At 42.3% G+C, this 72,089-nt stretch overlaps 1 protein-coding gene across 1 annotated transcript; it reads left to right on the top strand.

Moving 5' to 3' along the window:
* Positions 1 to 23,344: 23,344 nt before the first annotated feature.
* OPRK1 (opioid receptor kappa 1) lies at positions 23,345 to 70,914 on the top strand. The gene is made up of 3 exons (XM_029592697.1): positions 23,345 to 23,650; positions 43,475 to 43,827; positions 69,564 to 70,914. Exons 1-3 carry the CDS (start codon positions 23,376 to 23,378, stop codon positions 70,085 to 70,087), a joined length of 1,152 nt encoding a protein of 383 aa, XP_029448557.1. The 5' UTR covers positions 23,345 to 23,375; the 3' UTR covers positions 70,088 to 70,914.
* The last annotated feature ends 1,175 nt before the right edge of the window (positions 70,915 to 72,089 follow it).

The raw sequence follows: 72,089 nt of genomic DNA, 5'->3' as shown, positions 1-72,089 counted from the left end.
TTTGCACTTTTCCTCATGCTTTGATATTTTCATGCCATTCTTTCACTTGCTTCCTCTATCATTGCCTTGGAGGATTTTCTGCCTCTTTTGATGCTTTGTTTTTCTTTCATGGTGCCTTCAACTATTCATGCCACACTTGTTGCCACTTTGCCCCTCATACAGCCTTAAAGGGTTCATTCTACTATTGTTGGTGCCCTCTTTTGAAGCTTTGGAGTGTTCTTCCCATGTTTTTTTTGCTTTGTTGGTTATACTGGGATGCTTTCTCCCCATAATGAAAATGTGAAAAGGACTCTAGTATATATATCTCTCTCTTATCCCTCATAAGAATTTCCTTATTTCTTTCTTTCTTTCTTCAATTATTTTGAAGGACCCCTAAATAATGTAGACTAGATCAAGTATTATGTGATATTCTTTTGTATATTTTGGAATGTTATACTTCCTGTGACATTCTTATTAACTTTATTTATGCAAATGAAAAAATGTGAAATAAAAAACAAAAAATACAGGTTTCTCTTTCCTATCTGCCTGTTTTATGGTTCTTCTTTTTCTTCTACCTCTCTACAATCCCAGCCTGGTTCTCCCATCCTGTTTGTTTATTGATTAAACTGGGATAGTTTGACCACAAATGCCTTCAGTCAGAGGGAAGAAATACAGGCAAAACAGAAAATATGCATAGTGGAAACCATTTCTATTTTCTGAATGTGACAAATGTTTCAGAAACAAGTGAGAACTAAAGTAACACCTACAAATCAACAAAGTGAAGAGACTGTGTTCAGCTATAAACTATGGTAAAAATCTTTTTTAATAAAACAAACCTCACAACTTACCAGGAAATCCATATAGATGAGAGTCAATTTACATGTTCTCATTGTGAATAAAGTTTCATTTAGAAACAAATAATTCACAAGAAATCCATAATTCCACCAGTAGTAAGTTCAAGCTCAAGTATACCCAGACTCTACAGCTTGAGGTGTTTTTGCAACTATGGGGTGGGGGGGCTTTGCAGCTGTCATGATTCAATGGTGTGTTGATGCCACTTTTTATGTTGCTTTTTTATTTTATCAGTTTTGCTGTATGGTTTCTTTGTTTTTCTGTTTTTCTGTTCCTTGTGGATCCTTGATTACTTTTCCCTTACCTTTTTTTTGTTTGTTTTGTTTTGTTGACAGTTGTTTGTGTGTGCCCCTGTCCCTTTTGACATAGTCCATGTGATGAAACACGGTCCGTGTCGGGGGACCAAAACCTTCTCTCAATCACTTATCAATAAAAGGTGGAAAACGCTTAAAGAAAAGCACTTATCAAGAAAGGTGGAAAACACTTAATTTAAAGTCCTTCCTTGCTTTTATTTTTTCAATTAATCCAATGTAAGGATCAGTGAACTTTCTAGTGCTATATCATCCATAATTGTGCCTTTATTCATGACCTTTTAACCTCTCATTCTCTTCATCTCCTTGCCTTAACAGAGACCTGGTTTTCCCCTGAGGACACTGCCTCAGTTGCTGCTCTCTTTCCTGGAGGTTATCTTTTCTCCCATACACTTCACCCAGTAGGCCATGGTGATGGTGTTGGACTGTTGCTCTCCCCCTCCTGTAGATTTCAACTTTTTCCCACCTCAATCCCACTGTTTTTCTTCCTTTAAAGCCCATTCCATCCACGTATTCAGTCTACTACCTCTCCTAGTAGCTGTCATCTATCGACCCCCTAATAAATCTTCTTCTTCCTTTCTCACTGACTTTGATTCCTGGCTTTCCTTCTTCATTGTCCCATCTTCCTCTTCCCTTATCCTTGGTGACTTTAACCTTCATGTTGATGACACCTCTAACTCTTATGCCTCAAAATTCCTTTCTTTAATGTCTTTAGTTGATCTCAGACTCTGTTTTACCACCTCTACTCACCAGTATGGCCACTGCTTTGTCCTAGTCTTTTCTTCCAACTGTAGTCTCTCAGACTTCTCCACCACAGTTCTTCCAATCTCAGACCATCACCTGATAATTTTCACATTAAACATCCTCCCCCCCAGATTTGTCTAGTCACCACTTACACATTTATGTATCTCCAAGCCGTTGACCCTTGTATCTTTTCCACTGCCATTTCATCTCTCATTTACTCCACAACTTTGTCTGAATCTGTTGATGAAAAAGTTTCTTCTGACAACAAAATACTTTCGTCAGCTTTAGACACTCTTGCCCCTCCTCTTACCCATACAGTAAGGTGCACTAAACCCCAGCCTTGGCTCACCCATAGAATTTACTACTACATTCTTGCACCCACTCTGCAGATCAACTCTGGCTAAAATCCCATGCCCATGCAAACTTCTTCCACTTTAAATTCATGCTTACTGCTTTCTAATATGCTATTGCTCTTGCCAAACAAGACTACTATGTCCATCTGACAAAATCTCTTACATCCAACCTTTGCCATCTCTTTGCCACATTCAATTACCTCTTCAAACTTTCCTCAGCTCCCTCCTCCCCTTCACTCTCTGCCCAGACTGTTGCTGACTATTTTCATGACAAGATTCACAAAATTAGTCTTGAGTTCTCAACTATGTTACCTTTACCTGCCTCTTCCCCATTTCTTTCCTCTACCCTACTCCACTCTCTCTTCTTTTCCTGAAGTCACAGTGGAAGAAGCTGCTCATCTTCTCTTTTCTTCCAAAGTCACTACTTTTCCCCCTGACCCTGTCCACACCCAATTCATCAGCTCCATCTCTTCTGTAGTCATCCCTCATATCTGTCACATCCTCAATCTATCATTCCTCACTGCTACTGTTCCTGCTGCCTTTAAATGTGCTGTAATTATACCACTCCTTAAAAAAACCCTGACTGGTTTCTACCAGTCCTGCCAAATATCATCCTATTTCCTTTCTCCCTTTTCCCTCCAAACTACTTGAACATGCTGTTCATCACCACTGTCTTGATTTGCTTACATCTCAAGCCATTCTTGATCTACTCCAGTCTGGTTTTTGCCCTCTACATTCAACTGAAGCAGCTCTTGCCAAAGTTTCCATTGACCTGGCTATGGCTAAAACCAAAGTTCTTTACTCTGACCTTATCCTCCTTGACATGTCTGCTGCTTTTGACTACTCCTTGATATTCTGTCCTCGCATGGATTTCTGGACTCTGTCCTGTTTAGGTTCTCTTCTTACCTCTCTCATCATACTTTTAACATTTCCTCTGGTGGTTCTTCCTCTATTGCCATTCCACTATCAACTGATGTGCCTCAGGGTTCTGACCTGGTCCCTCTTCTCTTCTCACTGTATACTAATTAGAGATGTGAATCGGAACCGGAATTGGTTCGGATTCCGGTTCCGATTCACATGTGGGTTTTTTCAATCGGGCCCGATCGGGCCCCAGCCGATAAACAAAAAACCCACCCCAACCCTTTAAAAGTAACCCCTTAGCTTCGCCACCCTCCCGACCCTCCAAAAAACTTTTTACAGGTACCTGGTGGTCCAGTGGGGGTCCTGGGAGCGATCTCCAGTGATCTCCCGCTCCGGGCCATCCTCCCGCTCCCGGGCTGTTGGCTGCCACTAATCAAAATGGCGCCGATGGCCCTTTGCCCTTACCATGTGACAGGGTATCTGTGCCATTGGCCAGATCCTGTCACATGGTAGGAGCACTGGATGGCTGGCGCCATCTTGTGCTCCTACCATGTGACAGGGGCTGACCAATGGCACCAGTAGCCCCTGTGACATAGCAAGGGCAAAGGCTATCGACGCAAGTTTGAATACTGGCAGCCGACGGTCCGAGTGGAGGAGGTCGCTCCCGGACCTCCGCTGGACTTTTGGCAAGTCTTGTGGGGGTCAGGAGGGTCCCCCAAGACTTGCCAAAAGCCCTGGTGGTCCAGCGGGGGTCCGGGAGCGATCTCCTGCACTCGGGCCGTCAGCTGCCAGTAATCAAAATGGCGCCGATAGCATTTGCCCTGACTATGTCACAGGGGCTACTGGTGCCATTGGTCAGCCCCTGTCACATGGTAGGAGCACAAGATGGCACCGGCCATCCAGTGCTCCTACCATGAGACAGGATCTGGCCAATGGCATGGATACCCTGTCACATTGTAAGGGCAAAGGGCCATCGGCGCCATTTTGATTAGTGGCAGCCGACGGCCCGGGAGTGGGAGGACGGCCCGGAGCAGGAGATCGTGGGAGATCGCTCCCGGGACCCCCACTGGACCACCAGGTACCTGTAAAAAGTTTTTGGGGTGGTCGGGAGGGTGGGGGAAGCTAAGGGGTTACTTTTAAAGGGTCGGGGTGGGTTTAGGGGTTATTTTTGTTTGCCGTTTTTCCAGCCCTCCCCCAAAACGATAAGGGAACCCCCACGATCAATATCGTCGGGTTTTCCTATCGTTTTGGGGGAGCCCCCGATTTCTGATGATTTTGAAAATATCGACGATATTTTCAATCGTCCAAAGCCCGATTCACATCCCTAATACTAATTCTCTTGATTTCCTCTCATGGCTTTCAATATCATTTTTATGCTGATGACTCCCAGATCTACCTTTCTACACTAGAAATTTCACCAAAAATTCAGTCCCAATTTTCAGCTTGCTTGTCTGACATTGCTGCCTGGATGTGATGCTGCTATCTTAAACTCAACAAGGCCAAGACAGATCTCCATAGCTTACCCTCAAGTCCCACTTCCCATCTTCTTCCTTTCTCTGTTTCTGTGGATACCACAGCCATCAGCCTGGTCCCACCATACCTAACCTTAGAGTCCTCTTTGACTCCTTTCTCTCATTCTCTATGCATATCCAAAACTCTGCTAAAATGTGCCATTTCTTTCTTTATAACATTGCCAAAATCTGTCCTTTCCGAACACACACTACCAGAACCCTTCTCCACTCTCTCATCTCTTCCCGCTTTGGCTATTGCAACCTGGTCTTTACAGGTCTCCTGCCAAGCCATCAATCTTCACTGCAATCTGTCATAAATTCAGCTGCACAACTTATCTTTCACCAAAGTCACTACACACTCACATTACCCTTCTTCTGAATTCCCTGAATTAGCTACCTATCCACTCCCTCATAGAATTGAAGCTCCTCTTTCTTATCTATACATGCCTTCACTCTGCAGCACCTCACTATCTCTCCTCTCTTATCTCTCTCTACACACCTCCTCTTGCATTCTACTCATCAGATAAGTCACTCCTATCTGTGTCCTTCTCCTCTACCACAAATTACTGACTCCGTGCTTTCCACCTGGCTGTGCCATGTGCTTGGAATACTTTTCCTGAACTGGTGCATCATGTTCCCTCTCTTGCCATGTTTAAATCCCATGTAAAGACCTACCTTTTTTAAACCACTTTTAAATCATATTCCTGATTGTCTGCTTTTAGTCTTGTTAACTAACTTTCTTTTCTTTTTAACCATTGTTTTGCTTTATGAAATACCCCAAGTCTTTTGCCCTGTATGATTGTCTTAGTGGATTGTAAGCTCTATAGAGCAGGAACTGTCTTTTTGTATTTTTGTCAGTGCTGCGTATGTCGTGTAGTGCTATAGAAATGTTAAGTAGTAGTAATAGTAGTAGTAGAACTCAAGATTGAACATGAAGAAACTTAGGAATGCTGACAACATGTACTGCAATGCAGGAGACTTGGTGCTGAGTCATCGGTATACCATCCACAGAACCATTATATAGTAATTATTGAAGGATTTTCCCTCTACAGGCCCTTTAAAGGAGTGAGTTGTGCCTGCATGCCTATGAGGAAGCTATGATCGGGCAGCATATAAATATAAACAAAAGCAAACAGGATCACAGTAAATATTGCATAAATTAGTAAAGGTAAATAGTAATGCAGTAATAAAGCTATGCATAAAAAATGTGTACAAGGATACTTCCCTCACAGTCCCCCTGTTGTGAGTCAATATATCTGGGAAAATTGGGAGACACACAGACTTGGAGACCACCATGAAATGGCCAAGGCACTCTTTTTCTGATGATCTGTTAGTTGCAGTTCACTTATACTCTCATTTCCTAATTTCTGGTTCTAATCCAGGTTTTGTTAGTCAACTTGTTCTATTTTGAATTCACAATCTCAGCAAATTTATGCCTTAAACTGTAGTTTTGCTTTGAGACATCCTGTTACTGCATGACTCCAAGATAGTTTAGAAACTGGCCTTATCAGGCAGTCAGCAGATGTTTTCTGTTCCTATTTCATCTTATCACTACTAAGCAGACTAATAAAGAGTAATCTACATTTTCATGTCTTAATTATTCTTATGCCCAAGTTTTTATACAATATATTGATCCACATTTATTACTGGTGATTAGCTTTGTTCCACTATTATTCACACCTGTGCATCACAAAGTTCTTTGCTTCCACTTTAACAAACTTCCTGCTGGTTCCCACATGTCCCACGCTGCCATGGCAGCAGTCAGTATTGGTGGTGGATGGGCCGTGAAGATTTGTCATCAGGGCTGGGTTGGCATGATCACTGTAGCCTTGAGGTTAAGTACAGTGGCTCATGGAGATGACCCTGAGCCATGTATATTAACACTCCCCTTCAATCCTTTTGCCTTCTAGACTCCAAATGAGTTCATTTTCTCCTCTCTCTCCAAGTCATTGATCATGTTATAACCCTCTAGGCCAACCCACCTGCAGGAATCTAGGGGTGCAATCCAGGATAGGCTTAGTTTGGAGTGAACTTGGGGACTAAGGCAGACTGGAGCAGGCAGCAACATCACAGGGCTTATGAGCACATATCAACTCATGTTCACTCCAATGCAGGCCTGCTTACCCTGCAGCTTCCTCTGGAAGTCAGTGTAGTTGAGGGAGCCAACCCAGAGAGCAAGTTTAGATCTGTGGGATCAGGGGAGAGAAGGAAATGATGGTGATGACTAGAACACTGATATTTTGCAAACCCAGCCATTGGGGGTAAGGAGGGGGAGACAATGCTATGGAGGTAGGGATCAGAAGTGGTTGAGGGAAAGAAGTCCTGCTCACTCTAGTTCCCTCTTCCTCTGACCAGCCATGTTGTTACCATCATACATTCCTGCACTAATCCCCCCCAGAAGTTTATGTTTTAGGTGGCTATCCCTCTCCCCCCTTCCCCCCCTCCCCCCCCCCAGTTATGGCTATGCCTCTTATAAAGCATACAAGGTGCTTTATAAGAATAGAAAACAATTGGAAAGATAGACAAGTGCAAATTTTGTAGCACTGCAGAGCTAGAGTGAGTTTCCAATCTCATGGCTGGTTATGTCAAAAGGCACATAGAGAACGGAAATGCAAAATAAAGTAGCATAACTTATCTATTGGAAATAGTGTAAACACTATAAGGACCATTTATCTGGATAACTCACATTGGACTGCCCCCCCCCCCCCCCAGACTCTCCCCCACCTGCAGTGCCGATGTGCTACACCACCTCCCCATCCTTCCTGACCGTATCCATTTCTACCCCCAAAAATCTTAAAATCCCCTGCAAGGGGATAGTTCTGTCAGGGACAGCACTGGAAGCATAAGTATACACTTGTAGCCAGATAACTTTTGATGAACATATTCAGTGAGACTTTTATCCTGCTGAATATCCGGGACAAGTAAGCTGGCTAACTTTAGCTGGGCAATTTGTTCGATTTTACTGAAGATTACCCCCTCCTTAACATCATTGTATCAGAGCATTACTGGGATCACAACCCTTCCAGAAATGCAGACTGAAGACATTGTGCTTACATTATTTTTCTTGCATATTTTACGCATAATGCAGCTGAAATGTTCAAGCCCAAAGTTGTTAACCAAGAAATTACTTTTGATTCAGCTATATGCATTGCCCTTAGTCCTTTCTGAAATGTGCACACTGGACATCTGTTTATTATATAGTCAGTGGTTAAATTTGTATGAGCATAGTCACAAGCAGAGCTGTCATTAAGCTTCCATGTGTGAAGAATGCAGCCCATCCTGGCCTGGATTGTGCAAATATGGTTGAGTCTCCACTACTGCTTTTCTTGGAAGGTCAAAACCTGGAACTTCCTTTGCTAAAGCATTAAATAACTTTCTCAACAAATGTTTACTGATTGATTTCTGCCTTCACTGGTCCCATTTGGTAAAGCCAGTAGCAATTAGGGATTTGCTTTAATCTAAAATGAGACAATATCAGCAGCATTATCATTATCATTTCATGTCTTTTTTTTAAAACAAAATAATAGAAAAATTCCTCAAAATATTGTGTTTTATTTTCTATCATTTTTAATGCATACTATTTCTCAATACTGTGCTCTATCCAGAAATAGTGTACACAATTTGCAATATAATGCACTAGGCAAATATCACACACAATTTCTGAATAAAGCATACTATTTCTGATTAGTGTGCACTTCTATAATGAGAAGCAGTTCTATAATCAGGCAAAGTGAGGTGGCCATTTCAGGTGGCAGAATTTTGAGGCAGGTGGCAGAATTTTGAGTCTGCTTCAATGCGTCACCTTACCAGAATGGCACACATTTGAAAACAGAGGTGTGGCATGAACATCCCATGTCACTGAGGTGTGCAAGTTCACCATTTTGCTCCACTTCATGCTGTACCGCTTCTCTGAGTATGCAGCACTGAAGCGAAGATGTGACTGGTCCCCTTGCATTGCTGGTTCGCCCTCCTCAAATTGGGCTGGTGCCTGGCCATTTACTCCCTATGTTGTGCTTGTGCACTGCTGCTAGCTGCTTGAGTGCCTTTCCCCATGGGATGTAAATATAAAAAAAAATTGGCTGATTAAGACTACCGCTGCATTATTTAAAAAAAAGTTAGTGGGTGGTGCGACATAGCATTTCATATTGTCAGCTGATTGAGCTGTAGTTCCTTAATTGAATTTCCCTCAGTTGTTCAGTGCACGGCTCAGTGGGACCCTGCCTTCAGGAAGAGGAAGAGCAGAGGGAGGGAGTTGGGGCCATGGCCATACAACCGGACGCGAGAGCTGAGGCAGCAGCAGAACAGCAGACCGGAGAAAGTACACAGGGACCAGAGGCTGGGGCAGGGCCAGGCGGTGCCCAGATTGGAGTGGAGCAGGAGACCTAGTATAAGATGTCTGTAACAGCATTGGGGTGATGAGTTAGTAATAAACTCCCACTGGAGCCTGAGAGCCTCTGAATTTGGACAAAAGGCACTCCGCTCCTCCCCGCTCCTGGAGAGAAGAGAGAGGACACTGATCTTGGGGAAGGGGGAGATTGGAGTGGCGTGACAATAATTAGTGGACAGAGATTGGTATGGGGGCAGCAGATGACATAGTGACCACAGAAAAATTGCAACTGGTCAGGGGGAGAAGGTGACAGTGACTGGTGAGAGTGTGAGAGAGACTGATCTGAGGAAGAGGGCTGAGTGCAAGAGAGACTGATCTGGGGGAGAGGGGTGACAGTGATTAGTGAGAATGCAAGAAAGGCTGATCTGTGGAAGAGGGATTACAGTGACTTGTGAGGGTGTGAGAGAGACTAATCGGGGTAGAAGGAGTGACAGTGACTATTGAGAGAGATTGATCTGGAGGGAGGGGTGACAGTGACTGGTGAGAATGTGTGAGAGAGAGAAACTGGTTTAGAGGAGGGATAACAGTGACGGGTGAGTGAGCAGTGTTGGTCTTTGGGTGGGACAAGCTGGACAGTCGCCCTGGGCACCACCAGCATAATCTATACTGCTGAAACTCGAAAAGAGGCTCTGTAGGGCCGCAGCAGACCCCATCCCAACTTGGCCCAAATATATAAGGAAGTCCTGAGAGAGAGAGAGTGTGTGTATGTGTGTGTGTGTGTGTATAAGAATGAACATGTGTAAGTGGTGTGTGTGTGAGAGCCTGTGTCACACATGCACACATATGAGTATATCACACACCTGAGTATGTGTGTGATGGAGTGAGACACAGCCTGTGTATGTGAGAGAGAGGGAATGTGAGTGAGTATGAGTGTGTGTGTATGACAAAGTATGTATGAGAGATTCAACATGTGTAAGTGTGTCTGAGAGAGGATAACATTTGTGTGTCTCCCTGCCCCTCCACCAATCCACAACAATCTCAGAGTGACTGTAAATTATTTATCAAACCAAATATAGAGACAGGAACCAATATGAACTCATAACCCTATCCAAAAAATAGTCCCTATATCATGCATTATGCCTTAAATAGGAAGAAAGGACCTCAGTGCAAATTTTCAAACTCACATGGGGATTTCACCCTAAGGAGTCCTGCAATTTTCAATGATAGGTCCAGAAAACCTCCTTCCTCCCTGTATTTAAACTTTTTATTTACTTTTTATTTTTAATAATTCTCCTCAGTTTTAATTTTAACCTTTTCATTAAAATGAACCACTGCATATCTAGTCCATGTCCATTCTCAATCATGAATAAAGCCATTTATAGTTGAGATTACAGCCACATTTTTTACAAAACTTATCTTTGTTGTGTTGCTTATTTCTTCTTAGCTGAGATTCATTGAGATCTGGCTGAGGTACCACTCAATCACTTATCCAATGAATAACTGCATCGATTCAACACACCGACAGTGACAGTGTTTCGCTATAATAGCTGCTTCAGGGCTTTTTTTTTTATCACACCCCAGTCTGTATACCGCCAGTTATTCATTGGATAAGTGATTGAGCGGCACAACAGCCAGATCTCAATGAATCTCAGCTAAGAAGAAATAAGCGACACAGCAAAGAAAGATAATGTTTTGTAAAAAATGCGAGTGTAATCTCGACTCTAAGTGACTTTATTCATGATTGAGAATGGACATGGGTTAGATATGCAGTGGCAAATTTTAATGAAAAGATTAAAATTAAAAGTGAGGAGAATTATTGAAAAGTAAATACAAAGTTTAAATACAGGGAGGAAGGAGGTTTTCTGGACCTGTGACTGAAAATTGCAGGACTTTTTAGGGTGAAATCTCCATGTGAGTTTGAAAATCTGCACTGAGGTCCTTGCCTCCTATATTTGGCATAGCTCATGATATAGGGACTATTTTTTGGATAGGGTTGTGACTAGAAATAAAAACATCCCAGGTGTGGTGAAATTTATTTAATCCTTATTAGTTTTAATTATTGGCTGGTGTTTGTTTCTGCTGTTTTGAAATATTTTATTGGTGTTTTGGGAAATTTATAAAATGTTTAAATTAGGTTGGATATTCTATTCATCAGATGACTTGAAATATTTATTCTTTTTATTATTTATTTATTTATTTATTTATTTATTTATTTATTTGTTTATTTAACAGTTTTATATACCGATCTTCATAGTAAATAACCATATCGGATCGGTTTACAATTAACAAGAATAAAAAACTGGGGTAACTATTCAAGTAAACGAAAGATAAACAGTAAGTAGGAATGAGTCAAAGTTACAATCAACAGGGAAGAGAACTTGGAGGCTTGCAACAAGCTGGAAAGAAGATAAGGCAGGAAATAAATATGAAGTGATGCCATAGGGCGTACGGGTTAAAGCTTAATGGTGCTTTAACCTGGGAGAGTTATTAGCATGGTTTTACTATTATGAGTCATTATTTATATTTCTTGATTATACTGTTTGATGTTTTTATGTAGAATATGATCTTGCATTGCATTCAGTGTCTGACTTGTTGAGATTTCCAGTTCAGTCTGTCGGCAAATTTTTATTTATGCTTTATGATCTCTTTATACTGTATTTGTTTTCATACCTGTGGGAATATTTTGTGTAATGTGTGAGGTGCTAAACATCTGAATAAGATCTTGTATCCATTTTCTAAATTTGTTGACATAGTGCTGTCAAACAATTTAAAAAATAGTTTTTCCCTGAGGCTAGAACTGGCCAGGGTTTTATTGCATACAGGGTCATTAGGCATTTTTCTTGAAATGTCTTATAATTAAGTTGTCTGATACAGTTAATGTCAGGCCAAGATAAGCATAGTCTATGGCAGAGATTCTCAACCATGTGTTTCGCGAAGTGCAAGCTGGGGTGTCACAACCTCCGCGGGCCCCCCACTGGTGCGGCCACTCTTCCCTCTCCCTCCTTTGCTCCTGAGGAATGCAACAATTTCCTCCTTTGCCCGGGCTATCAGCATTTTCAAGCCCCAGTGGAGTGCTGGCAGCAGAGACTACAGCAGCAATCACCTATAGAACACTGCAGGGGGAGGGGTAATGGCTTCTCTTTATCAGTGTGGCCTGGGAGAGGAAGTAGGGTGGGCCTGCATGGGAAAGAGAGGCCACTTTGCTAAATCGGAGAAAGTGGTACAGCATGAGCTCTGGGCCTGCATTGGGATTGATTAGAAACAAGGAACAGTCCGAGTCAAGATTTCCCAAAGGGAGCAGAGTCAGACCCTACAGCCCCAAGAAAGAGGGAGAGTTCCATCGGCTGCAGGACCTGGAGGAGGACAAGCTGGGGCTGCTGCGGCCCACTTGAGCTTCTAGGAGGAGAGGGACAGCATGTATGTGTGTGTGTGAGCACCTGAGTGAGAGACAACCTGTGTGTATGTGTCAGTGAGACTGAGCGTGTGAGAGTAAAATAGCCTACATGCGTGTCTCTGTGTGAGACTGAGCATGTGAGCATGAGAGAGCCTGTATGTGTACATGAACGAGATTGAGCATGTGAGAATGAGGGACAGCTTGTGTGTGTGTGTGTGACACAGAGCATGTCTTCAGTTTCTATTACAGAAGGCCAAGGGGTCTATCCCCACCTGAACAGTCAGGGGTCAAGTAGTAATTTAGGGCCGGACAGGCCAGCAGGTGTTTTTTGTTTTTTCTGCCTCATGTGAGTTATCTGTTTGGGAGCTGGCCCCAACTGGAGATAAAATGAAGCAGGTAATACAGGTCTTGGCCACAGGACAGCAACAGCTACAAAATGCTATACAAAAAATAGATAAACAGTAACAGCAACAAGACCAATTAACGCAACAAGGTGCAATTTTTAACTCAGCTAGCTGAGGCCCTGCAATTGGCTATGTCCAGAATACCTTCACATATCCTGTCTAAGATGAAGGGAGGAGAAAACCCGGTGGTCTTTCTAAAGAACTTTGAATAGATTGCCTGCCTCTTGGCCTGACCAGAGACCAGCTGGATAACTTACTTGGCTAATTTGCTCACTGGAAAAAGTCAAGCAGCATTCCAAGTCTATATGGGAGGAATTTCTATGAGGACTTCAAGGCTGCTATGCTACAGAGAGTGGGGTACTCCCCATAATTCTATTGGCAGCAGTTCTGATGGGCAGTCCTATAGCCTGGGGAGAGCCCCAGAATCCTCTTTCATCATTTGAAGGATGCTTGATGGAAGTGGCTCCAGCCAGATGCAAGTTCGGGACTGGACGTAGCTCATCAGATACTAGGGGTGTGCATTCGTTTTGAACTTAAATGTAAAACGCAACTTATTTTTTTTTTTTAACTTAAAAAAGTGATGAGGCGTAAACGATCGGATTTCCAACGTATTCAACATAGCTATGTTGAATACGTTGGAAATCGCGATTGTTGATCTAAATAAAAATTTAAACCCCTCACCCTCCTTAATCCCCCCCCCAAGACTTACCAAAACTCCCCAAGCTGGCCAAAAGTTCCGTGAGGGTCCGGGAGCGGATGAGCGGGGAATCACGTGACGTCCGCGTCACTCCGACGTGACGCCGACGTCATGTGGTCCATTGCGGTTCTGCTCCCGGACCCCTCGTTGTACCCAAACGGCATTTTTGGCCAGCTTGGGGGGGCCTCCTGACCCCCCCAAGCTGGCCAAAAGTTCCTTTTGGGCCCAACGAGGGGTCCGGGAGCGGACCCGAGGGGAATCATGTGACGCCGCGTCACTCCGACGTGGCGCCGACGTCACGTGATTCCCCTCGGGTTCGCTCCCGGACCCCTCGTTGGGCCCAAAAGGAACTTTTGGCCAGCTTGGGGGGGCCTCCTGAACCCCCCAAGCTGGCCAAAAGTGCCTTTTGGGCCCAACGAGGGGTCCGGGAGCGGACCCGAGGGGAATCACGTGACGCCGCGTCACTCCGACGTGACGCCGACCTCACGTGCTCCTTGCAAAGGAGTTCAGAAATGGCGTCCTGACCCCGCTGGACCACCAGGGAGTTTTGGTAAGTCTTGGGGGGGGGGGGATTAAGGCGGGTGAGGGGTTTAAATTTTTATTTGCACATATGGACATAGACTCAACTTATGGAATTCTCCATATGTCCATATTGACTACAAATGACCCCCCCTTTCGACTTATGGACTTATGAACTTAAACTTTTGGTCTGCACATCCCTATCAGATACTCCTGGAACAGTTCCTAGACAGTCTGGACCAGCCCATGAGGAACTGCGTCTGCCGACACACCAAGCTCACCTTGGAGAAATCCCTGGAAGTGGCAGGAGCCTTCCACCAGGCATAGACAATGCCTGCTGGTATAAGGGGTATGGAGAGAAAACCCACTATAGTGCCCTAGTGTGGTGCAGACGATAGACAAGCTCAGCAACGAACCTCCAAGATAGGGGGCTCAGACTTTGTATCTGGGTTCCAGATGACAATTTCGCCTTCATGTTTTAACTGTGGGCAGAAAGGACACTAGAAAGGGACTGTCGGTATAGGCAAAACGAACCTATGGATGTTATTCTGGAAACCCAGCCAATAGGGATGTGAATCGTTTTTCTGATGGATGAAAATATCGTATGATATTTTCTCATCTGTCAGGAATTGGGGGGTCCCTGAAAGCAATAGGATGTTCTCTTATCATTTGGGTGGGGGGTGCGGGAAAGCGTGGGGTTCTTTTATCATTTTGGGGGGGGCGGGAAGAAAGGGCACACAAAAACGACCCCCAAACCCACCTCAACCCTTTAAATCTCATTATTTAGAATCCCCCACCCTCCCGAACCCCCCAAAAATCTTTTCTAAAGTACCTGGTGGTCCAGAGAGGGTCCCGGGAGCGATCTCCCGCTCTCGGGCCGTCAGCTGCCACTAATCAAAATGGCGCCGATGGCCCTTTGCCCTTACCATGTGACGGGGCTATCGGTGCCATTGGCCGGCCCCTGACACATGGTAGGAGCAATGGATGGCCCACGTGAGAAGGAGCAAAGAACTGGGGACAGAGCCCCAGAAAATTAATGACATGTGGAAAAATGCTTGGGATCTCAAGTTGTCAAAACTCGGAATTGGAGGGAGTCTGTACCCAGGCCTTGGTAGATTCCAGCTGCAGCAAAATGCTTGTTCGCCAGGACTTACTATTTCAAAGACATATTAGCAATAAGAAAATAGAGACAGTAACATGTATACATGGGGACGAACAAACGTGTTTAACTTCCTGTGTACTCTTGATGATGACCGCAGGACAAGATGTGTTAGAAGGGGCTGTCCTCTCTGAGCTTCCATACCCAGTAGTCCTGGGTCAAGATTATCCCCATTTTGCAACCTTATGGAGTCAATTCATGGGTATTGGGGACAATACAGCCAGAAAGGGGGAGGCACTTGAGATAGAGCCCCGAGCATGTCTGGACACTTGACCAGATATGGCTGAGCTGAGAGGGAGAGTATGTAACAGAGTGTACCAACAACTCCTCATTCTACCTTAAGTAGCCTGGTTCAGGCTTTTAACCCAGGTCTCTTTAAGGTAGAATGTCACAAGGGATTCTGGGTGAAGGGAGATTCCCTTCACCCTGCCATAAGAGCCCAGGACTAGAGAGCTTGAGGAGGTCCCAGGGAGCTGGTAGGGCCTCACAATACACTCAGACCATGGACATTTACCTGTTAGTTGTGCCTGATGCAAAGTGAGCTTCTCTTTGATTCTTGTATCTTTGAAACATTGTAAATGAATATCTGAACCATAACTAAGCTGTTCCAATCTTATTATTTTCCTGAACTATTCCTGTGGCTGCAGCAGGCCTGAATAGGCTACTGTTTGCCACTTGTACTTTTAACAATATAATTTGTTTCATGCTATTTATTGGCCTTGAATTCTTGTGCAAAGTGAAAGATGGTTTAATAAATCAAAGAATATATAAAACTGAGTGTATGCCTTTTGAGTATTGAAGGAGGGGGCGCCATCTTGCTCCTTGCCTCAGGCCAGCAGGTTGTCTTGAGCCACCCCTGAATAGCATGCACTATTTTTTTGAAACCTAAAAGAATGATCCCCCCCATCCCCCCCAAAAAACCTTAATACATGGAATTCAGATAAGAAACTCCCCCCAATGAAATGAAATGATATGTTTGACCTGCACACCACTAGTAGCAATAAGCTCTTATGCTGTTGAATAAACTGGTTTATACTATAAATGCCAGGTTTATCCTGAGATAGCTTAGACAGGTCTTGATGTATTGGGAGTTGTAAATTCATCTGAACACACTTGTATTCATCAATATAGCATTCAAGACAGTGTAGAGAAGGTACTATAGTCTTATTGTTCGGGATGATAACTATGCGCTTTATAAAGGGGGTTGTTATTCTATACTAGCACACAATATTCTTAAAAAAAAACAAAAAACCACTAAGTAACTTTTGTAGTTCAAAGCATTTTGGCATCTGACTCCATGTGTGCCTGCCCATGATTTTGTTTTATAAACGGTCTTTTTTAGATATTCATATGTCAGGCTACCTTTCAAGATAATTCAAGTATTTGGGTTACTTCCTATTCATCAGTTGACTACTGCAGAAGGTAATTGCTTGTTCTGCATTTGCTAGTTTGCTATTGAAATGAAAAGCAGTGACAGTGGTCTTCTCTGAGTCAGGATGAAGGCACTTTTCCTTAAAGTATTCTTCCAGTCTTTTCAGGTCATTTGTGTGTGACCTTCTAATTCTGTGAAGGTCATCATCTTTCTTTGACAGAACAATGTCATCTGCACACACAAATTTACTTGATATAGTTTGAAGCATATCACAAAAATATAAATTAAACAATGTTAGGGATCAGAACAAATCTCTGTGGGCAACCATTATTCAAATGCTCATTTACAATTCTGATCTCCAAACTGTTGCTTACAAGTGTAAAATAATCACACTGTGGTGTCAAATATGTTTTTCATCCATCATTAGCAATCAATGAAGCTAGACTATGTCATTAGCAGAGGGCAGATAAATTAATGAAATTCCAGTGTTTTGACACCTCTCAAGGGCTTCGTTGACTGATCTCAAAATATAATACAAGGTGAACTTTAAAAGCTGAGTGCTTGCCAAAATCAGGAAATGTGCACACATGTAACACATGCATGTATGCACCTGATTTTATGTCACATACATGCATGCACAAGTTCCGCTGTGCAAATATCTCGCATTAGGGAGAAGGGCAGAATGTGGGCAGGGTGTGAGAGTTCCAGGGCAGGGCCGAGAGATGTGTGTGCATGGGTACACACCCAGGTATATTTTAATGCAAATTTACTTCCGTTATGGAGGAGGTATAAGTCTTAATAAAACAATTTTCAGGCACCTCTGCGGTATTTGAGGGGTCTGGGTTAACTGGGGGAGGCAGGCTAAAGACCCAGGGAGAATGGAGGACCTAGCTCTAGACTGAGCAAACTGGTGGCTGAACTGGTGAAAATGGTCATGGCATGGAGACGCGCCTGCTATAAAATTCCTCCAAATGCCACGCGCCAGGGCTATTTTGCAACATGCGCACATATGTGCATGCAGGATATTAAATTGCTGCATATCTGGCTGCTCACCTACATACACGTGTTATGTGTGTGCCCATGCACCTGTTTGAAAGTTACCGTGCCTGAGCACAAGACTTACCAACTATGTTCAAATGAGACATTCTCATACCAACACATTTAAAAGCTAGAAAACCAGACATAATGGTGGATAAAAAAATACAAGATTGACATTGCCAATAGAAGTGTCAGTACTAAATGACTATTTTACACTGCCTATGGACAGAAAATCATCAAGAACCAAGAGATGCACTCAGAGATCAGGAAAAAGAGACAGAAAGATAAAGAAAACATCAATTGTCTAAGGTGTCACTGGCCTAATTAAATAAATGTAAAATAATTTCCAAGCATACCTCAGTAGGTTGCTTGTATATATTACACCTGACAAACTCCACCACATGCCTACTTTAGCACAATGCAAATATTAAGAAAAGCACTAGCAGTCAGTTTGAGAGACTGAGATTATACCCAATATACCCCAGCTGACTAGTAAGATTCATTCTTGTCATTTAGAGCCTCATTTTCTAAAGTATCGCAGGCCTGCGATACTTTAGAAAATTGCGCTACTGGGGGGCGGGGGGTGGACCCGGGGGGGGGGGGGGGCGGTCTTGCGCTAGCCGGCAGTGATCGCACCGTTGCAGTGCGATCGCTGCCGGTTTCGCACCCAATAGCGCTACCATAGGAGGTGTAGCTATTGGGCACGAAGTAGGACGCGAAAAGGCCCTTACCTTTTCGTCGTCTGCGGCATCTTCATGGAGTTGGCCCCTAACACATGTCAGGTGCACTGGTCACTCTTTTTCACCTGTTTCAATTTTTCCCTCCGGTACCGACCAGCATCCAAGAATGTCCGGGCGGATGCGCTCTCCCACACAGTGGAGACAGAAGATACCATCAATCCGCCTCAGTACATTCTGGATCCAGCCAAGTTCTTCTGGCCATGTCTGAGGTGGCTCCTGCAGGTAAGACAGTGGTGCCAGCTCGCTCCCGTAGAAAGATCTTAGCATGGGCCTATGATTCCCTGATGGCCGGGCAGCCAGGACCCTAGAGCTGCTGACAGCGTTCTACTGGTGGCTGCAGGTCAAGAAAGATGTACGACTCTATGTCCAGTCGTGCCCTACCTGTGCCCGGCAGAAGCCTCTACATGGACACTCCTGGGGGCTCCTGCAGCCGCTACCCATTCCCACGGAGCCCTGGACTCACCTGTCCACAGATTTCATTGTGGATTTGCCACTTTCTGATGGAAAGACCGTGATTTGGGTCACAGTCGATCGGTTCTCGAAGATGGCCCACTTCGTGCCTCTTGCCAAACTGCCTTCAGCACCCGAGTTGGCTACTCTCTTCACACAGCACATCTTCCGACTACATGGACTTCCTTCGCACATTACCTTGGACCGTGGTCCCCAGTTTATGGCAAAATATTGGAAGTCCCTCTACAGGAAGTTCGGGGTGCAACTGGATCTGACAACCGCCTTCCACCCTCAGGCCAATGGCCAGTCCGAACAAACCAACAGAATGCTAAAGGCCTTCCTCCGGGCCTTCGTCAGAGATCTGCAAGATGACTGGGTTACCTTGTTACTCTGGGAAGAATTCTACTATAACCGCAATAAGTACTCTGCGACCAGCCAGTCTCCATTCCAGCTGGTCTATGGGAAGACTCTGAGACCTTCTCTGCCACTGCCTTTGACGATACCATCCCCCGCAGTTCAGCTTTCAGCACGACAGTTGGGCAACCTATGGAGAACTACCCAGGAAAATCTCTATTTGGCGTCTTCCAAGGGGAAGAAGTACGCCGACAGACTACAGCACCCGACCACGGTCTTTCTCCCAGGGAGCAAAGTCTGGTTGAGCACCAGAAATATCCAGTTATGGGTTCCTTCCATGCACCTGGCCCCCAGGTATATTGGTCCATTTACAGTGGCGGAGCGCATAGGGACTGTATCCTACAGACTACGAATACTGTCCACTTTGCGGATTCATAATGTGTTCCACGTGTCCCTGCTTAAGCCTGTGGTGCTCTCCACCTTTCAAGACAAGCCTCCGGAACCCACCGCCACTGAGGCCGAGACCGACGGCACCTATACGGTGAAAGATGTTCTGGACGTTCGATTCTACCGTTGCCGATGGGAATACCTCCTCTCATGGGAGGGGTAGGGCCCAGAGGAAATTTCCTGGGAGCCCTCCTCTAATATCCTGGATAAAAACCTCCTTTGTCAGTTCCATGTGGATCACCCAAGTAAACCCAGGCCTCCAGGGAGGGGGCATAAGAGGGAGTGTACTGTTAAGGTCCCGAGCCATGCCCCGGGACCTGCACTTACCACACGGCTGGCCCGGCCGCAAGGATGCCTTCCCCCTGGCCTCCAGGGCCGAAGACGTGGCCCTCCACGGCGTTCACCCTGCAAGGGAGACGGCGACGCTGATCCCCGGCTGGCCCCGCCCCCAGGGGTGCGCGCACGCACGCTAGGGTTCCCTCTTAAAGGGGCCAGCGCGGGAAAACACAGGAACAGCCCCTGATGAGATCAGATGCTGCCGGGCCATTTAAAACCAGCAGCTGCAGCAGTTCAGGGCCTTGCAACGAGGTTCCTCAGTGTCCCTGAGTCTTTAGTTGCCGCAGTGTATCTTGATTGTCTTGTCCTCTGGCTTCTGACCTGGCTTGTTCCTGACTTCGTCTTCGGCTTCCGCTCCTGGCTTTGACTTTGATTCTTTACTTCTGGTTTCCGACCCGGCTTCATCTCCTGACTTCGCTTCAAGCTTCCGCACCTGGTTTGGTTCGTCCTCTGACTTCTGGCTTTGACCCGGCTCCATCCCATGACTCCGTCTTCTGCTTACATCCCTGGCTCTGGTGTGGATCTTGGACTTCTGGCTTCTGACTCGGCTTCGCTCTTGGACTCCGACTTCGGCTTCGTCCATCATCTCAAGTATCCGGTACTCGCTGGCCCAGAGGATTCTCCTAAGTCCCAGCAGCTCGGGCTCTCATGGGCTCCTCCTGGGGGAGCAGTGGGCTTCCGAGGGTGAAGACTCTTCAACTACCTGGGCCCAGCCGTCCTTCATCCATCTCTCCAGCCACTGCCTGGATCCTTGGTCGCATAGGATCCCCCCTAAGTCCAAGAGGTCCGGGTCCCTACAGGCTCCTCCTGGGGGGACCTCAGACTTCCAGTGGTGAAGCCTCTTCCAAGTTCCTGCAGTACCACCTCCTGGCTGTGACACTCGCTGCGGGCCTCCGCAGCATACCATCCACTGTCTCAGCTGGCCCAAGGGTCCACAACCGTAGCATGTAAGGCATGCAAAAAGGTCATAATGCATGGTGTGATGCTAATTTGGAAAAGGGGAGGAGTTTGTGGCAGGATTTCTGTCCATGTGGGCTGGCGTCGCAATTTGTGAAGCCATATCACACAGTTTTAACATGGGAAATGTTCTCTCAACCTAGCTTGATGTTACCCATGTAGAGAGTCCATCAAGGTAGGTTGAGAGAACATTGTACAAATCTCATCTTTGGTTGAGTTTCCTCACTCTGAAGGACATCAAATCTTCACAAGAGTGTACTGTTCTGTTCATACGTCTCATTCTGAATGTCAAAGTGACCCCTAACTCCTACACTACTACTTAAACCTCACTTCAAGTTACTAAGTGGGCCTCATATAGAGGTATAAATACCTAAGTACTATAAGGCCCTTATAGCTAGGTTCTCTCTCTCTCTCTCTCTCATGCAATAAACTTAATATACAATCTGCTATTCATGTGAAATTGATAGCAAAATGATAAATCTAGGTCAGTGTTTGCTCTGACAGTAATGTTGTTAGGGCATACTGCAAAATCTACCCATGATCTGCTGCAAAAAACTTTGGGCTCTTGATCTAGGCTATCAAAAGGAAACTGACTTTTTACTTTGGCCTATGGTTTGTAGGGATGTGCAGAGCAAAAGTTTAAGTTCATATGTCCATATGTCCAAAGGGGGTCCCATTTGCGGTCAATATGGACATAAACAGAATTCAATGAGTTGAGTATATGTCCATATGTGCAAATAAAAATTTAAACCCCTCACCCTCCTTAATCCCCCCCCCCAAGACTTACCACAACTCCCTGGTGGTCCAGCGGGGTCAGGACGCCATTTCTGACCAACTTTGCAAGGAGCAAGTGACGTCGGCGTCACGTTGGAGTGACGCGGCGTCACTTGATTCCCCGCGGGTTCGCGCCGGAACGCTCGTTCGGCCCAAAAGTTCCTTTTGGCCAGCTTGGGGGGGCCTCCTGACACCCCCAAGCTGGCCAAAAGTTCCTTTTGGGCCGAACGAGGGTGCCAGAGGGAACTCGCGGGGAATCACGTGACGCCGCGTCACTGCGACGTGGCGCCGACGTCACGTGATTCCCCATGGGGTTGCTTCCGGGATCCTCGTTCGGCCCAAAAGGAACTTTTGGCCAGCTTGGGGGGGCCTCCTGACACCCCCAAGCTGGCCAAAAGTTCCTTTTGGGCCGAACGAGGATCCCGGAAGCGACCCCGTGGGGAATCACGTGACGTCGGCGTGACGCGGCGTCACGTGATTCCCCGCGAGTTCCCTCCAGCACCCTCGTTCGGCCCAAAAGGAACTTTTGGCCAGCTTGGGGGGGCCTCCTGACCCCCCCAAGCTGGCCAAAAGTTCCTTTTGGGCCGAACGAGTGTTCCGGTGCGAACCCACGGGGAATCACGTGACGCCGCGTCACTCCGACGTGGCGCCGACGTCACGTGCTCCTCGGAAAGGCTTTCAGAAATGGCGTCCTCACTCCTCGCTGGATCACCAGGGAGTTGTGGGAAGTCTTTGGGGGGGGATTAAGGAAGGTGAGGGGTTTAAATTTTTATTTTGGATCAACAATCGCGATTTCCAACTTATTCAACATAGCTATGTTGAATAAGTTGGAAATCCGATCGTTTATGTCTTATCACTTTTTTAAGTTAAAAAAAAAAATAAGTAGCGTTTTACATTTATGTTCAATACGAATGCACACCCCTAATGGTTTGCATGTCTTCTTAGTCTGACTGGTATTGGTTATTATAGCCTAGAACCATCCACAGGAGAGATCCCTCTGACAAAATGCTGGTCACTTTCCTTTTCTGAAATTGAATACTGTCTACCATCACACTATGCTGCCTATCATTCAATCGATTTTTAAAATAATTTACTAATTAACACTTACCATCCTTGCTCCTTAGTTTATAATCTCAGTTTTAAAACAGTGTTGAGTCTTGCTGAAATCTAAATAAATCTGTTCTTCTCTGATTGTGATATGAAATCTAATTGAATGCTGCCATATCTAATTATTACATTATACCTTAAATAATGCAAAATGCCTTTTAACAGCATGTAAATGTTCTTCTTCTAATTGCAGTATAGCATTTCAGAAAAACAAACTGAGCATATTATGAGCTACTAGAGATACAAATTATTTTCTTGGAGGGGTATCCTAGTGGTTAGTGCAGTGGGCTTAGAACCAGGGAAAACCAGGGGTGAATCCCACTGGTGCTATTTGTGATCTCATGTAACTCACTTTACCTCAAGTATAAATTTACATCATAAAGCCTCTGGGAACAAGGAAATATCTACACTTCCTGAATGTAACTCACCTTAAACTTCCAATGATATGGCTTGAGCTAAATAAATAGAAACATTTTATTTCAATTACCTGAAATGCTTTAAAAAGTAGAGTGTCACTGTGCTATAATAGAAACAAATCTGATGTAGTGGAAAGATTTGGATCTTGAATAGTGTATTAGTAATGATATATTTTCCTAATTCTTTCTGATTTGTTTTTTATGTTTTAATCTGTATAGTGTGGCTTTCATCTGTACTTCACTGACCTGGTCCTAAACAAGAGAGTAAGGTGAATGATGGAGTCCCCAGTACAGATTTTTCGGGAAGAAGAGAAAGAAAAGCATTTTCCACTGGATTCTACCTGCTCCCCAACTCCAGGTTGCACTCTCAATTCTAGCTGGCCTTTGGGCTGGGCTTCCTATGAGAATAGCAGTGACTATCCAGACTTAAACTCTGGTAACCACACCGGCATTTCTTCAGCCATCCCTATCATTATTACCGCTGTTTACTCCATGGTCTTTGTTGTCGGCTTGGTGGGCAATTCACTAGTCATGTTTGTCATTATTAGGTAAGTTCGTATTCCATTTAAGCTGCTCTTTATATTTCTTTTCTTGCATCATCATATATAGGACTGTCAGTTTATTGCTTTAGAAAATTACATTTACTTAGGATATTTGCTCCTGGCCTAGCATTTCAAAGATTGCCAGGTGAGTTACATTAAAAAAAAAGAAAAATTAACATTAACAAATTTAAATAATTCAGTCTCAGATAAAAATGTAGATACAATTAACTAAAATAAAACAACCATAGACTGGCAGTTCAATTGTATTACTTAATTTGGTTGTTTTTGAAGAGAATATGGATTTATTATCATTTTCAAAGCTGTGCATCAGCAGGTATAAAATATGAAAGGAACAATACTGAATCCCCTAGAGAAATATCTTAGAGTATATATACTGACATTTGATATATCACATTGGTTTACCTTCAGGTACTGTAGGTATTTTTCTATCCCCAGAGGGCTTATAATTTAAGTTTGTATGTGAGGGTAAAGTGACTTGCCCAAGGTCACAAGGAGTGACAGCAGGACTTGAACCCTAGTCTCCTGGTTTGTAGGCCACTGCTCTAACCACTAGGCTTTTCCTCCTCTTTCTCACACAGCCTCATAAGGGTAAAAATTCCAAGGGTTTGTCTAACTTACTTGCCCCTAGATTCATCAAAAAGTGTTAATAACATTTTGATAATGCCCATATTAAGGAGAAAGAGAGAGAGAGACTATCTACAAGGTCCTCATAGTCGTAAAGTATTTATATCTCTAAAGGAGGGCCATCTAAAGTTGAGGTGAGATGTTGTTGGTAATTTGGGGTTAGGGGCCAGTTTCGCATGTAGAGTGAAATGTTCGAATGGCACAGTACACCTTGGTGAAGATTTGAGGTCATTTGGATTGCGGAAAGTCTCACAAAGATGAAATTTCTACATATGTTCTCTCACCCTAGACAAAAAGAGGCAGCTCTAGGGGTGAATCTAGGGAGTGGTTAAACATTGTGCTATTAGCACTGATATTTAGTGGCAGCTGGCTAAAATTACCTGGCTAACTCTGGCTGGTCAAATAGCGGGTCTGAAGCTAAACAGATAACCCTTCTGTTGCATTGTAAACATCCAGGCAAATAACTCCTCCCCTGCTGGCACCCCTGCTGTTTTGATCTGATGACTGAAGCCAGCAGCCAGTTAGAGGAGGGAGCAGCAGGCATATAATGCAGGGGGTGGAGCTCTTCTACAATTTACTATGGCTCTGCACACTCAGGAACCTTGCCACCACTAAATCCATATTTTGGAATGCAAGCTCCACTGTCGCAGAAGCTGCTGCAGCAATGGAAGCACCCACTGGTGCTGGAGCCACTGCCAGCCACAGAGCTGCTACCACCACTGAAGCTGGTGCTGGAGGTGCAGGAAGTGGAACTCTTCTGCATGCCATGGCTGTTCTGGGCATGCAGGTGATTAACTACTACTGCTAAAGCCACAGTTAGAATGGGAGCCCTCCCACTGCTGAACTTACTGCAGGCATGGGAACTCCTGCCACTTCTGAACCTTTGCTTGCTCTGCATCCCCCACCTCTGTTGAAGCCAATGCTGAAGAGAGGCTGCATGATCATTATGATAATCATGTCTCTTTAATTTAAAACTACACTGGAAGTAGTCTCATGAGAGACTTCTTAGGAAATTAGAAAGTCATGGGATAGGTGTCAGTGTCCTGGTGTGGATTGCCAACTGGTTAAATGCTTGAAAATAGAGAGTAGGGCTAAATGGTGAATTTTCCCAATGGTGAATAGTGGAGTGCCCCAGGAATTTCTGTTGGGACCTATGCTTTTTAAAATATTTATGAATGACCTGGAAATGGGAACAACAAGTGAGATGATCACATTTGCTGATGACACAAAATTATTCAAACTTATCAAATCACAAGAGGATTGTGAGAAATTGCAAGAGGAGATTGCAAAACTGGGAGAATGGGCATGAAATGGCAAATGAAATTTAATGTAGACAAGTGCAAAGTGATGCACTTAGGGAAGAGGAACCCAAATTATAGCTACAAAATGCAAGGTTTTTGTTGTGCTGGAGGTGGACCCTTGGCCTGGTGAAGGATTGGCCTGGTGCAGGATTGGTATGGCCCTCTGGTCGGACCCAGAGAGCGCCTGCCACCAGGAGGCGGAGCACACAAGGAGACAGAGGCTAGCTGGAGCTTCGCCAATAACAGTCGGGGGTTTCCGCAGGTTGAGCCCTTGGGTACCCGGACCGCCTGGACTTAAGTGGACCTCAGAGGGTCTCCCGGAGAGGTAGCGGAGAGGTGTGCCCCCCATGAGTAAGGGTGCGTGGCTGATGCAGAGAGGATGGACCAGACCTGAACTGGAGGCTCCGGAGACCTCAGGGAGGTAGCAGTTCAGGAAGGCTCTCTGGGCGGAACAGGCAGCACCTGTGGGTCTGGTCAGATGAAGGCCATGGTCAGAGTCCAAGCAGGTCGGTCTGGTGGTCACAGAAGGCAAGAAGAGGGTGTCCGAGTGAAGCGCAAAGGTCAAAGCCAGGGTTTCCGTCCAGAAGTTGTCAGCCAAAACAAGGGTCAAATCCAAGGTCAGTCCAAGCGTAGTCAAGACAAGCAAGGGTCAGTTCCAGGCAGTGGTCAATGTGGTCAGGCAGACAGATGTCAGTTCCAGGCAGCGGTCAATGTGGTCAGAATGCAGCAAAGGTCAGGTTCAGGCAGCGGTCAGTCGTAGTCAGGCAAGCAGAGGTCAGTACCAAGAATCAGTCCAAAGGGTACTACCAGGGAATGTGGAGCAGGAACAGGACAGATGCTGGAAGACAAGGATGACCACGGGAACACTGAGACAAGGAGATGCTGGAACAAGGAGACGCTGGAACAAGGAGGCACTGGAACAAGGACACACTGGAACACAGGATCAGGCACAGGAGCAAGGAACAGGCAAACTAACACTGAGGTGTCGACCCCATTGCCAAGGTGAGGTTCTGGGCACAGAGCCTCGTCTTATATACTGGGGCTGTGTGATGTCATCGGAATGAGTCCAAGCCGGGTTTCCCGCGCTTGGCCCTGTAAAAGTAGAGATGTCGGCCATGCACGTGCCTAGGGGCGTGGCCGAGGAGATGGAAGATGTGGCGTCCCTATGGGAGCTCCGCTGAGAGGCCTGTGGTGTGGAAGAGGCTGAGGACGCCTGGGGAGAGCGTCGGGGACGTCGGGAGCTGGCGGCTGCGGCAAGGCCGGAACTGGTGGAAGGCAGTGTGAGGCGAGTAGGTCCGACTGCGGCACCAACGCGGCCAGGACGTGCAACAGTTGTACATTAGGAGTCACCACTCAGGAAAAATATCTAGGTGTCATCATTGAAAATGCATTGAAATCTTCTGCTCAGTGTGGAGCAGCAAACAAGAAAGCAAATAAAATGCTAGAGATTATTAGGAAAGGAATGGAGAATAAAACAGAGAATAATATAATACCTCTGTATCGCTCCATGGTGCAACCTCATCTTGAGTATTGTGTGCAGTTCTGGTCACCACATCTCAAAAACGATATAGCAGAATTAGAAAAGGTACAGAGAAGGGCAACCAAGATGATAAAAGGGATGGAACAATTCTCTGAAGAAAGTTTAAAGAGGTTAGAACTTTTCAGCTTGGAGAAGAGACGGCTGAGGGGATATATGATAGAGGTCTATAAAATATGAGTGGAATGGAACAAGTAAATGTTAATCTTTGGAAAAGTACAAAGACCAGGGGACACACAATGCAGTTATTGGGAAATACATTTAAACTAATAAGAGAAAATATTTTTTTACTCAACACATAATTAAACTCTGGAATTCATTGCCAGAGGATGTGGTGAAAGTTGTTAGTGTTGCTGCATAAAAAAAGGGTTGGACAGGGTCCTGGAGAAAAAGTCCATTAACAATTATTAAGGCAGAGTTGCAGAAATCCACTGCTTATTCTTCGGATAAGCATGTTGAAATCTGTCTACCCCTTGGGATCCTGTCAGGTTCTTGTGACCTGGTTTAGTCACTGTTGGAAACAGAATACTGGGCTTGATTGACCCTTGGTCTGACTCAGTATGGCAACCCTTATGTTCTTATGTTCTAAGTGTCCAGCTGACTGCCATGTAAAGCAGTACACAGTACACAGTGTCAAATTGCAAGCTTCTTCTCTTCTTTCAAAATGTAAAATCATTTGAAGCGAAATAAAATCTGTGGCAAATGCAGCTAGAAAAGGGCAACACAATGCATTTGCCTTCCCTTCATGAACCAAACAAAAAATAGCAATGAATTATATCATTCAATTTCAACACATATATCAAAGAAATGATGGATTGTTGCAAGATTTTGTGAGGTTATATCAGCCCTCTATTTTCTCTTCTAAAAGCTCTTGTAATAGGGATTTTTTGGTATCATCAATTCTCTCTTGTGTTTCATCTGATTTGGGCTCTATGGTTGGACATCATCATTGCTTACATTGGGGATTTGTTCTTTATCTATAAACATTTCAAATTGTAAACACCTTGTTTTGGGGAAAATCATTCATTTGAAATGTAATACAGCATGTGATACTGCATCAGTTGTTTGTATAATTTGTTGTCTCTGTTATCTACTGTATGTGGGCAAAATAATATGTAAGATGAAAAGGAGGATTAGTGAACATTGCAGAAGAATTGTGATGGCTATTTAAATGCTCCACTTGTCCAAGACTAGATTCAGAAGAATTATTTAATTGATGATCTTAATTTTTTTTTGTTTTACAACTTGTTACCAACAAACGGAGTGGAAATACTAATCAGTTATTGCTGCACATTAAGCAGCATTGGATATATTTTATCTCAATACAGTGTCAGTGTGTGCATTAAATGATAAAATTAATTGGGTGGTGTGTCTTTAAATTCTATGAGGTAGAGTTTCAAAGCATTGCTCATGCAAAAGTGACCACATATGTGCATATGTAGGCCATGTGTGAGCAATGTGAATTTTAAGGAGCTAGAAAGGGAGCCCATACATACATGTATGCATGCCCAGAATAAAGAGGCAAGTCATGGGCATTCTAGGAATGGGGTCCAATACTGAAACACATAATCACAAATTTTCAGCAGGCAATGTGCATATGTTGCCTGCATAACTTTGCTACTGCTCCTCATGAGCTCCAGGAGCTGGGGGGAGAGAAGAGAGAGAGAGAAGGGGGGAGGGAGGGAGAGAGAGAGAGAATGTCAGTCTGATACTCTATATATAAGTTCTACTGTAGAGGGTCACTTTGAATCGGGGTGGGTTTTCAAGATGTGGGTTGGGGTCAGGGATGGTGTTGTTACAGATACATTCAAAAGTATTCATAATAAAATTGATGTCAGTAAAGAATTGTAGTCCTTATAAGTAATAAAAAGGAGTAGATTTGTACAATGCAGCTAGCACTGTAATGTACAAATCAACTTCTCTTGTTAGACTTTTCATTACTTATAAGGACTACAGTTCTTTACTGATGTCAATTTTAGTATGAATAACTTTGAAAGTATCTGTAACAACTAGGGATGTGAATCGTTTTGGAACGATTAAAATTATCGTCAGATAATTTTAAAATCGTTCTAAATTGTTAGAGTGCACAATACAATACAAATGCCCCCGATTTATCGTCAGGGGCATTTGTATTGTATCGTTAAATAGGGCATGGAAATTATTTGGGGGAGGGCGGGAAAACCGGCACACCAAAACAACCCCTAAACCCACCCCGACCCTTTAAAACCAATTCCTTACCCTCCCCCACCCTCCCGAACCCCCCCAAAATGTTAAGTTACCTGGTGGTCCAGTGGGGGGGGCGGTCCCGGCGCGATCTCCCGCTCTCGGGCCATCGGCGCCATTTTGGCTACCACTGATAAAAATGGCGCTGATGGCCCGATAAAAAAAACAAAAACCCACCCCGACCCTTTACAAATTACCCCTTTGCTTCTCCCACCCTCCCGCCCCCCCCCCCCAAAACCTTTTACATGTACCTGGTGGTCTAGCGCGGGGTCCGGGAGCCATCCCTTCAATCATACCCTCAGTGCCGGTGCTGGAGGTTTCAAAATGGCACCGATCGCCTTTGCCCTCACTTTGTCACAGGGAGCGACCGTCGCTCCCTGTGACATAGTGAGGGCAAAGGCGATCGGCACCATTTTGAAACCTCCAGCACCGGCACCGGCACCGAGGGTATGATTGAAGGGATGGCTCCCGGACCCCCCGCTAGACCACCAGGTACATGTAAAAGGTTTTTGGAGGGGTCGGGAGGGTGGGAGAAGCAAAGGGGTAATTTGTAAAGGGTCGGGGTGGGTTTATTTTTATCGGGCCATCGGCACCATTTTTATCAGTGGTAGCCAAAATGGCGCCGATGGCCCGAGAGCGGGAGATCGCGCCGGGAACCCCCCACACTGGACCACCAGGTAATTTAACATTTTGGGGGGGGGGGTTCGGGAGGGTGGGAGAGCAAAGGGGTCATTTGTAAAGGGTCGGGGTGGGTTTTTTTTTATCTGCTCAGGCCTCACTAACGATCCGATTTTTTTCTCCCACCATCCGAACCTGATCGTTAAAACGATCGGGCACACGATTCACATCTCTGGTAACAATATCCCCTAACCCTAACCTATTTCCCAAAAACCCACTCCGATTCAAAGTGCCCCTCTAGAGAGGTTCCTATATATAGAGTATCAGACTGACATTATACAGAGATTCGCTCTCTCCCCGCCCCCCCTCGTGCAAGATATGCATGTAAAGATTGTAGAAGTACATGTTGCAACAGTATTTTATATGCTATATGCGTACTTTATAAAATAAGTTATATTTTTGCTCGTGCTGCAATAGGCACGTTTATTGGTGCACGTGCATTCCTTTAAAATTTACTTGTAAGTGTCTTCCATTTCATATATAAACAAGGTTGTATTTGTGTTCTGGTAGTGGGAATGGTGTTTGAGCTTTGTGTAAGACACCGGGGGTGAAATTTTGTATTTATGATGTTTTTATATATTTGTATTTTTTAATTTCTGTATGTCCTATATCAATATATATGATGTTTGATGTATTATTTTTTTTTAATTGTTTTTATTTATTTTCAGATAGAACAATTCTTACACAATAAACTTTCCAACAAATACTAACCCTGTCTAGTACACCAATTATCCTACATCCTCCACTGCCCTCTTCCTTCCCCTTCCCTGCAATCAAGTTATTGTTCTTAATGTTTCATATATCACAAACTTTGTCAAGCATCCAGAAGACCCATAAATAGATGCCCTTTTTCATTTATTCTACTCTTTCAGATGCTTGTACTACCTGAAATTCGGAAACCACTACATCTGATTAATGTGCTCATACAGACTCAGAGAGAGAAGACCAGTAGCCCTTCCAAATACTCATAAAATTCTGGTTAAATCTATTAGACTTATTTTTGGCAGTCAGAAATTCAAACTGTAGTAATTTATGAAGACATAAATTCCATTGAGATATAATAGGTTCCTCTGAGATATCCAAACTGCTAATATAGATTGAATAGCCAGTAAAAATTATTTCTGAGTTTAGCATCAAATTTTAATAAATATATAGGCCTATATGAGGCAGGATTAGTTGAGTCTTTCCCAGGTTTTTCCAAAACTGTAATGTAGGCTATAGTAAAATCTGAAGGGAACTTCTCCCTTTTTTGAGCCTCTAAAAAGAAAATCATGTAACACTCCAGAGACCTGGTTTACAAGCAATTTATAATAACCTGCATTCAGACCATCTGGGGGTGATACTTTATGTTGTTTGCTAGAATTGATGGCACTGATTATCACATGAAGCTGAATGGGCCTATTGAATTGTGCTAGCTGCTTTTCTGTGATTTTAGGATTTTCTAAATTTTTTTAAAAATCTGCTTCCTGCACCGGATCCCAAGTTCTATCATCTGTATGTAATTGTTCATAGAAAGTATGAACAATGGCACATATTTCCTTACTATGTACTGTCAAGTTACATCCAGTAAACCTAGTAAGCACACTTGAGGACACATGGGAACATTCACTGAATCATGTGGCTCAACTCTGCCACAGCATTAGTCCAAAAATTAGCAATCTTTTCACAGACCCAAAAACAGTAGAAGAAAGAGCCTTTTTTGGAGAGACATTTAATACATTTATTTATATCACACAGTTTAGCAGCAAATAACCAAATGCTGGATATATACATGCAATGCATCAATGTATAGTCTATTTCTCTTATACTCACATTTTCTGAGGTATTTGCAAAGTCTTGTAATATTAATTTTACATTTGATCTCTCCAATATTATGTCAGCCTGTGTTTTCAGCTTATCTATTGTACCATCCAATACTTTGCTATTACTTATCTTTTGAATCACTTTATTTAAGGATGAATAGGTACTTCCCCCCCTTTCCACAAAAAGTCTTCCTTCACATCAGTGTAGGCATGATATACGCTATTTTGCTTACACAATGACTTTATATAATGTCGAACTTGTAAGAAAGCATAAAAATCCTTATTATCCAATTATAGCTTTCCTGTAACTGATGAAAAATTTAATTACATTTGTATGACCAATAAAGAACTGTTGAATACTAACTAGATATTTGCCTTCCATGTGTGATTTATCTTATTCTCTAGACCCAGTAGAAAATAAATTGCAGATTACCTTTTAATGTAAGAAATGGGGTGTAGTAGTCAACTTTGTGCAATTTAAGTCTACATAGATAGTTCCACACACTTCTCCCAGACTGAATGATTAGGCTATGTTTGCAACATAAAGGACCTTCATTTGGTTTCACTTGTATAATATTCCCTGGTGAGTACGGGAACAAACATTCATTTATAAACTCAATGGGAGAAAAAAACATGGAACCAAATAACCAATTTTTTATGTGACTTAAATCGCAGGCTAAACTGTAGTCTTTCCAATTGGGGCAAACCGTACCTCCTTGTTGTCTCAAAGGAACTCTAGCTTTATGTCGGCCCCATAAAAAGTTTCATAGAGTTTGATGAATTAAAGTCAGTTCTGCCTTCTTCAACTAGATTGGTAGTAACTGCATGACATATAACCATCTTGTAATACCATCATTTTTACTAAATGGATTCTCTTTGTTAACGACAAAGGTAATGATGCCCAATTATTTAATTTTTGTTGCATAGACTTAAGCAATGGGAGAATATTCACCACTTCAATTGGTATATCTCTCTTGGAAGCATAATCCCCAAATACCGCATCTTTTGCATCACCCAATATAATGGGAAATGCTCCTTCCAATTCACTTTCAAGTCTCCATATACTTCTAAAGTCTCTGATTTACTTTTAGACTGGAGAAAGAGCCAAATGCCCTTTGATTTTGTAAGACCATTTTCAAAGACTCTTGCAGGGAAGTTAGAAACACCAAGACATCATTCGCGAATGCATAAACTTTAAACTCCTGATCTCCCATTCTAAAACCACATACTGATGTATCTTTTTCAATTTTTCTTAACAAAGGGTCTATTGAGATTATACATAATAGAGGTGAAAGTGGGCATCCCTGCCTCGTTCCACGATGGAGCGAAACGTCATGAGATCTGCCCAATGGCTACAATAACCGACACTGGTCTCTTATATAATAAGGCAATGTGTTTTATTCTCTCTCTTTGAAAACCATACCTTTCTAGAATAGAAAATTGATAAGGCCATGACATCCTGTCAAATGCCTTTTCCAAATCAAATCTCACTACCATCGAAGAACATTTTCTATTTTTGCTTTCTTCCATTGCTATTATCAATTTTGTCAGATTTATACTAGCAGAGCGTACTTTTACAAAACCTACCTGATTTATAGAAATAATATTAGGGAAAAGAAGACTTATCCTATCTGCCAAGATTTACACATAGAGTTTAGCATCAAATTTTAATAAATATATAGGCCTATATGAGGCAGGATTGGTTGAGTCTTTCCCAGGTTTTTCCAAAACTGTAATGTAGGCTATAGTAAAATCTGAAGGGAACTTCTCCCTTTTTTGAGCCTCTAAAAAGAAAATCATGTAACACTCCAGAGACCTGGTTTACAAGCAATTTATAATAACCTGCATTCAGACCATCTGGGGGTGATGCTTTATGTTGTTTGCTAGAATTGATGGCACTGATTATCTCATGAAGCTGAATGGGCCTATTGATTTGTGCTAGCTGCTTTTCTGTGATTTTAGGATTTTCTAAATTTTTTTAAAAATCTGCTTCCTGCACCGGATCCCCAGTTCTATCATCTGTATGTAATTGTTCATAGAAATTATGAACAATGGCACATATTTCCTTACTATGTATTGTCAAGTTACCCTCACTATCTTTTCGCTTTTCTAGATAGGTTTTCCCCCTACTGAGTCTCACTAGGTTTGCTAAAAGCTTCCCAGCTTTATTAACAAAGTGGAAGAATTAATGTGATTCATAATTCATAACCCTTTGAGCTCTCTGATGTAAATATGTATTCAAAGTACAGAGAATAGACCTATAATCCTCTGTGAGTGAAACCATATTATTTTGTGCAAATTTCTGTTTTGCGTCCTGCAATTGTTGTTCCAAATTTTATTATATTGCTATGTAAGGCTTTAGATCTATGAATAACAAAAGAAGTAATGGCCCCTCTCAGTACTGCCTTATGAGTTTCCCAATATAATACTGGACACTCTCTATGAATGGCATTATTGGATCCAAACTCTTACCATTTATTTCGTATAAATTGGGATTCTTTGTCATCTACTAAATGACTTGGGAATTTCCAAATCCTAGGACCCTCAGTCCTATCTGAAAATTGACAGTCTATCCAGAACATTGCGTAGTCTGATATTTCAGGAGGACCAATTTCTGCCCTTATTATCTTGGAAAACAGAAAATCTGAGATTAAGTCAGTCCTAGAGAGGGCTGAGTGTGCTCTGGATACATGCGGGTAATCTTTCCCCATAGGATTTAAAGTATGCCAAATATCCAAGATATTTATATAGTTGTACATAAATATTTAATCCCCTTATTTTTTCCCCCTGTCAATTTTTGTGGCAGACCTGACTTATCCAACAGAGTGTCATGAGCACAGTTGAAATCTCCCAGCATAAAGAGAGTCTCACACAGCTGGAAGTAAGATACAAACCAGAACTGTGAAAAAGCTATGTTTATATTCATTTGGCCCATATACATTAGATAATGTGATAGCCTGACCTTGAATTTTTACTTATCAGAATCAAATATCTACCTAAGGGGATACTTATTTTTTGTAATAACTGAAATGCAACTTTCATATGAACCAATATCGCTACTCCAGCCTTCCTCCCCACTGCTGACGCATGGAAACACTGACCAATTCAGTTTCTTTGTAGTTTTTGGCTTTCCTCTTCTGTCAGATGTGCTTCTTGTATACTAGCTATTGACACTTTATGCCTTTGTAGGGCTGTTAACATTTTCTTACTTTTAATTGAAGACCCTAGACCATCAACATTCCAAGATATACATCTCAGATTGTCATCCATTCAAACTACAAAAGTAAAACTTGTACATTGTAAAAAACATACTGAATTCCTTGGCTATTGGCCCTCAGCCTGCCCCCCCCCCCCCCCCCCCCCCCCCGCTCTATACCATCTGGACCTCTTTCCTCATTCTTACGGTTTGCCAGAAAAGCAAACCTTTTACTCAAACCATAGACCACTCTTGCTTCCTTGGGACAAACAACCATAAAATCCTCCCTCCTCCCCCCCCCCAAATCTCCCCAGTCCCTCCGCTCTCCCTCTCCCTCCCTACACTCCCGTAATCTAGCTTTTCCATCCTAATCCCTTAAGAACATAAGAACATAAGAAATTGCCATGCTGGGTCAGACTAAGGGTCCATCAAACCCAGCTTCCTGTTTCCAACAGAGGCCAAACCAGGCCAGAAGAACCTGGCAATTACCCAAACATTAAGAAGATTCCATGATACTGATGAAATTAATAGCAGTGGATATTCCCTATGTAAATTTAATAGCAGTTAATGGACTTCTCCTCCAAGAACTTGTCCAAACCTTTTTTGAATCCAGCTACACTAACTGCACTAACCACATCCTCTGGTAACAAACTCCAGAGCTTTATTGTACGTTGAGTGAAAAATAATTTTCTCCGATTAGTCTTAAATGTGCTACTTGCTAACTTCATGGAATGCCCCCTAGTCCTTCTATTATTCGAAAGTGTAAATAACCGATTCACATCTACTCGTTCAAGACCTCTCATGATCTTAAAGACCTCTATCATATCCCCCCCTCAGCCGTCCCTTCACCAAGCTGATCAGCTCTAACCTCTTCAGCCTTTCCTCATAAGGGAGATGTTCCATCCCCTTTATCATTTTGGTTGCCCTTCTCTGTATCTTCTCCATCGCAGCAATATCTTTTTTGAGATGCGGTGACCAGAATTGTACACAGAATTCAAGGTGCAGTCCCACCATGGAGCAATATAGAGGCATTATGACATTTTCCATTTTATTAACTATTCCCTTCCTAATAATTCCTAACATTCTGTTTGCATTCTTAAATTGGAGAATGAGATATGTGAGATTTATAATTGGTGCCATCCCCTTATTCGGTCCCTACTCCATATATTTTTATCTCCAAGTTACCCTCCTTTGAAAAGCAAAATGATTTCAACATATTAGAACAAACACATCATATATTATTCAGATGTAATACTCTGTTATGTTTGCCTTTTCATGTTAAGAGTGTTACCTATTGCTGCAAATGACTAAGTCATTGTATGCAAACATCCGTTATCAAAACATGAAAGTAGACAATAAATTCAAAGATAATCGATGAGTTCTCATGGCACTGAAGTCTCCTGAATCTCTAAGCCAGTTGCCTTGAAAAAAAAATATATATATTATTGCTCAGCGCCATTTTCCTTAGCTGTAAAGCCATCTTTATCTCAGACATAACAATGCCCATAGCTCTGTTTTAAGCATGAAGTCATTAACTTCCTAGAGAGTTTCGTCATTGTCCCATAAATTCCATCCAGGATTGAACATAGAAAATGGCACTTTCTCCTGTGGTTTTCTCCCAGCCGCAATTGCACAGTAATCTTTTCTGCCACAGAAGAGCTCACACCATAGTATAGTGTTACACAACTCTTAATAAGCTCATCATGCAGCCAGCAATTCTTTCGCTTTTCCGGGAGTGTCAAATATGAGAACTTTCCCATCTTTCCAAACCTTTAATTTTGCTGGAAATAGCATAGTAAATCTGATATTCCAATTAATCAACTTGCCGTATATATTTGAGAAATTGTAATGCTGAGTTGAGATGCCAGCTGAGAAATTGTGCTCTTTGCATTTAAGATCATTTTGTTTCTTATACACAGTATAAATCAATGATTTCTGTGATGAATTTAGAAATCTGACTATAACTATTCATGGCCATGAACCCACAGCTTGTTTAGGCCTGATTCTGTGCACTTGTTCTATGATGAGCTTGCCTTCTAGATTTGGCAGTTTCAATTCAGCTGGAAGCCAGGTCACTAATAAGTCCAACTCCTCTTCTGGCACACTTTCAGGCAAGACAAAAAAACAAAGATTGTTTTGGCGCAATTAGTTTTCCAGATCTTCTACCTTAGCCTCATTCACTGCAAGCAATTTTTCCGGCATGCATACATGAGATGTGAGCGCCAAATTATCTTCCTCCAGCACCATATCGATAGCATTGAACTTATGCCTGTTTGTTCCTGTTTGTACCTGTTTGTTCCTCCATGTTAAACATGCTGAATGACTCCTGCTTGTCCACCATTTTAAGATCGGCCCCTTTACCTTTTTCTTTCTCCTTTCTGAGAGGTTTAGATAACATCTCCCTGTCCCCGTTTAGCTGAAGGAGATCATTTAGTACTTAGATGTTTGGGGACAATCAGAGCTTGCGGAACTGCAACTTTTAAAGGTGAGATAAACACAAATTCAAGGGGATGGCACCTAGAGCTCTAGTGAATGTGACTCACTAGGCTCACTGCATCACGTGATCTCCTTGATGTATTACTTTTGATGTATTATTTTTGATTCATTATAAATCTGATGCAAGGCAAGTGCATTTCTCTTTGTCTACTGATGATAACATAAGAACATATGTTTGGAATTTCTCCAATTTTGGGGACTTATGTTGCTTCTGTAGTGAAATTAGAAGATATTGAGGATTTGTTAATCGGAGGAATGTTCCAAAGCTAGCATTTGGCTGATGTCATCTTTGTGGAATGTGGTTAACAGAGTTGCTTGTTCTGTTTTTGACCCTTGGCACCAATCTCCCTGAAGAAGCTGATCCAGTGAAACATGTTGGGGAATAGTACAGTCATTTATTTATGGTTTTAATTTTGAAAGTCTTGACATTTTTTGTTTCATTTTCCTAAATGTGTATGTTTGTACTTAGATGAGGTCAACATGTCTTGTATTGCTTATATGTTTTATGTATATGTACAAGTGATTGATTACATTTGCATATCTTTTATATTTTTTGATGTTCTGAAATATCATTCCTTTGATATACAGTACATATTCCCTTTATGCCTATTTACTACAAAATTTTGGTCAGCAATTTTAAGACCTAAGAAAGAAAGAATTGGATTTAAGCATATTTGTCACACCATTCAATACTGAGCAATAAAGATACTGGAAAACCTCCAGCTTGAGGAAATAGAACTGCAAAATACCAGTGATTTAGAGAGAATAAATACCATAACACTGCTGGAATTCTATACGCTCTAGATTGGCACCAATGGATTTCCAAACTTTAGGAGATTTGCGAAATATATTTATTTATTTATTTATTGATTGATTGATTTATATTCTGCTTTTTGGCACTAGAAAGTGGATTTTATTCAGGTTCTATGGGTATTTCCCTGTCCTTAGAGGGCTCACAATTTAAGACCTAGATTCATCATTTTGCTATAAATTTTGAATGAATAGCACCTGCAATACAAACAAAAAGGGGCATTGTGAGGGCAATTTTTGAGATAATGCAATGCATGCTATTTTACTGCATTGTATAGGTATTTTATCACACCTGCAAGATTTTCACCTCACAAGCTGCCCTTTCAGGCATTTCCATGTTTTGGGCTGCTCCTGGAGAGAGATAGAGACTCTTTATATGGCTCTCATATAAGTAAACTATTTATACCACTATAGGAGGGTCACTAGTAACTTGAGGTAAGGTTTTTGTGGTGGTCTAGGGTTTGGCGGGCAGTTTTACATGCACAGAGGTACAAACAACACAGTTCCCATCAATGAAGATTTGATGTGACGGAGTGAGGAAAGCTATACAAAGATGAGATTTGTTCAATGTACTCTCAACCTAGTTTGATAGCATCTAGGTAGAGCGTGCATCAAATGTTGTCAAGAGTACAATGTACAAATGTCATCTTTGTGTACCTTTCCTTATTCCAAATCACATCAAATCTTCACTGTTGTGCACTGTGTTGTTCGTACCTATGTGCATGTAAAACTGCCCCCAAATCCCAGACCACCTCTAAAACCAGCACAGCAAGAAGAAATCAGGAATCGCAACAGGGTCCATTCATCCAGTAAGTCCAAATCTGGGTCAGCCTCAATGAAAAACACTGGAGTCTGTAGCTGGTGTTCAAATAAAAGATAGTCTTTACTGTAACTTAGAAAATAGGATCCAACATAAGATGACAAAAATAAGAATAAGCATACATCCAATGATCAACAAAAAGTAAATGGTTTTCTGTCCATCCTTACTCTTCTCACTTCCCTTCTAGCTCTTGCATATTCATCCTGATTAAAATTATCCCCACCAGTGATTGTAATGTACTAGAGTGTAGTACCAGTTCAGGCATGAACTGGTCTGGAATAATCCTCAAGAAAAATATCCAAAAGAGGGTTCCACCAAATTAAAACACTTCAATTCTAATTTAATTATCAAAAATACAAATTTCTTGAGTTAGTGGCTCAAAGGTCTATGTACTTCTCTTCACCCAATCTGCTGACTAGTCAAATGGGTCAAAAGATCTCTGTACCAGCCCTTTGGGATACTGCTGGTATGCCCTTCCCTCAGCCACTGGTCAGTCAAAATCCAAAAAAATCTTCTAACAAATCTCTTCCTGCAATCCTCTTTATCAAACTGCTTGAATTGCATTCTATGAGATCCAGGGGGAATCTCCAGCTCTCTAAACACCTTGCTTTGAAATCCTGGGGAAATCTCTGCTCTTCAATCCTCTCTCTTTCCTGAAACCATGGGAAAAGTTTGAGCTCTTCACTCTCCTATGTCTTGTCCTATTGCCTGGAAATCCTGGAGTAATCTCTAGCATGCTTCCTTCTCCTCTGTCTCGTTCCCACTGAAACTGGGCATGCTCCAACATACTATGGGTCGGATTTTAAAAAGGTTACACGTGTAACCGGCCTTACACGCGCCGGGCTTATTTTAAAAAGGCCTGGCGACGCACGTAAAGCCCCAGGACATGTGTAAGTCCCAGAGTTTGCAAAAAGTGGCGGTCTGGGGGTGGTGCGGGGGCAGGGTCAGCGGTTCCTGGCACAGTGGCCATTTGCCACTGTGCCGGGGATTGCGCGCCGGCATTGAGCCGGCACGCACAACCTGCACATCCCCAGAGGCAGGTGCAAAAGTTAAAATAAAGGTCAGGGGGGTTAGAGTAGGGCTGGAGGGGAAAGGTTAGGGGAAGTGGTGGGAAGGTCAGGCTAGGGGGAACGGGGGAAGGCAGCGCACCTCGGCGTGTACAAGGTGCACAATTGTGCACCCCCTTGTGCATACCGACCCCTGGTAGAAAACAATCTGTATATGTTAGAAGAGGTCTAGGATATCTGACTTGTATCAGTGCATGAAAAATTTGTGGTAGAAAATATTTATGTTTAGTATACTTAATTATTTCAAATACAGAACAAAACATTTCTAACAATTATAAATACATATGATGTGTATATTCATACACAGTTCAGAACAGGAAACTTATTACAAAAAGTATTTTTATATCAGCAAAATTAAAAATAAATAATATTACAAATATTATATTGACATTACATTGAAAAGATCTTTTCACAAAATTTATTAAAATATTTGACTGACTTGGCTTTTTCAGTTGTGTCAGTTTAACATTTATAAATATATAAACTAAAATCAATCGTTCTTCCAGATTTCTAGCAAGTTGAAAGAAATGTTCATGGCTATATATAATAGAATATCCATAAGAAGGAATCATTCAGACTTATAGTTGATTTAAAAAAAATACTAAATTGAAAGGAAAATCCAAATCAAAAGATTCTTAATTTACCAGAAGACAAAATGTTGAGGCAAAAAAAAAAAAAAAAAATTGCATGGTCAAGAAAGTCAACATTGTTGCCAAACCAACAAAACTTCAACCCAATGGATCCAAAATTACAAAGTTTTACAAGAGTCTAAATCACTCTCTGGCACTGCTGTGGATAATGTCTGTAAGGATTCAGACCAGATGATTAACCCTGAATATTATCCATACTTGTTCACCCTATTAGACTGACAAAAATAGACCTTGATGCAGGTTTCTTAAGAAAATGCCATACTGGGTCAGACCAAGGGTCCATCAAGCCCAGCATCCTGTTTCCAACAGTGGGCAATCCAGGCCATAAGAACCTGGCAAGTACCCAAAAACTAAGTCTATTCCATGTTACCATTGCTAATGGCAGTGGCTATTCTCTAAGGGGCGGATTTTAAAACCCCTGCGGGCGTAAATCCTTCCGGATTTATGCCCGCAGGGCCATCGCGCGCCGGCGTGCCTATTTTGCATAGGCCGCAGGTGCACGCAGAGCCCCAGGACGCACGTAAGTCCCGGGGCTTCCTGTCGGGGACGTAGCGGGGGCGTGGCGGGATGACGCGGCGTTTAGGGGGCGGGGCATGGTGTTTCGGGGGCGGCAACATGGGCGTGGTTTCGGCCCGGGTGCGTTCCGGGGGCGTGGCCGCGGCCTCCGGAACAGCCCCCGGGACCGGACCACGGAGCAGGGCAGCCGGCCGACGCGCACAAAGTTAAGGGGGGGTTTAGATAGGGCCGGGGGGGTGGGTTAGGTAGGGGAAGGGAGGGGAAGGTGAGGGGAGGGACAAAGGAAAGTTCCCTCCGAGGCTGCTCCGAAATCGGAGCAGCCTCGGAGGGAACAGGCAGCGCGCGCTGGGCTCGGCGCGCGCAGGTTGCACAAATGTGCACCCCCTTGCGCGCGCGCCGACCCCGGATTTTATAACATATGTGCGGCTACGCGCGTATCTTATAAAACCCAGTGTACTTTTGTTCGCGCCTGGTGCGCGAACAAAAGTACGCGTTCGCGCAAGTATTTAAAATCTACCCCTAAGTGAACTTAATAGCAGGTAATGGACTTCTCCTCCAAGAACTTATCCAATCCTTTGTTAAACACAGCTATACTAACGGCACTAACCACATCCTCTGGCAACAAATTCCAGAGTTTAATTGTGCGTTGAGTAAAAAAGAACTTTCTCCGATTAGTTTTAAATGTGCCCCATGCTAACTTCATGGAGTGCCCCCTAGTCTTTCTACTATCTGAAAGAGTAAATAACCGATTCACATCTACCCGTTCTAGACCTCTCATGATTTTAAACACCTCTATCATATCCCCCCTCAGTCGTCTCTTCTCCAAGCTGAAAAGTCCTAACCTCTTTAGTCTTTCCTCATAGGGGAGTTTTTCCATTCCCCTTATCATTTTGGTAGCCCTTCTCTGTACCTTCTCCATTGCAATTATATCTTTTTTGAGATGTGGCGACCAGAATTGTACACAGTATTCAAGGAGCGGTCTCACTATGGAGCGATACAGAGGCATTATGACATTTTCCGTTTTATTCACCATTTCCTTTCTAATAATTCCCAACATTCTGTTTGCTTTTTTGACTGCTGCAGCCCACTGTAACGACGATTTCAATGTGTTATCCACTATGACACCTAGATCTCTTTCTTGGGTTGTAGCACCTAATATGGAACCCAGCATTGTGTAATTATAGCATGGGTTATTTTTCCCTATATGCATCACCTTGCACTTATCCACATTAAATTTCATCTGCCATTTGGATGCCCAATTTTCCAGTCTCACAAGGTCTTCCTGCAATTTATCACAATCTGCTTGTGATTTAACTACTCTGAACAATTTTGTGTCATCTGCAAATTTGATTATCTCACTCGTCGTATTTCTTTCCAGATCATTTATAAATATATTGAACAGTAAGGGTCCCAATACAGATCCCTGAGGCACTCCACTGTCCACTCCCTTCCACTGAGAAAATTGCCCATTTAATCCTACTCTCTGTTTCCTGTCTTTTAGCCAGTTTGCAATCCACGAAAGGACATCGCCACCTATCCCATGACTTTTTACTTTTCCTAGAAGCCTCTCATGAGGAACTTTGTCAAACCCCTTCTGAAAATCCAAGTATACTACATCTACCGGTTCACCTTTATCCACATGTTTATTAACTCCTTCAAAAAAGTGAAGCAGATTTGTGAGGCAAGACTTGCCCTGGGTATAGCCATGCTGACTTTGTTCCATTAAACCATGTCTTTCTATATGTTCTGTGATTTTGATGTTTAGAACATTTTCCATTATTTTTCCTGGCACTGATGTCAGGCTAACCGGTCTGTAGTTTCCCGGATCGCCCCTGGAGCCCTTTTTAAATATTGGGCTTACATTTGCTATCCTCCAGTCTTCAGGTACAATGGATGATTTTAATGATAAGTTACAAATTTTTACTAATAGGTCTGAAATTTCATTTTTTAGTTCCTTCTTGCTAGAAATACTGCCATGATAGTGTTAAAAATGTGTAGCTACTGATGATAAAATCCATAATGAACTGTTAACTTACACAGTTATCCATGCAACATACGCCCAAGGACATTTTGTCTTTTTATTCTACAGATATACAAAGATGAAGACAGCGACTAACATTTATATATTCAATTTGGCAATGGCAGATGCTTTGGTTACCACAACAATGCCTTTTCAGAGCACTGAATATATGATGAACTCATGGCCATTTGGGGATGTCTTATGTAAAATAGTAGTTTCAATTGACTACTATAATATGTTTACCAGTATATTCACCTTGACCATGATGAGTGTTGATCGATATATTGCTGTGTGTCATCCAGTTAAGGCTCTGGACTTCCGTACTCCTCTTAAGGCAAAGATCATTAATATATGTATATGGATATTATCATCATCTGTCGGTATATCTGCCATCATCCTTGGAGGCACCAAAACCAGAGATGGTAAGTACATTTCATTAAAAAATTGTGTAACAATTTATATAAAGCAAGCAATATGTTTTGCTCAAATCAAGCTAGTGGTGAATAAGGGGAATTATGGCAAATTTTCAGTTCCAACCAATTTTAAACCTTCAAAAATATCCAAAACAATATCTAGTGGAGTTCATTGAGTAGTATATTCTACTGAACACTGAACAGGGCTATCTTTAAGTTTGTGTAAATATGCAATCTCACCTAGATCTGTGCCCAAAGAAGCCCCAGCAATGCTGAATATTTGGTGGCTGCACAGGGCTGAAAGATGGCTCTGTCCCTTTACAATTCACAGCAAAAAGTGACTGATGAGTCCCATATTTTACCTTGAAAGTACCATAGACAGAAGCTGAGGGCTGATATCCTCCTTAGTGCTGAACCCAACTCCTTTCCAGGTAGCATCGCCTACTGTAGCTATGCCTTCAGGAAGAGAAGCAAGCAAATGAGCTCCAACACTCCAAGAACAGGATAGGCAGACCAATCCTGAGAGAGAGAGAGAGAGAACTAGAGCTTTAGGAATAATCATTCTTTGAGATCACCTTGGAAGGAACTGACCCCTCACCTTTATGTGCTCCAATGCCCCCTCCCCATTATCATTTCTTCAAAAATATGTTGGGGCTGGGTCAGGAAATTTTCCTCAGGCTATTCTGTATTCTCTCTGCTGGGTTATAATAGTGCTGTCATCAAAAAGAAACACATGCCCTATACAACAGTTTTCTGGGGAGAGTTAGTTTAATGGAGGGAGTAATGAACAAGTCAGAGCTGAGGATAGTCCCCTGCATACTTTCTACTAAGCTAGCTGTGGGTAGTCCATCAAGATAGATTTAAAAAATCTAGCTGAAAAAGTTAGAATCAAGTCCTCCCAAAGTATATCAATGAATGTATATTAATTTATTTTTGTTTAAATGAATAGGGGCCAACCTGGTGCATACTGTTGTTGTAGAAGACCTAATGTCTACTCCCATTCCACCTTAGGCTGGAAATGCCACAAGAGAAATGGGGAGGAGGGGAGGAGGAATGTTAGTTATGGTACAGTGGTGACGCCTACTGAACAAATTTGGTACATGCATACTGGGTTCTTGAGGGAACTGCTTTCTGTGGCCCCTGCCCAAGGATCACCACTGTAAAGGCTGGGCTAGGTTGGGGGTAATTAGAAAGGAATAAAACCTTGGTAGTTGCACGTGAAGTCTCATAGGACGAAATTTACTAAGCTTTCTTGTTTTCATAGAACGTATTGCTGCCATCATTCTTTCTGAAGGATTTTTTTTCTCTTCTTAAAGTTGAAAGGAATTAAATCTTAAGCAAAGACTGCACTGTTTTAAAATTATACATGCACTCCCAAAGTATAAGCTTCTTGCATATTTGCATAAACATATTGACTAATAGATTTTTTTTGTCATTTTTTATTCTATTTTTCTACAACGTTAAATCTGGTCCTAAGCATTCTAATTATGATGTCCCCATCCCTCACAACCACCTCTAGAGAACTGAGCAGAGAGGAGGAAAGTATAAAACCCATGATTTTCAAGGGTGTGGTCATGGAATAGCCTAGATTTTGTCAAATTAGAACACAGTATTTCCTACAGTCAATTTTTTAGTACTATAGCTTAGAAGACAAGAGACCTTGGTTAGTTGACCAGGTTATAGTTCTTAAAAATCAGAATCAGTATTGCACAAGTTGTCATGCTCTATGGCAGAATATATATGCTCCAGACATAGCAGCGAGAGCCCAAGTCTGAAGGTCTGTCAATTATTTAAATCAGATTAATACATTGTTTCTGTGCATTGATTTGGACTTAGAATGGCTTGTGTAGAACAGAATATGTAGTGTCATGTGGCCTTCTCAACAGTAGTAGAATTAGAAGCTGAAACTCAGAACTAATCATAGATTTGATATACTCTGCTGCAGCTGATTAAGCTAAAATGTATTTATTTATTTTTATATACCGACATTCGTGGCAGCTTCATACCGGTCAAAATGCACTTTAAAGTCAAGGGATGAGTTATTTATTTATTTATTTATTTTTTACAGTTCATTTCTTCAAATTTAGTAATAATCTACCATTGGATCTAATTGAGTCTTTGTCAGAGGTATTTAAAAATACATTATGGAATGGGAGTGGTGTTGAAGGAGCATCATCACCATGTTTAAATTATGAATACTGTCTTAGCTTGCAATTATTTTTTTGTATTTTTTTTCTACTCCTATCTCAATAAAGTTGGATCTGTATTCTCTCCTATGTCTCTACGTGATGCTGGTTTGGCAGTAATAAATGCTGAAAAATACATGGGATGATGAACAGCAGCAAATTGGACAATAATGAGAGGGTAATGAAGTATTTGGGGCTTGCCTGTCTCCTAGTCAATATATTAGCTACCTCATGACCTTGTTTATTTTTTATAATTTTCTCTTTATTGAATTTTTCAATATTACATAACATAAAATATGTTTCATCACATAATGAGGTAATCACTTGAGGGAATACATACACAACCCAATAACAAATTCAATCTCATACTTATTTTATAATTCACTCATTTGACCTTATAATATGTGTGTGTGTGTGTTTGGGGGGGGGGTGTCCTTTTTAGGAAAAATATACAAACATAATACTTTAACCCTGGGAAGGAGCAATCTCTAAATGATTCTCTAAGGCCATTACTTCTGGTGTATTTTGGTTCACCCTTAAACTAGCTTTATCCCTCAAGAGATTTTCAAGGTAGGGTGGCTCATTAAAAGAAAACTTTTCACCCTGTAATTAATGAAACACTTTGAAGGAAATTTCAAATAAAACGTAGCCCCAATTTCCAGAGTTTTATTCTTTAAAGCCAAAAATTGTTTCCTACGGACCTGAGTAGGTCTGGAAACATCTGGGAACACATACCTTTTTGGCCACAGAATTGTAAATCCTTGTTCTTGAATAATTTTCCCAACACATACTCCTTATCCTTCTCCAAGGAGAAGGATATGAATAGTGTTGCCAGAGGATATTGTTAGTGCAGTTAGTGTACCTGGGTTCAAAAAAGGTTTGGATAAATTCTTGGAGGAGAAGTCCACTAACGGCTATTAATCAAGTTTACTTAGGGAATAGCCACTGCTATTAATTGCATCAGTAGCATGGGATCTTCATAGTGTTTGGGTAATTGCCAGGTTCTTGTGGCCTGGTTTGGCCTCTGTTGGAAACAGGATGCTGGGCTTGATGGACCCTTGGTCTGACCCAGCATGGCAATTTCTTATGTTTTTATGTTCTACTTATAATCAGTGGATTCTTCTAAGAAGGTTGAAATTCCAGGCCTATTCTCCTCAATTGGCCCATTGATATTATTTGGCCTTATAGGAAAATAATACATTTTTGATATAGTTTGTATATCCTTCTCTTCAAATGCAAGATTTTATTTTAAGAATTTCACAAACATTTCACTTGGAGACAATAATCTAGTAATCGGGAAATTGAGAAATCTTAAATTCTTAATGCTCAATAAATTTTCCACTTTTTCTAGTTCTGCATGTAATGAAGTACAATCTATAATGGTCATACTCTCTCTCTCTTGAAAATTCTGAATTTTCACTGCCACTGTTTTTAACATCGAATCCACTTCATTCAACCTTTTCCCTTGGTCTTATATAGACAGCCTGTTAACATTCACTAATGAAGATAAGGAGGTATTAACTTGTGTTAAGTTAGAATCCAGTTTCACTAGTACCCTCCATAAGTCCCCAAGAGTCACACTGGCCGGATCCTCAGAAACAATCTGGGAACGGTCTATGGTAACTACAACATTACCATCATCTGCCTCTGGAGAATGTAAATCATGGCAGGGCATTACTTCAGTCAATGGAGACTCGATTTTTTGTGCACTAACATTTTCTGCGGTAGCCTCAGCTGAAAGATCTTCTCTCATGTCTCCTGGTGGTTGTGGGGGGATAGACCCATTGTCTGGACTTAATGAGGCATCCAAAATGCCTTGTAAAGAGTCCATATGCGGCGTTCCCTGCCGATTTATGTGGGCATCCATGGGGCTAATCCTTACTGTTGATGGGGAGGAGGAGGTAGCAAACTTCGCTTTCCTTTTTCGGCCCATAGATCACACATATGAGAGGGGGAAGAGATTCCTTTCTCTCCTTCCCAATCAATCGCAGTCACTTTGGGACATGCGGCTTAGGCAGGGTGCTGGCGGCACTGCGCACCAACGCTCCTTGGGATTTAAAGACCCAGTCCCAGGTTGATGACTTCAGGAGCACTAGCTTAGCTGGGTGCAATCAGTCTCACCTCCGCTCTCTCCACTCTCTTGGAAGGGACTCAGCTGGCTCTTTCTCCCACTCACAATGCTCCAAACCAAGATGGTTTTCTTTGTTCCTTCTCCTCCTCAAAGAGCCCTCAGAATGCCAACGCTCCTTGGGATTTAATGACCCGGTCCCTAGTTGATGTCGTCAGGAGCACTGGTTCAGCTGGTTGCAATCAGTCTCATCTCCGCTCTCTCCACTGTCTTGTAAGGGACTCAGCTGGCTCTTTCTTTCAGTCACAATGCTCCGAACCAGGACGGCTTTCTTTGCTCCTTCTCCTCCTCTCACAGGGCCCCCCTCATGACCTTGTTTATGAGCTCAATTATCCATTTTTAGACATGCAGTCATCTGTTGAACAAGCTAAGGAAACCACACTGAGCACTCTCTGAATATGACATCAACATGAACTAAGGGCAAGTAGTAAAAAATGCATATCCAGATTTCAATCTCCACATCACCACATTTGCACACTATCTTCAACATTTATTCCCCCTCACTCCATAAGAATCAATGGGAAAACCGTAGCAATCATACACATGCAAAAGCCTGCTTAATACATTCAACAAATAAGTTAACAGAAGTCAATATTCAAAGCCATTTAGACAGATAACTCACTGTTATCCATATAAATGACAACATTTTAAATATTTGGCCTCTTATCTTAAGTCTTTATCTTGCTATAATTTAGCCAGATAAAAAAAGAGGCTTTCCAGGGATGTTGTGGGGTGTGATGAACTTATCTGGCTAACTAAAGGGGGCGAAGGAGGGGGTGGGCGGGTGATAGCCCACAGCCGATCGCACAACTGCGGTGTGATTTTGCCGGCCGCGGTGCATAAAAGGTGGTGCCTAAAAGGTGGTGCATAAAAGGTGGTGCCATTCCCCGTGCTACTGCCGGTGATAATGTTTGAAACATTATCGCCGGCAGTGGTGTCGCCGCCGACTCCTCCCTAACTCTGCCCCGACTCCTCCCCTCCCTCTAATTTTAATGTTACTGCCACGAAATTTGGATTTTTAGAAGGCAATTGACAAAGTCCCTCATGAGACACTCTTAGGAAAATTAAAAAGTTATGGGATAAGAGGAGATGTCCTTTTGTGGATTGCAAACTGGCTAAAAGATCAGAAACAGAGAGTAGGATTAAAGAGTCAGTCTTCTCAGTGGAGAAAGGTAAACAGTGGATTGCATTAGGGATCTGTACTTGGACTTGTGCTTTTTAATATATATATAACTAGCTGTTAAGCCCATAACAACTGGCTACATTTAAAAAAAAAATTTCGGTCCATTTCCTTCTCACTCCCTCCCCCTCATTCTCCCTTCCCTCTCTATTCTCCCTCCCTCCCTCTCACCTCCGCCCTCTAGTCTCCCTCCCTCTCACCTTCCCCCCGCCCCCTCCCCTCAGCTCACTCTCTCCTCCCTCACCCTCCCCTCACCTTACTCTCTCCTCCCTCCCCCCTCCCCTCAGCTCACTCCTCCCTCCCCCCTCTCTTCACCTCACTCTCTCTTCCCTCCCCTCAGTCACTCCCCGTCTCTCAATCCCCTCCCCTTTCAGCTCATCCACAACTGGCAGACGGAAGATCTCCGGGGGGGGGGTGTCTCTCCCTCCCTCGCATGTGCCGCCACCGCTCCTGCTCCTTGCTGCCGCTGCTCCTGCACCTCGCCGCCGCCGCTCCTGCTCCTCCCAGCACCATTTTATTTTTGGGCACGCTCCGCTCTGACCGACATGCTCGCCCGCGCATGCGCGGTAGAGCTGCTCTCTACTGCGCATTTGCGGGTCGTTGGTCAGAGCCCATTTACATGGTAGATTGATCTGGAAAGTATATATATATAATTGATCTGGAAAGGGGAACAACGAGTAAGGTGATCAAATTTTCAGATAGTACAAAATTCTTTAGAGTTGTTAAATCAAAAGAAAATTGTGATAAATTGCAGGAAGACCATGCGAGACTGGAAGACTTGGCATCCAAATTACAGATGAAATTGAATGTAGAAAAGTGCAAAGTGATGCACAAGGGAAAAGCAACCCAAGTTATAGCTGCACGATTTTAGGTTCCATATTAGGAGTTACCACCCAGAAAAAAGATCTATTTCTCATTGTGAAATCATCAGCTCATTGTGCTGAAGCAGTCAAAATAGAAAATAGATTGTTAATAAATTATTAGGAAGGGAATGGTGAATAAAACGGAGAATATCATAGTATCTCTATATTGCTCCTATGGTAAACCTTGAAAGAAATTGGAGAAAAATATTTTTCGCTCAACACACAGTTAAGCTCCGGAATTCATTAGTAGAGGATGTGATCAAGGTAGTTAGCATAGCTGGGTTTAAAAAAGGTTTGGATAAGTTCCTGGAGGAAAAATCTATAACCTGCTAGTAATCAAATTGACTTAAGGAATAGCCACTGCTTATTAATGGAATTAGTAGTATGAGATATTTGCCACTTGAATCATGGATTGACTACTGTTAGAAACAAGATGCTGGTTTTGATGAATCCTTGGTCTAATCAAGTCTGGCCACCTCCTATGTTCTTATGTGGCACTGGAAATAGTATAAACATGCAGCAATCACATGTTAAAGCTCACTGCCTGACTGAATAGGGAAGATGGCATCCAGCATTTATGTGTGATCCCGAGATATTGTCTACCAGCATTTCTGCAGCTGATCCTCCAGCACTACTAGTGGGACCAGGAAGACTTCCTTTTCTGGGCCAACCTCCCAATTCTGATAAGTCTGACATTGATTTATCTCCTATGGGGCAGATTTTTAAAAAGTATGCGCACGCGTACTTTTGTTCGCGCAACCGGCGCAAACAAAAGTACACAGGATTTTAAAAGATACACACGTAGCCGCGCACATCTTTTAAAATCCGGGGTCGGTGCACACAAGACTGCGCAAAATCGGCGGCCTGCGCGCGCCGAGCCGCGCAGCCTGCCTCTGTTCCCTCCGAGGCCGCTCCGAAATCAGAACGGCCTCGGAGGGAACTTTCTTTCCGACGCCCCCCCCCCCCACCTTCCCTTTCCTTCCCCTAACTAACCCACCCCCTGGCTCTAACTAATTCCCCCCGCGGCCCCGCTCATGGAACGCTCCCGATGACACGCCGGCCGAGACATGCCCCCCAACATGCTCCCGACATGCCCCCCCCCCCCCCCCAGGAAAGCCCCGGGACTTACTCGCATCCCGGGGCTTGCGCGCGCCGCTGAGCCTATGCAACATAGGCTCGGCGTGCGCAGGGGGTGGAAGGGGCAGCCTTTTGAGGGTTACACGCGTATCTTACGCGCACACCCCTTTGAAAATCTGCCCCTATTTTTCTGTGTGAGAAGGGAAGGGTCTACACATATTGTTGATTGGTCCAATGTATGCTGCCAGAGTTTAAGTTAATCTTTTTTTTTTTTTTTACTAATACTTTGCTTTCTACTTGTTTGACCCAGTTCATGAAGGATTAGGGCTGTCTTCTAGCTCCATTTCATATAGAACAGGCTAAACCACTCCTGGTCTTATTCTACTCCATGCATGGATTTGTGGTCCAAATTTTCCTAGGAAAATAGGACTGGATTAATCTGTTCCATATGATACAGAATCAGATAACAACCATGCTACAGATTGTCATTTTTTTTAATGCTTTTCAGACTGACTTAGATTCTATGAGGAGCCTGTTCCTGGTCTGAGGGTTTAAAATGGTACACCCTGCCTCCTAAGTACTAGAAATCAGAAATGAAGACTACATTGGTGCCCATGATAGCTTCTAGAGAAATGTAGGGTGGCCAATTGGCTCCTTTTTTCAGGACAGGCTAATCCAGTTCTACCTTTACCCCATTGCCTACAGGTACTTGTAGCTTTGATTTCCCTATTGTATTCCCTAAGAAAAATAAAACTAAGAGTCCAAGCATGCAGCCTGTCCTGAAAATCTGGAGCCAGTTGACATCCCAAAGTATAAAGGCTACCCAAATCATGCAGGAAAGGGCCATTGTCCTGAAGGCTAGGCATGCTACCAGTGGATAAGAGAAGGAATTATGAGTGCAGGGGGAAATAGGGAGGCATGTTTAAAAAACAAGTGTCTTGGTATGCTTGCCATGTAGTTAGATAATATTTTGTTGCAGACAAGTACCATGATGTAGTCATATAGTAAATGTCAGCAGAAGTCTGCACAGCAATATCTTTTTCTTTAATTTTTTTAATTTTATTCACAGGCAATTGTTGCTCTATACAGATTACCCAGACAACATGGGTTTTCCTATTTTTTGCCTCCATCATTTAGGCAATAGGAATCCTCTGTAATTTACCCCATGCTCTTTTTAATTCCATTACAGTCTATGTCCTCACTACCCCCTCTGGAAGGGCATTCCATCCATGCACCACCCTTTCCATGAAGAAATAGTTCCTGAGATTGGTCCTGACTCAACCCCCTTGGATCTTGTTCTACAGTTTTCTTTCCATCTAAAAACATTTGATTCTTGTGCATTCTAAATAACTTTTAGGATTTTAAAAGTCTGTAACATATCACCCTTGTGTATTCTCTCCTCTAGACATTTAAATCCTTTAGTCTCATGTCATAACACTTTTGGTGCAGACTCCATGCCATTTTGGATTACTTCCTTCTTGTCTCTATTCTTTTTGAGATATGATCTCCAAAACTGAACACAATACTCCAGATGAGGCCTCACCAATGATCTGTACAGGTTATGCCTTTCTGCACCCCAGTATCCCTCTTCTTTATCTGCCACCTTGTCACACACAATCACTCCATGGTCTATCTCCCAGCCAGTTCACATTTAGACATTTGCCCCCATCATTTCTGTTTCTTTCTACTTTTTGAATGCTGATCTTTTTGCTTTTACTTTTTCAGCCATCTCTTTAGAGAGCCATATTGATTTCCTTTGTCTCTTTACTTTTATTTACTATTCTTTCATAAAGATTTCCTGCCTTTGTTATAGCTCCTTTTAATTTAGTTCACTAATGTTCCACTTCTTTCATCTCCTCCCTGTTATGGCTAGCGTCAGTCTCGAGCAAGCACTCAAGGTTTGGCATACCAAGGCTCTGTAGGTGGAAGAGGTGTGCCCTTGCAGTGGTGAAGACGGTCCAGGTCCTGGCCACTCCACCGATCTACATGCCCCGGGAGACCACAATATTATGGTGGTCTCTGAACAGTCCTCCGACCGTTCCCAGCCCTTTCGGACCTGCCGCAGGGAGCAGCAGAGGTGGCAGGCTGGACGGAGGTCAGGTTGGCACAGGACTGAAGCAGAGAAAGCAAAGCCTTGGAACTTGGAGCAAAGCACAGAGGAGTTCAGGATGAAGGCAGGCGCCCTACCAATCCATTGCCAATGGGCGGCCCCAATGGACGGTCGTGGATCACACTGTCTCCTTCGCACCCTACACAGCCAAGAGGCTGGTCGCGGACCACGAGAAGAGCGGGAGAAGCTCGGGAAGTCACTCAGCGCAGGGTAGTGGAAACCCCTCGGGTCCTCCAGAGTTGGAACTAGGAATCAGAAGCAAGAGTCTAGGAACTCGGAACAGAAGCAGGAACTCTCAGAGGCATGGGTCCCACATCCTGGAGCATCAGGACTGGAAAATCAGAATCAAGCAGGAACATCAGGAAGTCCAAGGGAGACACAGCCTAGGTAGACTAGCACCATTGCCAAAGCAAGGACTGAGAGCAGAGAAAGTCCTTTTATAGGACAGGAAACAAGCAACTCCCTGGGAGGAGTTCAGATGAGCCACACCTGGCTGGCCCTATAACTGTAGAGAAGAGCTGCGGGCCGGCCCCTAAGGAGAAGGGCGGGGCGCAAACCAGGAAGTCCAGGTGGAGACTGAAGCAGGCCTCAGGCAGGCCCCGAGGACATCGAAGGCCTCCCAGGCCATGGAGCAAAACCTGGGCAACCAGATCAGGCGAGGCCCTGGCTTCAGAGCGGCCTCCAGAGAAAGGTGAGAGGCTTCCCGTAGCTCCAGCTATGGGAGGAATCGTAACACTCCCAGCCTTCTAGATCCTTCTCAAGGTACTTCCCCATTTTACAAAGTCTGGGGGAATCAATATTCAAAACTGGCCAGTTAAGTATCTTAGGGGGGTATTTTCTAAAGTTTTATCGCGTGCGTTAGGGCCCTAACACACGAGATAAGGCCATATCGCATGCAAAAAGGGCATTTTCGCATGCGATATAATGCAAATTAGGGGCGGGGAGGAGGCGTGGCAGGGAGGGGAGGAGTCAGCGGTGGCTTCACTGCTGGTGATAATGTTACTAACATTATCGTCGGCAGTAGCATGCCGAATAGCATCACTTTCACGGTGTGGCTATTCAGTGTGAAAGCCGGCAGCTGGCACACCACCATGGTGTGAAGGCTGTGGGCTTCGCCCCTCCACCCCCCTTTTTCACAGAATTCATCATTCTGCAAAGAATGATGAATCCAGGCCTTAGCTGGTTAGAATTTATCTGGCTAAGTTATGATGCATATTCAGCGGTACAGCTATGCCGCTGAATATATGCGTATAACTGAGCACTTAGCTGGATAAGTCTCTGGCTAAAGTTAGACCTAAGCTTAGCCATAAAATTTATGCAGCTTAGTCCAAATATCAGCAGTTAGTCCCATAACTGGTATGGCTAACTCGCTCTGCCCCGATCCTCCCACAATTCAGGCAGCTAATTTTATAGTCATATAAGGGACTTATGCAAAATGGCAAAACGTTCTCTTGTGAGGGTTGGAATAATATTATGAGTGTGGGGAACCCCTTATGAAGGCAGTATAGGCCGCAGAAACATTAGCTCATGGTGGGTGTCTCAATTTAATAAGAGAGAGTTTGAAATTTAATTTGGAAATCTCTTTGATAGTGTGAGACCAGGAAAATAGACTTGTTCGATAAAAGATAAATGTGTTTGTTAATGCCTTATTAATAGATAATTTTCAGAGCTTGAATAAAAGATAGTTTCCATTCAGAATGAAGAGACATTAGTGTAGAACTGACAAATGAATGAAATTTGAGTGCTGTCCCCTGATCCGCTTGGAACCCATTGCGTGGCAAGAGGCAGTGGATGGACAATATATTAGCTCTTAAGAACAACTTCTGATGCTGTGTTCATAAAATCAAGCAATGAGTTTGGAAACTATTGGTGTGGGTTTACTGAATAAAGTAGAAACGATTCACCTTCTGCTGCTATTATAATTTATGTTATGGTGAGGAGGTTTCTGCTGTTTTTTTAAACATAAACCATTCCTCTCTTAGTTGAGTCAATTCCTTTTTTATTGTAGAGAGCTGAAGACAAATGGGACAAGTCTTGAGCTTCCATATGATTTGCTCTAAGATCAAGGCTCCAGAATTGTTACATAGGATTGCAGTAATATATTGATTTGTTTTACTACAGAACACTTGCATTGTGATAAGGGGTTTCTAAATTCAATAACCTTGTTTACCATTCAATTTTAATTACCCTTGTACAAGTGCCCCAATACTGTATAAGAAAAATATGTTAAAGAATTGGGTGGGAGATAGGGTAGGGTAAGAGGGCTTTTTAATGTCAGACCACGTGAAACCCAAAACTCATTTTCTTAAATGGTGTTCACATTCACCAAAATGTGCTATGTCAAGTTTTTTTCACACCAGTTTGAACCAATTCCTTTTCCCATGGATAAAGACACCCCCCCCCCCAAACACACAAACACACTTTATTAACAGTGCCTAGCCAAGTACACACACCTTAGTTTACTCATACAGCAGAATCAATATGAAAAGTAGCCCTAGCTTTGTAATGCACTTAATTTAAACTGATAAATGCAGATTAAATGGGAAAGAAGCCAACTGCTTTTAGCAGCAATGAACATCAATATTTAAATTTAAACAGGAGGAAGAGCAAAAACGTATTTATAAGCGCTGAAAAAGCTGATTAAAGAGGAAAAGTAGCCAAAAACTTTGCAGCAGCAATGAGCACCAATATTTAAACAAGCATGTACAAATTAAGAAATTCTATTTCAAAAGCAAAGATTAAGAAAAATGTGTGGCATGGTGATTGCATTACTGCATTTTTGAAAGAGTCAAGAAACAGTTCAAAAAATGAGATTTTTTTTTTTTTTTACAAATATTTCCTACAGCTTTTATCTATTCATTTCCTATGGAATTAGATTAAGAAAAAAAAAAAGGATGGCATCGGCTGAATGCTTTCATTTTTCATGGGAGGAAAAGAAAATAAATTGTTTTCTTTCTTTTGAAAATAATAGGTGCTGCATAGGGACTTATTCATCTTTTGGGCAGAAGTCAAAATATTCTAGGTACAGGTCCTATGAAAGCAAATAAAACCCAGGGGCAGGGCCAGAAAAAGAGCAAATCTGAATGGTAGAGATTATATGATCAATAACAATGATATTTCTCCAATTCAAAACAGCCATTTATTGAAACTGCTTGTGAACTATTGTAATATAAGCTTTATAGTCCCTCAACACAATCTTATTTCAAACTATTGTAATATAAGCTTTATAGTTTCCCTCAACACAATCTTATTTCGCAAGGAGCTGCATTTTAGAAAAACCAACGAGATATTTTCATATCTATGAAAAAGGAATCCTTAAATTAGAATGTGGAAAATACAGAAACAAAAGTGTAATGTTTGAATTAATAACAAGTTACATACCGTTTCTTAAGAGTGATTAATTTTTGCAATATTTTATGCATCTACAGAAGAGAAAGTGCTAGAGTCAACAGTAAATACATCACAAGTGAGGTTATCAAATTTATGGATGATACAAAATTATTCAGAGTAGTTAAATCACAAGTGGATTGTGATACATTACAGGAGGACCTTGTAAGACTGGAAGACTGGGCATCCAAATGGCAGATAAAATTTAATGTGGACAAGTGCAAGGTTTTGCATATAGGGAAAAATAACCCTTGCTATAGTTACATGATGTTATGTTCCATATTAGGAGCTACCACCCAGGAAAAAGATCTAGGCAACATAGTGGCTAATACTTTAAACTCGTCAGCTCAGTGTGCTAAAGCAGTCAAAAAAGCAAACAGAATGCTAGGAATTATTAGGAAGGGAATGGTTAATAAAATGGAAAATGCCATAATGCCTCTATATCGCTCCTTGGTGAGACCGCACCTTGAATTCTGTGTACAATTCTGGTCGCCACATCTCAAAAAAGATATAGTTGCGATGGAGAAGTTACAGAGAAGGGCAACCAAAATGATAAAGGGGATGGAACAGCTCCCCTATGAGGAAAGGCTGAAGAGGTTAGGGCTGTTCAGCTTGGAGAAGAGACGGCAGAGAGGGGATATGATAGAGGTCTTTAAGATCATGAGAGGTCTTGAACGAGTAGATGTGTATCGGTTATTTACACTTTCGAATAATAGAAAGACTAGGGGGCATTCCATGAAGTTAGCAAGTAGCACGTTTAAGACTAATCGGAGAAAATTCTTTTTCACTCAACGTACAATAAAGCTCTGGAATTTGTTGCCAGAGGATGTGGTTAGTGCAATTAGTGTAGTTGGGTTCAAAAATGGTTTGGATAAGTTCTTGGAGGAGAAGTACATTAATGGCTGTTAATCAAGTTTCCTTAGGGAATGGCCACAGCTATTAATTGAATCAGTAGCATGGGATCTTCTTAGTGTTTGGGTAATTGCCAGGTTCTTGTGGCCTGGTTTGGCCTCTGTTGGAAACAGGATGCTGGGCTTGATGGACCCTTGGTCTGACCCAGCATGGCAATTTCTTATGTTCTTATGTTCAAATAATATAACAATAATAAGAAATGCAATTAAGATTACATACCGAAAATTACAAGTACAGAAGCATTTTCATTGCAAATATGACAGCGACAAGAGCAGCGTCTAATCTTAAGACAAGAACAAAAAAGTGCACCAAAAATACATGACCAATCAGAAAAGATCACATGACCACAGCCGTCCTGTCAGGATAAGGGAAACAGCACCAATCACACAATAGCTCAAACCAAGTATTAACCAATTGAAAGACCCAATCATGATCCTTTATATCTAAAGACAGCAAAAAAAAAAAAAATTACTGGAAAAGGCATTAATTCAAAAAAAGGGAAGCCACTCTATTTCACGGTTGAGGCCAAATGGAGACATTTGAACCAAGGTGGTCGAAGACTCTGGATGGGTGTCCTAAATAATCTTTATAGTTCTTTAATGCACAGTTAGCAAAACTTAAGGATTTTTTAAGTTTCTCACAGACTCAGTCTCTCCTCTGGATCCATGATGGGAGGGATTCCTGGATGCAAAAGTTTTACCCTGCTCCAATGCAGTAAGGAAGGGGCAGTCAAAAACAATCTTCCTCTAGGATCTTTTAACTTAATGTTCTTTTTTCCTTTCAAACAAAATTAACACCAGAGTTCCTCCTTGCAGCCGGTTACTGTCAAATCTGTCCTCACTGATGGTTTGGAGGGCATGTCTTCCCTAACCTGCACAGCCCCAGAAACAGTTTTCCCCATTCCCCGAGTCCAGGTGGTGGACAGTTCACAGTTCACAGTTCACAAGGCTTCTAACACAAAAAATCTTAAAGCCTGAAAACAACCCAGAGGGATGTCCTAACCAGCAAGTGAGTAGACTGGAAGGAAAATCAACCCAAACAGGCTGGGTTAACCTGTTTCCTCTGACTAGGCATGCAAAATTTCAAAACAGGTGAAGCTCCTTAACTACCTCCTAACTCTCCAAAAATGACTGCCCACAAACTCTTGGAAGAGAGCTATTATAAAGCCTTTCAGGGGGATGACCATTCCAGACCCTACAGTGAGGTGTTGAGTTTGAATGATCCTTTCCCCATTCACTAACCTATACTCAGCTTCCTATGGCACACCCAGCACTTAATGGTAACAGACTGGCTGTCAGTTACAAGGGGATCCTGTGGATGCAGAGGATATGTTTGATGGAATTTCTACCTGGGTAACATCAAACTAGGTTGAGAGAACATTGTACAAATCTCATCTTTCTGTGAGTTTCCTCACTCCGAAGGTCATCAAATCTTCACACGAGTTCACTGTTTTGTTTGTATGTCACACTCTGATTGTCAAAGCGGCCCCTAAGCCCTACACTAATACCTAAATCTCACCTTGAGTAACTAGATGGGCCTCATATAGAGGTATAAATACCTGCCTAGTATGAGGGCCTTATACCTATTCTCTCTCTCTCTCTCTCTCTCTCTCTCTCTCCACCAGTGGTTGCAGGGCCAACCAATGGCACTGGTAACTGCTGTCACATGGTAAGGGCAAAGAGCCACCAGCACCATTTGGCTTAGTCTTGGGGGGTTGCAATTAATTAAATTTGAAGGTTTGGGTTTTTTTTTTAATGTGCCCCTTCTCATTTCGTCAGCTCCCCGAAATGCAACGAAATAGGAAATATTGTCTTTATTTCCTATTTCACTGCAAATGAATTATTAGAAAGGGAATGGTGAATAAAACGGAAAATGTCATAATGCCTCTTTATCGCTCCATGGTGAGACCGCACCTTAAATACTGTGTACAATTCTGGTCACCGTATCTCAAAAAAGATATAATTGCGATGGAGAAGGTACAGAGAAGGGCTACCAAAATGATAAGGGGAATGCAACAGCTCCCCTATGAGGAAAGACTAAAGATTTTAAGACTTTTCAGCTTGGAGAAGAGACAGCTGAAGGGGGATATGATAGAGGTGTTTAAAATCATGAGAGGTCTAGAACGGGTAGATGTGAATCGGTTATTTACTCTTTCGGATAATAGAAAACTAGGGGGCACTCCATGAAGTTAGCGTGTGGCACATTTAAAACTAATCGGAGATAGTTCTTTTTCACTCAACACACAATTAAACTCTGGAATTTGTTGCCAGAAGATGTGGTTAGTGCAGTTAGTATAGCTGTGTTTAAAAAAGGATTGGATAAGTTCTTGGAGGAGAAGTTAATTACCTGCTATTAATTAAGTTGACTTAGATAACGGTAATAACCACCACTATTACTAGCAATGGTAACATGGAATAGACTTAGTTTTTGGGTTCTTGCCAGGTTCTTATGGCCTGGATTGGCCACTGTTGGAAACAGGATGCTGAGCTTGTTGGACCCTTGGTCTGACCCAGTATGGCATGTTCTTATGTTCTTATCACTAGTGGCTAGTTGTCTCTTCAATCATAAATTGAAGATCAAACCTGCCAAACCAGAAGTCTTATGAATTAATCATTGGGCCGCCAACCAAAGCATATCTACAGTGATGCTTGGCATTCCTTTTCTGCTCAGAAACATTGATACTGCCCTCAGAGTACAACTTGATTTCAAGCTTTCTACAGTCCCTTTTATTTCCAGTGTGTTGCAGAAATCATTCGTTTTTATTTCTGTACATTTGTCTTCATCCACTACTGGAGCTTCATCAATTGAAACTACTGATTCATGTGTTTGTAATTTCCAGAATTAATTACTGCAACTCTCTTCTTGGGCTTCCAAATTTTCAACTCAAATGGTTATAGCTACTTCATAACATAGCTCCTAATGTTATATGGGTTAAAGAAATTTGACCATGCAACTCCAATTTTGCAAGCATTATATTGCTTGATATCCTGTCATTTGTTGGATTAAGTTTAAAATTATTTGCACTCTTCATTCTGGTTTTCCTTTGTATCTCTTTAAACTCCTGACTCTATCTACCCCATCTCCATAAAGACGAGTGTCCTGCATCTTCCTCTCCCATCAGTCATTAGGCTAGATGTCACCAGAGAATCATCGTTCAGTTATCAAGCCCCAACCCTCTGGAATGCCCTTCCCTTGGACATCATAAGAACATAAGAACATAAGAAAATGCCATACTGGGTCAGACCAAGGGTCCATCAAGCCCAGCATCCTGTTTCCAACAGTGGCCAATCCAGGCCATAAGAACCTGGCAAGTACCCAAAAACTAAGTCTATTCCATGTAACCATTGCTAATGGCAGTGGCTATTCTCTAAGTGAACTTAATAGCAGGTAATGGACTTCTCCTCCAAGAACTTATCCAATCCTTTTTTAAACACAGCTATACTAACTGCACGAACCACATTCTCTGGCAACAAATTCCAGAGTTTAATTGTGCGTTGAGTAAAAAAGAACTTTCTCCGATTAGTTTTAAATGTGCCCCATGCTAACTTCATGGAGTGTCCCCTAGTCCTTCTACTATCCGAAAGAGTAAATAACCGATTCACATCTACCCGTTCTAGACCTCTCATGATTTTAAACACCTCTATCATATCCCCCCTCAGTCGTCTCTTCTCCAAGCTGAAAAGTCCTAACCTCTTTAGTCTTTCCTCATAGGGGAGTTGTTCCATTCCCCTTATCATTTTGGTAGCCCTTCTCTGTACCTTCTCCATCGCAATTATATCTTTTTTGAGATGCGGCGACCAGAATTGTACACAGTATTCAAGGTGCGGTCTCACCATGGAGCGATACAGAGGCATTATGACATTTTCCGTTTTATTCATCATTCCTTTTCTAATAATTCCCAACATTCTGTTTGCTTTTTTGACTGCCGCAGCACACTGAACCGACGATTTCAATGTGTTATCCACTATGACACCTAGATCTCTTTCTTGGGTTGTAGCACCTAATATGGAACCCAACATCGTGTAAATATAGCATGGGTTATTTTTCCCTATATGCATCACCTTGCACTTATCCACATTAAATTTCATCTGCCATTTGGATGCCCAATTTTCCAGTATCACAAGGTCTTCCTGCAATTTATCACAATCTGCTTGTGATTTAACTACTCTGCACAATTTTGTGTCATCTGCAAATTTGATTATCTCACTCGTCGTATTTCTTTCCAGATCATTTATAAATATATTGAACAGTAAGGGTCCCAACACAGAACCCTGAGGTACTCCACTGTCCACTCCCTTCCACTGAGAAAATTGCCCATTTAATCCTACTCTCTGTTTCCTGTCTTTTAGCCAGTTTGCAATCCACGAAAGGACATCGCCACCTATCCCATGACTTTTTACTTTTCCTAGAAGCCTCTCATGAGGAACTTTGTCAAACGCCTTCTGAAAATCCAAGTATACTATATCTACCGGTTCACCTTTATCCACATGTTTATTAACTCCTTCAAAAAAGTGAAGCAGATTTGTGAGGCAAGACTTGCCCTGGGTAAAGCCATGCTGACTTTGTTCCATTAAACCATGTCTTTCTATATGTTCTGTGATTTTGATGTTTATAACACTTTGTTTCCACTATTTTTCCTGGCACTGAAGTCAGGCTAACCGGTCTGTAGTTTCCCGGATCGCCCCTGGAGCCCTTTTTAAATATTGGGGTTACATTTGCTATCCTCCAGTCTTCAGGTACAATGGATGATTTTAATGATAAGTTACAAATTTTTACTAATAGGTCTGAAATTTCATTTTTTAGTTCCTTCAGAACTCTGGGGTGTATACCATCCGGTCCAGGTGATTTACTACTCTTCAGTTTGTCAATCAGGCCTACCACATCTTCTAGGTTCACCGTGATTTGATTCAGTCCATCTGAATCATTACCCATGAAAACCTTCTCCATTACGGGTACCTCCCCAACATCCTCTTCAGTAAACACAGAAGCAAAGAAATCATTTAATCTTTCCACGATGGCCTTATCTTCTCTAAGTGCCCCTTTAACCCCTCGATCATCTAACGGTCCAACTGTCTCCCTCACAGGCTTTCTGCTTCGGATATATTTAAAAAAGTTTTTACTGTGAGTTTTTGCCTCTACAGCCAACTTCTTTTCAAATTCTCTCTTAGCCTGTCTTATCAATGTCTTACATTTAACTTGCCAATGTTTATGCTTTATCCTATTTTCTTCTGTTGGATCCTTCTTCCAATTTTTGAATGAAGATCTTTTGGCTAAAATAGCTTCTTTCACCTCCCCTTTTAACCATGCCGGTAATCGTTTTGCCTTCTTTCCACCTTTCTTAATGTGTGGAATACATCTGGACTGTGCTTCTAGAATGGTATTTTTTAACAATGACCACGCCTCTTGGACATTTTTTACTTTTGTAGCTGCTCCTTTCAGTTTTTTTCTAACAATTTTTCTCATTTTATCAAAGTTTCCCTTTTGAAAGTTTAGCACGAGAGCCTTGGATTTGCACACTGTTCCTTTTCCAGTCATTAAATCAAATTTGATCATATTATGATCACTATTGCCAAGTGACCCCACCACCGTTACCTCTCTCACCAAGTCCTGTGCTCCACTGAGAATTAGATCTAAAATTGCTCCCTCTCTCGTCGGTTCCTGAACCAATTGCTCCATAAAGCTATCATTTATTCCATCCAGGAACGTTATCTCTCTAGCGTGACCCGATGATACATTTACCCAGTCTATATTGGGGTAATTGAAGTCTCCCATTATTACTGCACTACCAATTTGGTTAGCTTCCCTAATTTCTCTTAGCATTTCACTGTCCATCTCACCATCTTGACCAGGTGGACGGTAGTATACCCCTATCACTGTAGTCTTCCCTGATACACAAGGGATTTCTACCCATAAAGATTCAATTTTGTATTTAGTCTCATGCAGGATATTTATCCTGTTGGACTCTATGCCATCCCGGACATAAAGCGCCACACCTCCTCCCGACTGCTCCTCTCTGTCATTGCGATATAATTTGTACCCCGGTATAGCACTGTCCCATTGGTTATCCTCTTTCCACCATGTCTCTGAGATGCCAATTAAGTCTATGTCATCATTTACTGCTATACATTCTAGTTCTCCCATCTTACTTCTTAGACTTCTGGCATTAGCATACAAACATTTCAAAGTTTGTTTTTTGATTGTATTTTTATTCTGCTTTTTAATTGATAGGGATAAGTTAGAATTTTTTAGCTCAGGTGAGTTTTTAGTTACAGGCACTTGGACTACTTTTCTAATTATTGGAACCTCACTGTCGGGATGCCCTAATTCTAATGCATCATTAGTATCCTTTAAAGATACATCTCTCCGAACCATGCGCTGCTGAGCGACTGTCGGCTTTCCCCTTTGTTCTAGTTTAAAAGCTGCTCTATCTCCTTTTTAAAGGTTTTCGCCAGCAGTCTGGTTCCACCCTGGTTAAGGTGGAGCCCATCCCTTCGGAAGAGACTCCCCCTTCCCCAAAAGGTTCCCCAGTTCCTAACAAAACTGAATCCCTCTTCCTTGCACCATCGTCTCATCCACGCATTGAGACTCCGGAGCTCTGCCTGCCTCTGGTGACCTGCTCGTGGAACAGGGAGCATTTCAGAGAATGCTACCCTGGAGGTTCTGGATTTAATCTTTCTACCTAAGAGCCTAAATTTGGCTTCCAGAACCTCCCTCCCACATTTTCCTATGTCGTTGGTGCCCACGTGTACCACGACAGCCGGCTCCTCCCCAGCACTGTCTAAAATCCTATCTAGGTGACGCGTGAGGTCCGCCACCTTCGCACCAGGTAGGCATGTTACCAAGCTATCCTCACGCCCACCCGCCACCCAGCTATCTACATTCCTAATAATCGAATCACCAACTATGACGGCCGACCTAACCCTTCCCTCCTGGGCAGTAGGCCTTGGGGAGATATCCTCAGTGCGAAAGGACAATGCATCACCTAGAGAGCAGGTCCTTGCTACAGGATCCTTTCCTGCTACATCTGGTTGGTGCTCTCCCATTATGAGACCTTCTTCCTCCAAGGCAGCACCAGGGCTGCCAGTCTGAAGTTGGTACTGGACTACTATGTCCCTGAAGGTCTCATCTATATACCTCTCTGACTCCCTCAGCTCCTCCAGGTCTGCCACTCTAGCCTCCAGAGATCGGACTCGTTCTCTGAGAGCCAGGAGCTCTTTGCATCGCATGCACATGTACAACTTCTCACCGGTGGGTAAAAAATCATACATGTGACACTCGATGCAAAAGACTGGGAAGCCCCCCTCTTGCTGCTGGACTGCTGCCTTCATCTCAATTTTGATCAGTTCCTAGTTAAGTTTTAGGTTGCTATGGGAGTAGGAATGTGTCTAAGTTCCTTTAAATGTATTAGTGAATTCACTATATGTCTGGTAGTGGCCTACAGGGGTCTGATCGAATTCTCAATAAAGTTTTTGTTGATGGGGTTTTTTTTTTTGGTTTTTTTTTTGTGCAAGTGGCACCTGCCTATACATTAAGGGATGAGCTTGGGTTGGGTGGGCTGGGAATTACAAACAGTCTAACTTTAGTTAGTCAGCCTGAGTGACTCACAGCTCCCTTGATTAACAAATGTTGTTCTCTATTCAAACCTAATCACACTACCTCAACACCTTTCCAAGGTGAGTAACTGAGCTGAACTATTCAACTTTTTTACTTTGGTATATACTGCTCCTAGCTTATTTCTAGCTTCTGGCTACTTTTTTGTGGGGTTTTTTTTTTGTTTTTCAATACAATGCACTCAGTTATTTATTAAATAAAACACTTAGCTCTTGAATTACACTATTCAAAGCGCATTCAATGTTCAATAGTCACTTATCCTGCTATCTTTTAGCCACATAAACAGGCGGATTTTAAAAGCCCTGCTCGCGTAAATCCGCCCGGATTTATGCGAGCAGGGCCTTGCGCGCCGGCCTTGCGCGCCGGCCTTGCGCGCCGGCGCACCTATTTTGCATAGGCCGCCGGCGCGCACAGACAAAAAACCCCGGGACGCGCGTAGGTCCCGGGGTTTTTTGAAGGGGGCGTGTCGGGGTGGGACCGGATGACGTGGCATTTTGGGGGCGGGGCGCAATGTTTTGAGGGCGGGACCGGAGGCGAGGTGCCGGCCTGGGGGCGTGGTGCAGGCCTCTGGACCAGCCCCCGGGTCGGAAGACGGCGCGCCAGCAGTCTGCTGGCGCGCGTAGTTTTACGTCTGCTTCTCGCAGGCGTAAATCTAGGGACAAAGGTAAGGGGGAGTTTAGATAGGGCAGGGGGGGTGGGTTAGGTAGGGGAAGGGAGGGGAAGGTGAGGGGAGGGCGAAAGAAAGTTCCCTCCGAGGCCGCTCCGATTTCGGAGCGGCCTGGGAGGGAACGGAGGCAGGCTGCGCGTCTCGGCGCGCGCAGGCTGCCCAAAATTGACAGCCTTGCGCGCGCCGATCCAGGATTTTAGAGGATACGCACGGCTATGCGCGTATCTTATAAAATCCAGCGTACTTTTGTTTGCGCCTGCTGCGCAAAGAAAAGTACGCGATCGCGCTTTTTAAAAAAATCTACCCCAAAATGTGAGTGGATGTGGGCAGTGCTACATATCCAGTTAACTTAACCGGATAAATAGCAATATTTGCTCTTGTCCAGTTAAGTTAATCAGATAAGATCAGCCATAGAGCTGGTTATAACTTATCTGGCTAAGTAGCGATTTGTGCATGAATATTTAGCGGTATAGTCATGTCGCTGAATATCCCTTGTAACTTAGTCAGATATGGCTGATTATCGGGCCCATGGCTTTTTAGTTAGGCTTATGATTATTAAACTCTGTAATTTTTATGGAGAACTGCCATTATTTTTCACTGGCTATGTTTTTTGACAAATTGGTTTGTTAGCTAACACTGTTCCTTGTATGAATGTATTTTTATTTGGTTTTATCTATGTTTTTATACCACTTGGACAAATTATTTTAGAAGCGGTTTATTAAATCTAATAAATAATAATAGTAATAATATTAGACAGTGGTTTAGACAACTTTAACTGCTGAAACTGCAATTATCTCAAAACTTGGTACCAAAGATTTGGTACCAGAAAATGCTATCTACCCACTGTATCTATCTTTTCTCAGTTCTCAGAATGGCATCTGGCAAATATCCACTCCTGTATCCAGGAAAAAAAAAAGTAGAACTTTGGGTAGTAAACACAGTAAACAGTTTATTCTCACTGGTCCTAAACAGTGATGTTAGAGAACTCTGGGATGATGGGCCAGAGTATATACAGATTTCTGTCTGTAGTATCTTAGAAATAAAAGATTACTTGTGAAGAGATTGCATACTCCTATATAGGCGGCTCAAAGAGAAAAGCCTCTTAGATTTTGGTAGAGGTTCTTAAGTAAATCAATTATGTACTGCAGATGTGTGCTGTAATTTATATATTCAGTTCAAGTTTCTCAAACCTGAAAGGTTCTATGTACTCTTTGCATTTGAACTGTGAAAACCGAAACTGAGAAAGTAGTTACAATTGTCAAGGAGTTTTCTGTATAAAAATGTTTGCAAATGTCTAATGTTGATTGATACTATATTGTCCAAAACTTAAATTTTTCCAGTGGAGTAGATTATTTTTAATCTGATTGAAAGATCGAATAAATAAAAAGTATTGTATAATTGTTTTAGGTTCTCTTCTCCCTCTGTCCAAATCATAAATATGTTGTCAATCTACCAGTATTATCTGAAAAGCCTGGTGATGCATCTACTCAGGAATTTCTTTTACAATTCTGTCATGCAAAGTTGGCATACTTTGATGACATTATGGTGCCCATAGAAGTCTCTGTGATGTATAAAGAGATGAAATCTGAAATAATTAAGAGTAGGGATGTGAATCGTGTCCTCGATCGTCTTAACGATCGATTTCGGCTGGGAGGGGGAGGGAATCGTATTGTTGCCGTTTGGGGGGGTAAAATATCGTGAAAAATCATGAAAAATCGTGAAAAATCTAAAAATCTAAAAATCGCAAAACCGGCACATTAAAACCCCCTAAAACCCACCCCCGACCCTTTAAATTAAATCCCCCACCCTCCCGAACCCCCCCCAAATGAGTTAAATAACCTGCGGGTCCAGCGGCGGTCCGGAACGGCAGTGGTCCGGAACGGGCTCCTGCTCCTGAATCTTGTTGTCTTCAGCCGGCGCCATTTTCCAAAATGGCGCCGAAAAATGGCGGCGGCCATAGACGAACACGATTGGACGGCAGGAGGTCCTTCCGGACCCCCGCTGGACTTTTGGCAAGTCTCGTGGGGGTCAGGAGGCCCCCCACAAGCTGGCCAAAAGTTCCTGGAGGTCCAGCGGGGGTCAGGGAGCGATTTCCCGCCGCGAATCGTTTTCGTACGGAAAATGGCGCCGGCAGGAGATCGACTGCAGGAGGTCGTTCAGCGAGGGTTCCGGCGCCTCGCTGAACGACCTCCTGCAGTCGATCTCCTGCCGGCGCCATTTTCCGTACGAAAACGATTCGCGGCGGGAAATCGCTCCCTGACCCCCGCTGGACCTCCAGGAACTTTTGGCCAGCTTGTGGGGGGCCTCCTGACCCCCACGAGACTTGCCAAAAGTCCAGCGGGGGTCCGGAAGGACCTCCTGCCGTCCAATTGTGTTCGTCTATGGCCGCCGCCATTTTTCGGCGCCATTTTGGAAAATGGCGCCGGCTGAAGACAACAAGATTCAGGAGCAGGAGCCCGTTCCGGACCGCTGCCGTTCCGGACCGCCGCTGGACCCGCAGGTTATTTAACTCATTTGGGGGGGGTTCGGGAGGGTGGGGGATTTAATTTAAAGGGTCGGGGATGGGTTTTAGGGGGTTTTAGTGTGCCGGCTCATGATTCTAACGATTTATAACGATAAATCGTTAGAATCTCTATTGTATTGTGTTCCATAACGGTTTAAGACGATATTAAAATTATCGGACGATAATTTTAATCGTCCTAAAACGATTCACATCCCTAATTAAGAGTCAGGATAAAGTTTCTAATTCTGTAAGTTTCTTATATGTACAGTTTAATATGATACTATCTGATATTTCTTTGTGAATGTTTACAGGTATTTTATATAGTTTTTTACATTTTTCTTGATTAGACTATTTTGATAAGATTTTAAATGTACCTTAATGCTAATTTTTAATTTTCAATTTTTATAATGTTAATATTATCTTATAAATTGTTTCTTGTCGAGCATTTTGATGGAAAGGTGGGTTATAAATAAAAAATAAATACATAATTACTGGTGGTTCAAGGTAAAGCATTTTTTAGAAATGTATGACATGCAGCTATGCTGTATGGCTAGGAATTATTTTATAGTGATTCTATATCTATTAGGACAATGAGCATGCCTGGTGGTGGCTGTGTGAAGTTGTTTAATCTTTTAGAAAGTGTGTAGTACTTTGTATGAAACTGGTTGTGTTTTGTACTGGAGCTCTAAGTATTCCTTCCAGTAGTCCAGATATTTTCTCTGTGAATGTACCAATTCTGGATATGATTGTTTTGCAAAGATTTCCAAGCAGAAAGTACCAGTAGAAGAACGGATTGTATCAAGTTTTCCAACTGAGACTAACTGCTTTGGAAATGAGATGAAATTATTCTTGAAAATCTATAGCAAAATTGATCTGCTAGTCAAATCAATGCAAACCTGCAAATGTTACACAAGTATAGTAACATTGACAATGGTACATACAAGCTGTTTACTGTTCTTTGAATTATGTGTGGTGCTGCAGTTATATACATTTGTATGCTTAAAAGAACATCTTTGGATTATTCTTATGTTGGTCTAATAAATGTACACAACCTACAGAGAATCCAGTATCAATAAAACTAAATAATTTCCTTCTTTTTATCTTTTCCATGTTTTCTCCAGGAACAACAGAATGTGCACTTCAGTTCCCAACTCCTTATTGGTATTGGGACACCCTCATGAAAATCTGTGTCTTTGTTTTTGCATTCATAATTCCAGTTCTCATCATAACAATTTGCTACACCTTAATGATACTGCGCTTAAAGAGTGTGCGACTTCTCTCAGGGTCTCGAGAAAAGGACAGAAATCTTCGTCGCATTACCAGACTGGTCCTCGTTGTTGTAGCTGTCTTCATTATCTGTTGGACACCTATTCACATTTTTGTCTTGGTTGAGGCTCTTGTGGATGTGCCCCAAAACACAGCAGTGATTTCCATCTATTATTGTTGTATTGCTTTAGGTTATACCAACAGTAGCCTAAATCCCATTCTTTATGCTTTCCTAGATGAAAACTTCAAAAGATGCTTCAAAGACTTTTGCTTTCCATCAAAGCTTAGAATAGACCAGCAAGGCACCAGTCGAGTCAGAAACACAGTTCATGACCATGCATACATGAAGGATGTTGATGGGACTAACAAGCCAGTATGACTAGGTTTGGAATTGTCTTCTTTTTCTCCACAAGGAAGAGGGGTATCACGTGATTTAGGGTTAACTCAGATTACCAGTACAGCTATTTAATCAAATATTCTGAATTCTCATGATCTAAAATATACCATGGTGACTGTTAAATACCTGGAAAAATCCATGGCAGATTTCTGCAGAAAATTAATTGCAGTTTCATTGATTTCCATGGAATAGCTCAAAGATTCTACCTAAGCACACAAAACATACCAATATCCTACTGCAGATTTGAATAACTTTCTATCAAATAATTTTTTATAGGTGTATCAGTGCTATTACTCTAAAAACCTTGACAGATTTTCTTTATGTCAACAGAACTTACTATGGAATCAGACAACTCTTGCATTTACAACTTCCTATTTTAATGTTTTAGAATATGAAAAGCCTTACACAGAGCCTTGTATTTGAAAATGTAATTTTTGAAAAGTATGGTAGTTAATTGCAATTTAACAATACAATGTTAAGTCTAAGTCTGCATTCCTGTTACATATCCTGATTTCTTTGTAGTCTGTTTTCAGTTGTGTCTTCACTCTTAGGATTCTTGACATTCCCATGACCAACGTCTTTTCAGGGGTCCGAATTTCCTTGAAAACAAAGGATTTGCAGTATTTATGATACAAGCAAAAAATATAACTAAAACATTTACAATTACAACATGCAGATAATAAAACATCTGACGTTTGTACCTATGGTTGTAAATGGTACATAACCATATATGATAGCACTACCTCTTCAGAAATGGTAACGTTAAACTGGGTATCATCACCCCCTTTCCTGTGCAGATGGAAGGATATTTTCTGGATCAAAATGCATACTTGAAGATAAGTGAATCATTGAAGGAAGCATTGTTGATGTTAATTTGCTTTTTAGTTATATCTTATTATATGTTAACTTGAACAATGCTATTTTAGTATTGTCTTCAGTGTTAGTATTGAAGTATATTTTTTACCAAGGCATTTCATTGTGAAATTCTGATTTCCAACAAGAGCGTGTTATCTGCTAAGTTTTAGCAAAGATCAGAAGACAATTTGTTGTTTTAGAAGATACACTGTGCTACCAAAAACCATTTGCTTCAGTGCTAAGCGGTATGTGCCTCAATTTTGTTTGGTTGTGAGAGTTCAACATTCACTGAGTATTCCAATATCATCAATGCTATCATTACCCAATGAAATACTAACTTTGGCTCCTTATTAAGAATCTAGTTTAGCATGAACTTCTTATATCAAAGTTAATTTGTTGTAAGATCACGGTAGTATAATAGTGGACACTGTATGTATTCTATAGTTTTTAACTTTAAAATATCCCTAACATTATTAGTAAGTAATTAAAAATGATCATGCATGTATCTGTATATAATGCTATCAAATGTGATTCACAGTATTCATGTGAATCTGTTGACTATGAGCAAAATACTATTGTTGCTGAGAAAATGGTTAAAAGAACCCAAAGGACCCTTAACTTATCAGTTTGCCAAATAATCATTTTGCAATCATCTGTTACACAAAAAAACCAGATGGGCTTTCAGCTTTTTCTTTCATTAACTTAATCATTGGATCGCTTTGAAATTTCTTTACAAATGGAATAAATAAATATTGCTAGAAAATAACCTTTTTGTGGGGATATTTTAATATAAAAGGTATAATGTCTGATGTCACCTAAAGAAATTATCCACCTATGTTAAATGACTCTGATAGTTCAAAAAATGATGATTTTGGGAACTTCATACACAGTTACCACACACTATACAATGTGATATGAGCGCTTTCATATATACAGTTTTATTTAAATGCAAAATAAAATGCCCAGTCTTTATCATGGCTTGATGTAACTCTTGAAAATTGAATCATGAGTCATACAGAGTCCATGCTTTTCCCAAAGTGGATACACATTTCAAAAGAATTGACCTCAAGGGTTACTTTCTGCCAATCTGGATCTCCAGTAGTGATCCTGCACAAAAAGTGAAAGCCAT

The sequence above is a fragment of the Rhinatrema bivittatum genome, chromosome 2, assembly GCF_901001135.1.
Source record: "Rhinatrema bivittatum chromosome 2, aRhiBiv1.1, whole genome shotgun sequence".
Taxonomy (NCBI): Eukaryota; Metazoa; Chordata; class Amphibia; order Gymnophiona; family Rhinatrematidae; genus Rhinatrema; species Rhinatrema bivittatum.
This window is presented reverse-complemented; position numbering and strand designations above follow the sequence as displayed.

Excerpts from the sequence above, each read along its gene's own strand:
- OPRK1 (XM_029592697.1), top strand. The coding sequence starts at position 23,376 with ATGATGGAGTCCCCAGTACAGATTTTTCGGGAAGAAGAGAAAGAAAAG. Across the intron at positions 23,651-43,474 it reads GTCATGTTTGTCATTATTAG|ATATACAAAGATGAAGACAG; the intron begins GTAAGTTCGTAT and ends TTTATTCTACAG. Across the intron at positions 43,828-69,563 it reads AGGCACCAAAACCAGAGATG|GAACAACAGAATGTGCACTT; the intron begins GTAAGTACATTT and ends TGTTTTCTCCAG.